Source organism: Pongo pygmaeus, chromosome 13 (assembly GCF_028885625.2).
Source record: "Pongo pygmaeus isolate AG05252 chromosome 13, NHGRI_mPonPyg2-v2.0_pri, whole genome shotgun sequence".
In the NCBI taxonomy this organism is placed as follows: domain Eukaryota; kingdom Metazoa; phylum Chordata; class Mammalia; order Primates; family Hominidae; genus Pongo; species Pongo pygmaeus.
The window spans coordinates 77,573,348-77,642,108 of record NC_072386.2 but is presented as its reverse complement, the minus strand read 5'-3'; the positions used below and the strand labels follow the sequence as shown (position 1 = coordinate 77,642,108).

At 52.7% G+C, this 68,761-nt stretch overlaps 8 protein-coding genes and 1 long non-coding RNA gene across 9 annotated transcripts; 8 read left to right on the top strand and 1 right to left on the bottom strand.

The window, feature by feature from the left end:
• Positions 1-1,640: 1,640 nt before the first annotated feature.
• LOC129044616 (uncharacterized) lies at positions 1,641-8,274 on the bottom strand. The gene is made up of 2 exons (XR_008504717.1): positions 8,140-8,274; positions 1,641-2,025 (listed from the first exon to the last, which is right to left on the bottom strand). It is a non-coding gene; the product is annotated as an uncharacterized LOC129044616 (long non-coding RNA).
• On the top strand, positions 7,340-11,013 carry LOC129044613 (putative UPF0607 protein ENSP00000382826). The gene is made up of 2 exons (XM_054502620.2): positions 7,340-7,791; positions 8,450-11,013. Exons 1-2 carry the CDS (start codon positions 7,787-7,789, stop codon positions 9,717-9,719), a joined length of 1,275 nt encoding a protein of 424 aa, XP_054358595.1. The 5' UTR covers positions 7,340-7,786; the 3' UTR covers positions 9,720-11,013.
• Positions 11,014-13,468: 2,455 nt separating this feature from the next.
• LOC129044612 (putative UPF0607 protein ENSP00000382826) lies at positions 13,469-18,037 on the top strand. The gene has a single exon (XM_054502619.2). It carries the CDS (start codon positions 15,430-15,432, stop codon positions 16,741-16,743), a length of 1,314 nt encoding a protein of 437 aa, XP_054358594.1. The 5' UTR covers positions 13,469-15,429; the 3' UTR covers positions 16,744-18,037.
• Positions 18,038-20,491: 2,454 nt separating this feature from the next.
• Positions 20,492-25,060, top strand: LOC129044610 (putative UPF0607 protein ENSP00000382826). Its single transcript, XM_054502616.2, has 2 exons — positions 20,492-21,836; positions 22,497-25,060. Exons 1-2 carry the CDS (start codon positions 21,832-21,834, stop codon positions 23,764-23,766), a joined length of 1,275 nt encoding a protein of 424 aa, XP_054358591.1. The 5' UTR covers positions 20,492-21,831; the 3' UTR covers positions 23,767-25,060.
• A 4,354-nt stretch (positions 25,061-29,414) lies between these two features.
• On the top strand, positions 29,415-32,085 carry LOC129044611 (putative UPF0607 protein ENSP00000382826). Its single transcript, XM_054502618.2, has one exon. The coding sequence runs from the start codon at positions 29,478-29,480 to the stop codon at positions 30,789-30,791; it is 1,314 nt and encodes a 437-aa protein (XP_054358593.1). The 5' UTR covers positions 29,415-29,477; the 3' UTR covers positions 30,792-32,085.
• Positions 32,086-36,417: 4,332 nt separating this feature from the next.
• LOC129043502 (putative UPF0607 protein ENSP00000382826) lies at positions 36,418-39,109 on the top strand. Its single transcript, XM_063649659.1, has 2 exons — positions 36,418-36,434; positions 36,546-39,109. The coding sequence occupies exon 2, from the start codon at positions 36,916-36,918 to the stop codon at positions 37,813-37,815; it is 900 nt and encodes a 299-aa protein (XP_063505729.1). The 5' UTR covers positions 36,418-36,434; positions 36,546-36,915; the 3' UTR covers positions 37,816-39,109.
• A 2,619-nt stretch (positions 39,110-41,728) lies between these two features.
• Positions 41,729-46,132, top strand: LOC129044614 (putative UPF0607 protein ENSP00000382826). The gene is made up of 2 exons (XM_054502621.2): positions 41,729-42,909; positions 43,569-46,132. Exons 1-2 carry the CDS (start codon positions 42,905-42,907, stop codon positions 44,836-44,838), a joined length of 1,275 nt encoding a protein of 424 aa, XP_054358596.1. The 5' UTR covers positions 41,729-42,904; the 3' UTR covers positions 44,839-46,132.
• A 2,634-nt stretch (positions 46,133-48,766) lies between these two features.
• LOC129044615 (putative UPF0607 protein ENSP00000382826) lies at positions 48,767-53,156 on the top strand. Its single transcript, XM_054502622.2, has 2 exons — positions 48,767-49,932; positions 50,593-53,156. The coding sequence occupies exons 1-2, from the start codon at positions 49,928-49,930 to the stop codon at positions 51,860-51,862; spliced, it is 1,275 nt and encodes a 424-aa protein (XP_054358597.1). The 5' UTR covers positions 48,767-49,927; the 3' UTR covers positions 51,863-53,156.
• A 4,417-nt stretch (positions 53,157-57,573) lies between these two features.
• On the top strand, positions 57,574-60,180 carry LOC129043501 (putative UPF0607 protein ENSP00000382826). The gene has a single exon (XM_054500180.2). It carries the CDS (start codon positions 57,574-57,576, stop codon positions 58,885-58,887), a length of 1,314 nt encoding a protein of 437 aa, XP_054356155.1. The 3' UTR covers positions 58,888-60,180.
• The last annotated feature ends 8,581 nt before the right edge of the window (positions 60,181-68,761 follow it).

Here is a 68,761-nt window from a genome sequence, read left to right as displayed (position 1 = left end):
CATGTTGGCGAGGCTGGTCTTGAACTCCTGACCTCAGGTGATCTGCCCACCCCAGCCTCCAAAAGTGCTGGGATTACAGGCGTGAGCCACCACGCCTGGCTGAAATTCAGTGTTTTAAGTTTATCAACCTCAAATGCATATATACATGTATTTCTCAGTGTTGATGCATGGGAAGCCCAAGCCACGGAGGGACCCCAGGCAGGTGCTCTGGTCAACAGCTCAAGATGAATGTCCACCTGACACCAGCATCTGTGGCCAGCCATGTGAGTGAGTTCTCACTGATGTCCAGTCCAGTCAAGTGTACAGATGTCTCCAGCACAGATAGAGACCTCTATGTAAAAATCACGCAGCCGAGTCCAGGCAGATGTGCAAGATGTTTCTTCAAAGCAGCTGGGTTTCGGGTGGTTTGACAAAAAGAACTGGAACAGTCTGTTCACTGCATCTGCCCCCCTCAGTGGTTCCCCTGTGTCCAAACACTCCACTGGGCAAGCTTCATCACCCAAACCCTGGATGCAGTCGCTTCCTCAGGGTCTCTAACCACAGGGTCTTGACTCAGGGTTGCTGACATGCTAGTCTCTGCTAAGATGCTCACTTCACCTTCTCATACTGACTGCTGCTCTGGCTGATGCCTGCATTCCCTTCCTCCTGGAGGCCCTCCCTGATGACCTCCCTCTCTCTAACAGCTGCAGCTCCTTGAGGTCAGGGCCTGTCTGTTCCACTGTGGTGATGACCTGCACATAGCGGATGCTGTATAAATTCAAGTTATATCAAACCTGGGTCCCAATCAGTACAATAGATTTAGCTTTGGAGTCTCCCAAATCTTCCTGCTCCCACACTGGCTATTTTCATTACGAAATCCGAAGAATTTCACTTCAGATGCCACACTTGTCATTTTAGGTCAAAAAGTGTGAAATTTTGGCAACTACTCAGGAGGGACCCAGGAGAGTCCAGCATGGCACGTGGTCCAATCCAAATGGACTTGGGCAGAGCCTGCTGGAGGCTTTGTGAGCTGAGACCCCACTGTGTACCTGGTTACCCTCCTCTGGGATATAGTCTATTCACTAAACACTTCCACTTATTGTTTATATTTCTTGAGGGGGAACACGAGATTGTTGAAAACACACAGATGATTAAACTATGTGCTTTTTAAGCCAGTACAAAGCAGGAAGTTTTTCCTATTTATTAAGAAATTATTCAGGGATAGGGCAGCTTGGTTTAAATGCAGCCATAGATCCTCATTTCTGGTTCTCTCATCTGGTCCTCCACCTTCCAAAGCCAGCACACCACCTTTGAAGCTCAGCCTCAAACCCTGGAGTTTATCCCTTGTCCCTTGAGGACCCAAAGACAAACAGCCTTGGCAGTGCCCTAGTGCCCTGTCCTGCCTCCACTGCAAAGACTATGGGTTTCCTTTGTCCTCATAGGTCATTTCTCAATTTTTTCTCCAATCAAAGATTGGGTCAGACATAGCCGCTGGGCAACTGACATGAGATCTGCATATCTGTAAGTAGAAGAGCGAGAAGGCCACCCACTCTTCCTCCTAGTGAACCTGTGGCACAGCAGTTCCATCTTTAGAGCTCAATTACATGCTTGACTACACTACCAAACATCAAAACATCAAAAACAGAAAGAAGCCCCTCCACTCCAAGTGAAATCAAGTTTTATTTAAACAGGTAAAATTTTTTCCATCCTTTTAAAGCAAAAAAAAATCTAAAGTCATTCAGTGAATCAATAATGCAAAGCTGGTTATAGCAGTAATCAAAATAGTGGTAACATTTACCAGTATGAAAGCGTCACAGAATTCAAATCACACTTGAATCTTCAGTGATTCCAGTGTGCATCCCACACGGCAGGGGCTGGTAGATTTCAGATGAATTCCTCCCGTGTATGTGCCATCCCCAGTCAAGTCCTTCCTCTTCACCATCCATCAGCTCACACAGTAGGAAGGCTGGCCAGCATGGCGATTCTGCAGTTGTTATTCCAGTCTTTGGCCATCTTTATGTAGCCACGCATGTCCTAGTCTTCACTCTAGCTGAAAGAAAAGCAGGTTTTCTGTTGCAGTGAAAGAATAAAATCCATTGGGCTGTTAACAGGAAGACCCAACTTAAACAGTGCGAGAGGCCATAGGATTAACAGAAAGAATCAGGAGAGGCCAATGTTTTTGTTCATCGTTTATACATTCTTAAGTCATAACCTACACATAACTTCTATCCTATCTGTGACCTTTTGCAGAACTGCAAAATCAGAGGAAGAAAAATAATTGGATGTTTTTCAGCCAGATATGTTTCAAGATTTAGAAAAATTTCAGAATGTAGCAATGCAAAGGTAAAAATATTACACTGATACCACTTGTGACAATATCCTAATGGTATAATCAAACGTTAATATTCTGTGTTTAACCTAAATAGGATAAAGAATCTAAGACCTGTATGCAAAATACTGATTCTAAACAAGAATTCCCTTTTGAATTTCAAATAGAAGTATTTTTGGCAGTTTATACCTGTTCTTCACCAGCCAGTATTTATTTTTATTCAATTCTGCTCCTTCATAGCCATAGCCAGCCACCAAAAGAGCAAAATCCATTTTTATACTGCTGCACTTTGGCTCAAAATAAACGCCTGGGTGAGTAAAATGAAAGCTGGGGTGAGAAGCTCTAGGAGACACCTGACAGTAACCCACCCTGTCATCCAAAGGTATAAAGGCATCTCTAAATTCAGTGAAATGACACGCATTCCAGATAGAACTTAACAAGAGGATCTACTGTTATCAAGGCTCTCATCTAAAGCTAACAGAAATACAAATTTGCATAAATCCTTTTGTCGGCCGACAAAAGGAGATAGGAGGCCAGTATTATTTATTTCCAGAAAAATAACCAGTTCTACCAGGCTCATTTACTAAATAAACTTTCCCCCACTTAAAGTAAAATCAGTAATATCTTTATTTACTATCAGATTGCGATAAATATTGTGATTTACTTTGATACCCTCTAACCTGTACCTCTTATTTGATTGTACTGATTAGCCTTAATAATGTTTGATTTAGCCTTCCATCAAAATTTTAAAATAAAAATTTTATTCTGCTTCATCTCATTCAGTTGCTTACAGTAATGATACTAAATTTGTATAACTTGAGAAACATGAAATCTTTAGTCATATTCTGCCATCTGAGAACAGTCTCATTCCATAAGATCATCTATTATTTTATATATTGCAATAAGTTTTATTAGTGTCTGATTTTTCAGTTTTCTGAAGTTTGTAAATATTCTATAAGTCACCTTTGAATTGCTTTTGCAATGTGTACAACAAAATTTTATTTTAAGCAAATCATTGAAATAGTAAGAATTTCATGAAATCAAGGTGGTCCACCTTTGCTCATAACAACCCTTCATCTGCTGCCTTCTCCTTGTTTCTCTACTCTTCCTTCCTTGTCCTAGAGCACTAGGGTCAAAACATGTCCATGCAGCCACCTTATATTGGGTCCCACCAGAAAGTAGTCCCCTGAAACTCAAGCCAAATGCCACAGGCAACACAAACAGGTTCACTGGGTGGTGTTGGCAAAGTCTGGGTCCAGGCCCTGTCCAGGGTGTACTTACTGAAGCAATCTGGCTCCATATGTCTTGCAAATGATTTCAAAGCAGCTACAAATCCCTAAACCCAGAAGCCCCAACATCTGGAATAAACAGCTTATTTGAAAGCGAAAATTGTTCCCTGACCTAAGGGAAGAGCAGCAGCCTCCTCAGCAGTGAGCCAGTCTCTCCAGGTCTTTCCATGGAAGGCCCAGGCTCTTCCTGGCCCTGGAGGCAAGGAAAGTTCTAGTGATCTTGCAAAGGTCCCTTCATCCCTGCTGTTTGGTGGACTTTGCTTTACCAAACTGGGTACAAAGGTTTGAGGAAATTAGCACATGATCGAATTACAAGAACTGGAGCTTCAGGTTTGCAAAAACCGGCATGAGCACAGCATGGAAAGATGTAGCTTCTCCTGATGCAGGAAAGGTGAGGCCTAAAGCTCTGAACCCACACGTGAGGACAAGAGATACTGTGGAAAGTGGGGAGACTAAGAATAGAGATATGAATATAAAAGTTACACCATTGATCTAAATATATTAATAGAAGCCCCATTTTTATATCAAAAAGGCAACAGATAACTCCCTCACATTGGTACTTCAACAGGTATATTCAACAGGTATATACGTCAGCTGCTACTAACATATTATATATGCCTGCAAATTCAAACTTTTTGACTCTAAGTAAAAATAGAAAATTTACATTGTGACTCTGAGTACCCCCCATATTTATAAGTGAAAACAAAAGTTTTATGAAATAGTGCTTGATGCACTCTCACATATTCAATTTCATTCCCTTCCATTTCATTCCATCCCACTTTTGAAAAAGAAGGTCATGGAAGGCCTAGCAAGATGGCACATGAGAGGAGGTTAATGCCTGTGCCCTCCAGAAAAAAGGACAAAAACAGTGACTAAACAAGTTCATTTGGACTGGAGTGTTTGAGAGAGAACCCTGGACAGCAGAGAAGAGACAGAAAACCTGAGGGTCAAGGAAACCGTTAGGGGTGGCCAAATAAAGAGGAAAGCAAAATACCCTGCTTCTGCCACACAGTCTTCCTAGTCAGGATCAGCTGGGAACAAGAAGACCATTTCCTCAGTGGGAAAAAGGTAAGCAAACAAACTCCAGCAGTCCCATTAACATTGTGGACACCTGCATTCTTTGTTGCTGGGAACTCCTGTAAATGCCCACAGATTCTCAGCTCAGTTTAGGGAGCTGCTTGGTGTCCACAGGGCTATACTGCCCCAGAAGAGGAGCCCACATACAGCACCATCTAGAAAGCCAAGCCATAGCTGAGTATATTCTGCTCCACGAACTAGTGGTCACTCCCTCCTTCCACCCCAGAGGCTACCCTGTCATTACAACAGGATTCTCCAGGAAAGCAGCTATTGCTCTCTATGTCCTAGAAACAAACTCTCAAAGAGGTTTGCCTTCCACATCCCAGTGACTGCAGCACTCTTAACTGTGGACTGATTTCTTGTGCCATCGGTGTGCTCACCAACTGGGCCTGTTGCTTCCAGAAGATCCCCATCTCAAGCCAGTAATCCACAGCCAGGCGAGTGTTTCCAGGGGAGTCCCATCTCAAACTGGTGAACCAACCCCTGTGACTCAGTAACACACTCACTAGCTAGGCATGCAGCTTCCTGAGACCGCCGCCTTCCCCCACAACCCCCGATCCTGAGTAGAAAAACAAACTGCACATGCTCCTGCAGCCTAGGTCACCGAGGCATGCACAGGTATCACCAAAATGGATACTAGCAAGAGAAAAAAAAAAGGCAAAAGAAAAGCACAGATACTACACTACTGTATCCTCCTGGAACTAAAGCAGGTGCAGCTCATCCAACTGACACCCTAAGATACATCTCCAGATGAAAATCTTTCTCTACATAAGCCACTCTACACAATTAGAACAGGTGACCATGTCAACAGTCTCATAAATATAAACATAGGAGATAAGAAACATGAAAATGCAATGAAACTTGACACCACTAAAGGTGCACAATAATTCTTCACAAAGTTACCCTAAATAAATGGAAATTTTCAAATTGCCTTAAAAGGAATTTGAAGTATAGATCTTAAGAAAATTCAATGTGATACAAGAGAATACAGATAGAAATCTTAATCAAATAATAATAAAAAACAAGCCATAACCTGAATGAGAAATTCAACAAAGACATAGATATCTTTAAAGAAAACAAGCAAACCAACAGAAACCTTAGGAATGAAGTACTGAATGAATGAAATAAAAAGTACAATGGAGAGCTTCAATGGCACATTAGATCAAACAAAAGAAAGAATTTCTGAACTTGCAGACAGGACTTTTGAAATAACCCAGCCTGAGGGAAAGAAGGAGAAAGAAAAGAATAAAAGGAAGCAAGGAAAGCCTATGAGACTTCTGCCATGACATTAAGATAATGAATTTTTGCAATATAGAAGAGAAACAGAGAGAAGAGACAGATAGACACAGAAAACTTATTTAACAAAATAATAGCTGAAAATCTCCCAACTCTTGGGAGAGATATGGACATCCAGTTCCATGAAGCTTAAAGGGTCCCATACATATTCAACCCAAAAAGGCCTTTTATAAGGCACATTATAATCAATTTGTCAAAAGTCAAACACAAAGAAAAACATTCTAAAATTAGCAAGAGAGAAGCATCAAATCACAAATAAGTAAGTCTCCTTTAGACTATCAGGAGTTTTCATAGCAGAAACCTTGAAGGCTAGGAGAGATTAGGATGATATATTCTAGGTGATAATGAGAAATCAGTTAGCAAAGAGTACTGTACTTAGCACAGATACCTATCACAAATTAAAGAAATAAAGTCTTTCCCAGACAAGCAAATGCTTATGGAATTTGTCACCATAAGACCAGCCTGACAAGAAATGCTTAAGGGAATGCTTCAATCACAAGTGAAAGAACAATAACTACTAATGCAAAAACACAGGACACTATCAACTTGTTAAAAGTAAATTCACATTCAAATTGAGAATTCTACGTTACTGAAATGAGGCTTTAGAATCTTTCAAATCACCCTTGAGAAAGTTGAACATCAAAATAGTCAAAAATATTTATACCTACATGAGTTCTTAATAAATACCCACTACAGAACAATATAAATTAAGGCAAAAAAGTGCAAATTTTGTGCATTGACAGGGGATATGGGGGGAGTACAGCATGTTTGTGTGTGATCAAAACTTTTTATCAGCTTTAAATACTCTATCATAACTATAAGTTTTTAAATGTAAGCTACAGAGTAACCCAAGAGACAAAAATTACACCAGATATGTCAATGAAATAAAGGAATCAAAGCTTATCAGTACAGAAACTCACCAAACCATAAAGGAAACAATAAAAGAAGAAACAAAAGATCTACAAAACAACCAGAAAACAATTAACAAAATGACAGAAATAACTTTCTTGCCTTTTAATAATATATTTGCATATAGATGGTTTCAGTTCTCCAAAAAAAAGATGTAGAGTGGCCGAATGGTTTTTCATACCTGTTTCCCTAGTCCAGACACCCAAGAGTATGTCCTTCTCTTGGGCATAAGAAAATCTAGAGTTATATTTAGGGTACCATAAATTGTGAAGAGTGGACCAAGCTGGCATGCTCACAATGACCAAATTACATTGGTCATATTTTAATCCAATACATTGATCCACTATTAACTTGTAAATAATGTACTTGCTTTCTAGACACATTCTAGGAAGACAAGAGAAACTGACTTTTATCTATATGGTATAATCCACTGGCGAGTTTCTTTTAGGATAGACCAAAGCTGATCTAGAACATAATCGTTACATACTTGGACGAGACGAGAGAGAACCCACCAGACGAGAAAGAATATCTGGGCTGAAAGCCTCCATCAGAAGAACAATGTGGAATGGTGCTGTGCTGGCAACTGGTAGTCCCTGCCCTACATCTTTGCAGAGGACTGGAGCCCAGAGTGGGCCATGGTCAACTTATATGTTGAAGTGAAGACCTCCTTCTAGGTGTGCATGTGCTTATTACAGATATGCCGCCACGCTAAGTATCCCCGGACTACAGGAAAAAATAAGAATACATGCTGTATCCATGATCAGGAGGTACACAGGCCAGAGCACCAGCTGCGGAATCGCACAACCTGGGTTCAAAGCCTGGCTGGACCATGACCACCTGGATGACCTAAGGAAGGGTCTCAGGCAAATTTGTAAAAAGAAGTGGAGACCCTGCCTGCCAGGAAGGGATGTGGTAAGGGGCAGCATCCAGTCAGGTCAGGGCACCGCGTCCTCTCCATGGAAGCCTGTGCAGCGAGCCTGGTGGCCCTTGAGGCCACGGCAGCCATGGAGAAGGCGGGCCTGGCTCCAGGCGGCATAGAGGCACTGGAGAGGCCCCGGGGGAGCCTGGCGGGATCTGGCTGGTCCTGCGCTCTGCTTCCAGGTTCTGGCCCTGTAACCCGGGGGACAGGGCCGGCCAAGACAGGGCCACTGGGTGTCAGCCAGCACCTGGGCCAGATGCCAGGTGGGAAGGGCTCTGGCGGATCAGCCCCGCACCCTCCACAGCACCACGGGGGGGGGGGGGACATCCAGGGCCACACACCTGCCCCCAGGAGTGGGACGTCCCTGAGGCTAGAGAGTCCAGCTGGACCGGTGGAGGGGCCTTGCCTTTTGCCCTTTGACTCCTCTTGTAGGCACCCTCGCTGGGCTCCTGCTCACTCCTCCACACCCTGGTTCTGTCACCAGCCCCATAGTGATGTCATAAACTCCCAGGTGCCCAGTGCGCACCCGGCCACAGAGAAGTGGGTGACTTAGGAGTATCCTCTCCGCTTCTGACCCTTAGTTTCGTCTGTGCACAACTCGCTCAAAATGGGCAACTCACTAAGCATATTTTGTTCCTGGTTCCGCCGCAGGTCCTGGCCACGCGATTGGCAACGTGCTCTTCTAAGCGTATTTTGTTCCTGGTTCCACCACAGGTCCCCGCCATGCCATCGGCAACCTGCTCGTCTTGTCCGTGAGGCCTTCCCAGCTGGCCGGGCTCACCCCGTGGCTCCTGCACCTGTGCCTCCTGCACCTGTGCCTGCCCCGGGAATCTTGGGCTGTTTCCGATTCCTCTTCAACCCTCGGCGACATCTTGGGCCTTCTTTTCCAGCCAGGTGGGATGTCGCCCCTAGGAGGCTGTGTTTTCTCCCTGGGAACACGGGCACCCCACTGAGGGTCCTGCCTCCTTTGGGCTGGAGCCCCCCCTCAAGGAAGAAACCCGTGCTGTCTGCTTGCAACACCATGATGTTTGGACACCTCAGCCCCGTGAGGATCCCTCGTATGAGAGGCAAGTTTAACCTCCGGCTTCCTTCATTAGATGAGCGGGTGATCCCAGCCAGGCTCCCAAAGACGGAGGTGAGGGCAGAACAAGAGCCTGAAGAACAAATGGAGGTGGATCAGGTAGAGACCCAGGGGCAGGAGGACAAGAAAAGGGGCCCCTGTAGCAATGGGGAAGCAGCCTCCGCCTCTAGGCCCCTGGAGACTCAGGGAAACCTCACTTCCTCCTGGTACAATCCCAGGCCCTTGGAGGGAAATGTCCACCTCAAGAGCTTGACAGAAAAGAACCAGACTGACAAGGCCCAGGTGCATGCAGTGAGTTTCTACTCCAAGGGACAAGGAGTCGCCAGTTCACACAGCCCTGCTGGAGGCATCCTTCCCTTTGGGAAGCCTGAGCCAGTTCCAACAGTGCTCCCTGCCCCAGTTCTGGGCTGCTCCCTGTGGCCAGAGAAGGCGGCCTTGAAGGTGCTGGGTAAAGACCACCTGCCCAGCTCTCCAGGCTTGCTGATGGTGGGGGAGGACATGCAGCCCAAGTATCCCGCAGCTCTTGCATCAAGGAGCTCTTCTCCACCCAGAGCTGCCGGCCACGGGTCCGGCGAAAGAAAGCTGTCAGGACCACTGCTGCCGCTGCCACCGACCCCTCCCCTGCAACTGAGGTGGGATAGAGACGAGTTTCCCTCATCCGCTAAGCTTCCCTGCCTATCTCCTGAGGCACTGTTGGAGCTGGGTCAGGCTTCTCAAGGGGAAGGACGCCTCCAGCAGGGCAACATGGATAAGAACATGGGGATGTCCAGGAGATGCAAACAGCTGCTTGGGAGGAGAAAGAAGACATGGCAGGGCAGGCGTGGTGGCTCACGCCTGTAATCCAGCACTTTGGGAGGCCCAGGCGGGCGGATCAGGAGGTCAAGAGATCGAGACCTGAGGAGCATCTCTGCCTGGTCCCTGCACCATCTGGGAAGTGAGGAGCGCCTCTGCCCAGCCACCCCACTGTCTGGGAAGGGAGGAGCGCCTCTGCCTGGCCACCGCCCCATCCGGGAGGTGAGGAGCACCTCTGCCCAGCACTCCCACCCCACCGCCTGAGAAGTGAGGAGCGCCTCTGCCTCGCTAGGCCTCGCCTGGGAAGTGAGGAACGTCTCTACCCGGCCGCCTCACAGTCTGGGAAGTGAAGAGCACCTCTGCCCAGCCACTGCACCGTCTGGGAAGTAAGGAGGCCCCAGCCCAGCAGCCGCAGCATCTGTGAGGTCAGGAGCGCCTCTGTCGGGCAGGCCCACCGTCTGGGAAGCGAGGAGCGCCTCTGCCCGGAACCCAACTGTCTGGTAAGTGAGAAGGGCCTCTGCCTGGCCACCCCACCATCTGGGAAACGAGGAATGCCTCTGCCCTGCCCGCGTATCATCTGGGAAGTGAGGAACACCTCTGCCTGGCAATCCCGCCATCTGGGAATTGAGGAGCGCCTCTGCCCAGTCCCACCGTCGTCTGGGAAGTGAGGAGCACCTCTGCCTTGCTCGCGCACCATCTGGGAAGTGAGGAGCGCCTCTGCCCTGCCCCCCGCAAGGTCTGTGAAGTGAGGAGCGCCTCTGCCCAATCCCACCCTCTGCGAAGTGAGGAGCGCCTCTGCCCTGCCCCTGCACCGTCTGCGCAGCAAGGAGCGCCTTTGCCCAATCCGACCATCTGGGAAGTGAGGAGCGCCTCTGCCCTGCTCCCGCACAGTCTGGTAAGTGAGGAGCGTCTCTGCCCTGCCCCCCTACCGTCTGGGAAGTGAGGAGCGCCGCTGCCCCGCAATCCCACCATCTGGGAAGTGAGGAGCGCCTCTGTCCGGCAATCCCACCATATGGGAAGTGAGGAGCGCCTCTGCGCTGCCCCCGCACCGTCTGCGAAGTGAGGAGCGCCTCTGCCCTGCCACCGCCCCACTGGGAAGTGAGGAGCACCTCTGCCCAGCAGCCACTTTGTCTGGGAAGTGAGGAGCGCCTCTGCCCAGCAGCAGCCATGTCTGGGAGGTCAGAAGCGCCTGTGCCCGGCTGCCCCACCATCTGAGAAGTGAGGGGCGCCTCTGCCCGGCGGCTGTGCAACCCTCCAAGTGTGACGTGACAGCCTTGTGTGTGATCTTTCTGCCCTCCCCAAGTTTGCATTTTCGACATTAAAGTTTACATTTATTTATTTATTTATTCATTCATTCATTCATTCATTTATTTTTAGACGGAGTCTCGCTCTGTCGCCCAGGCTGGAGTGCAATGGCGTGATCTGGGCTCACTGCAACCTCCGCCCTCGGGGTTCAAGCGATTCTCCTGCCTCAGCCTCCTGAGTAGCTGGGATTGCAGGCCCGCGCCACCATGACAGGATAATTTTTTTTTGTTGTTCCTTCAGTAGATACGGGGTTTCACCATGTTGGTCAGGCTGGTCTCAATCTCCTGATCTCGTGATCCACCCGCCTCGGCCTCCCAAAGTGCTGGGATTACAGGCTTGAGCCACCATACCCGGCTAAAGTTTACTTTTTAATTTAAAAAAAAAAAAAAAAAAAACGAGAGATGGAGACCATCCTGGCCAACATGGTGAAACACCGTCTCTACTGAAAATACAAAACTTAGCTGGGCGTGGTGGCTCCCACCTGTAGTCCCAGGTACTCAGGAGGCTGAGGCAGGAGAATGGCTTGAACCTGGGAGGTGGACGTTGCAATGAGCCAAGATCGTGCCAGTGCACTCCAGCTTGGCCACAGAGCGAGACTCCGTCTCAAAAAAAAAAAAAAAAGTAAGACATGGCAAACTGCAGTGCCACTCAGCCTGCCCCTGCTGTCTCCACACCTGCTGAGACTCCCTGCCCCCGGCCACCTACACTTCATAGATCCCAGCTCCTCCTCCTCCCTCTGACTTGGCCCACGTGGCTGCTGGGCCCCTCACCCTGCCTGTCCCTCCACCTTCTCCCACACCAAGAATTGAGTGAAATTTGATATCCATAATTCCAAACTCTTCCCTGGCTCTTCCCACTGACCTTGCCCCCATTTTGGGGGTTCCACCTAATGAGAAAGGAGGCTGCCCTCACTCGTTTGCAGCTTTAGCACCTCTGACCTCTCACCCCTGCCGCGCACCTCCTAGCCCCACATCTTTCTCCTTCCAGCCTCCCTTCAGAAGGGAGCCTCCTACACCCGTATGTGTGCGTTGTCTCCTCCTCTTTCCTCCCTGACTCCTCTCCCAGCCCCTTCCCCCCGGATCGCTGCTATCACCCATCAGCAGATGAATTCCACAGCAGCCATTTCCACCATCACAGCAAGGGCATCTGACCACCTGACCTTGCAGCCTCCTTTAGGCCCTCAGCTCTTTGCTATGGACATGACTCCTGCTACTAATGCTGTGATTTTCAGATCTTCACCAAGCTCCAGAGTGAGCACTCTTAATTTCCCAAATTCAGTGCACAGTAGAGGCACCCTGGAAAGACGTCGGCCTACATCTGCCCGGCTACATTCATATTGTCCAGCCCCGCCCCTCAGCCCACACTTGGGGCCCCCTGATGGGCAGCAATGAAAAGCCTCTGTGCCCAGTGCCCTGTTTTTCCGAGCCTTCCCATCAGGGCTTCTCAAGGCACCTCCAGTTTAGGGAGCAGCGCCTCTGCAACATCCTCCTCCAGAACAGATGGTGCGATGGGGGACGGCACCACAACTGCTGCGACTGAACACAATTAGGGTCCCCATTCAGAAAGAGCACCTGAGACCCACTGGTACACACAGGTGGTACGATGGGCAACAAATAAGCAGCAAGTCTCCCTCTACATGTGGTCCCCATGAATGGACATTGCTCCTGGAGGAAAGGGCTCAGCCCCTCAAAGTTAAATTTAAGCTGCTCTCTCCTTATGGAAGCCAGAGGCCCAAAACCTCAAAGTATGTGTGTGTGTGTTGGAGGGTGTGAGGGTGATGAGCCCAATCAGAACCACAATGTATTTGAGACATTTCCCTCTGGACAGAAGCAGCAGCCAGCATGTGTCATCATCAGCTGTGCCCTCCCTGGCTTGACTGTTCATCTGGCTGACCCAAGCCCCCAGGCAGGTTTCTATTCTTTGAACTGGCAGGATGCCCGCTATTTACAGGTGCCCCCTTCCCCTTGTCCATTTACTTTGATGGGCCCTTCTCTCTCCTGATTGTGTGTCTTAAAAGCTTATTCTTGTTGCTCTGCCTCTGCTCATGTGTGTATGTATTTTATTATATCTTATATATTTTAATTTTTATTAAATATTATATATAAATTATATGTAACCTTAAAACTAGATGTAAAGAATGTATGCATATAGATATCTTGTAGCAATAAAACCTAAAGAAACTTGCAGATCAACAAATGTAGGGGCCTCATAAAATTCAAATGACCATTTTAATGTAATGGAACAAAGGCAGAACAGTCACTCCCCTCCGCCGTGAGAAAGTGGCGCTCCCTGCCCACGTGCAGACTCTCCTGAGATCCGCCTGTTGGCTGTGTGTTTTGCAGTAACTGGATGCTTCCACCCCTTGTCCCTATGTAAGTTATACAGAGGCATCCTTTGTATATCCTGTAATGAAATCTTTTGGCCTTCACTTGGTGAGAACACGATATTTCATATTAACTCCCTGTGCATTCTTTTTTTTTTTTTTTAATTTCCCTATAAAAAAGAAAACGTCACACCCTGGCATAAAAAAAATGTTAAATAGATTAAAAATGCAGGCCTTGAGAGGGTATGGAAGCTCTCTGTTAAGTCGATCATCCAAATGAACCAAAACATGTTGATCTTGATCGGTTACATCTCCAGCAATATGACACTGTAGGCATCTGGTCTCCTCCATTATCATTTTATTTACAAAATCAGGCTTCAGGCCAAAGCTGAGTGAGTGCTGCTGGGTGACTCAGCCCCTACAACCAGAAGCATGAACTTCAGCCCTGACCACAGCAGATGAAAGGCTGGTGCTCCCCTCACCTTGAGTGCTCATTTGATGGAGAAAGGCTGGGCCTGGGCCCTACCCATCACAGTGCTGGTCCTAGTACCTGCCCACGCATGGCCTGAGCTTCTGTGATCAGGTAATATAAAGGTACTAGAGCTCAAGGATTGCATCTAACTCCTGGACCCTGGATCCCTGCCAGATGTCTATATGCTGGCCCAGAAGGCTGTGTGCCCTTGGGATGTAGAAAGTTCACATGATTTGGCTGGGCACAGTGGCTCACGCCTGTAATCCTAGCACTTTGGGAGGGCGAAGTGGGCAGATCACTAGAGGTCAGGAGTTCCCTAGTCCAGACACCCAAGAGTATGTCCTTCTCTTGGGCATAAGAAAATCTAGAGTTATATTTAGGGTTCCATAAATTGTGGTGAAGAGTGGACCAAGCTGGCATGCTCACAATGACCAAATTACATTGGTCATATTTTAATCCAATACATTGATCCACTATTAACTTGTAAATAATGTACTTGCTTTCTAGACACATTCTAGGAAGACAAGAGAAACTGACTTTTATCTATATGGTATAATCCACTGGCGAGTTTCTTTTAGGATAGACCAAAGCTGATCTAGAACATAATCGTTACATACTTGGACGAGACGAGAGAGAACCCACCAGACGAGAAAGAATATCTGGGCTGAAAGCCTCCATCAGAAGAACAATGTGGAATGGTGCTGTGCTGGCAACTGGTAGTCCCTGCCCTACATCTTTGCAGAGGACTGGAGCCCAGAGTGGGCCATGGTCAACTTATATGTTGAAGTGAAGACCTCCTTCTAGGTGTGCATGTGCTTATTACAGATATGCCGCCACGCTAAGTATCCCCGGACTACAGGAAAAAATAAGAATACATGCTGTATCCATGATCAGGAGGTACACAGGCCAGAGCACCAGCTGCGGAATCGCACAACCTGGGTTCAAAGCCTGGCTGGACCATGACCACCTGGATGACCTAAGGAAGGGTCTCAGGCAAATTTGTAAAAAGAAGTGGAGACCCTGCCTGCCAGGAAGGGATGTGGTAAGGGGCAGCATCCAGTCAGGTCAGGGCACCGCGTCCTCTCCATGGAAGCCTGCGCAGCGAGCCTGGTGGCCCTTGAGGCCACGGCAGCCATGGAGAAGGCGGGCCTGGCTCCAGGCGGCATAGAGGCACTGGAGAGGCCCCGGGGGAGCCTGGCGGGATCTGGCTGGTCCTGCGCTCTGCTTCCAGGTTCTGGCCCTGTAACCCGGGGGACAGGGCCGGCCAAGACAGGGCCACTGGGTGTCAGCCAGCACCTGGGCCAGATGCCAGGTGGGAAGGGCTCTGGCGGATCAGCCCCGCACCCTCCACAGCACCACAGGAGGGGGGGGGGGACATCCAGGGCCACACACCTGCCCCCAGGAGTGGGACGTCCCTGAGGCTAGAGAGTCCAGCTGGACCGGTGGAGGGGCCTTGCCTTTTGCCCTTTGACTCCTCTTGTAGGCACCCTCGCTGGGCTCCTGCTCACTTCTCCACACCCTGGCTCTGTCACCAGGCCCATAGTGATGTCATAAACTCCCAGGTGCCCAGTGCGCACCCGGCCACAGAGAAGTGGGTGACTTAGGAGTATCCTCTCCGCTTCTGACCCTTAGTTTCGTCTGTGCACAACTCGCTCAAAATGGGCAACTCACTAAACATATTTTGTTCCTGGTTCCGCCGCAGGTCCTGGCCACGCGATTGGCAACGTGCTCTTCTAAGCGTATTTTGTTCCTGGTTCCACCACAGGTCCCCGCCATGCCATCGGCAACCTGCTCGTCTTGTCCGTGAGGCCTTCCCAGCTGGCCGGGCTCACCCCGTGGCTCCTGCACCTGTGCCTCCTGCACCTGTGCCTGCCCCGGGAATCTTGGGCTGTTTCCGATTCCTCTTCAACCCTCGGCGACATCTTGGGCCTTCTTTTCCAGCCAGGTGGGATGTCGCCCCTAGGAGGCTGTGTTTTCTCCCTGGGAACACGGGCACCCCACTGAGGGTCCTGCCTCCTTTGGGCTGGAGCCCCCCCTCAAGGAAGAAACCTGTGCTGTCTGCTTGCAACACCATGATGTTTGGACACCTCAGCCCCGTGAGGATCCCTCGTATGAGAGGCAAGTTTAACCTCCGGCTTCCTTCATTAGATGAGCGGGTGATCCCAGCCAGGCTCCCAAAGACGGAGGTGAGGGCAGAACAAGAGCCTGAAGAACAAATAGAGGTGGATCAGGTAGAGACCCAGGGGCAGGAGGACAAGAAAAGGGGCCCCTGTAGCAATGGGGAAGCAGCCTCCGCCTCTAGGCCCCTGGAGACTCAGGGAAACCTCACTTCCTCCTGGTACAATCCCAGGCCCTTGGAGGGAAATGTCCACCTCAAGAGCTTGACAGAAAAGAACCAGACTGACAAGGCCCAGGTGCATGCAGTGAGTTTCTACTCCAAGGGACAAGGAGTCGCCAGTTCACACAGCCCTGCTGGAGGCATCCTTCCCTTTGGGAAGCCTGAGCCAGTTCCAACAGTGCTCCCTGCCCCAGTTCTGGGCTGCTCCCTGTGGCCAGAGAAGGCGGCCTTGAAGGTGCTGGGTAAAGACCACCTGCCCAGCTCTCCAGGCTTGCTGATGGTGGGGGAGGACATGCAGCCCAAGTATCCCGCAGCTCTTGCATCAAGGAGCTCTTCTCCACCCAGAGCTGCCGGCCACGGGTCCGGCGAAAGAAAGCTGTCAGGACCACTGCTGCCGCTGCCACCGACCCCTCCCCTGCAACTGAGGTGGGATAGAGACGAGTTTCCCTCATCCGCTAAGCTTCCCTGCCTATCTCCTGAGGCACTGTTGGAGCTGGGTCAGGCTTCTCAAGGGGAAGGACGCCTCCAGCAGGGCAACATGGATAAGAACATGGGGATGTCCAGGAGATGCAAACAGCTGCTTGGGAGGAGAAAGAAGACATGGCAGGGCAGGCGTGGTGGCTCACGCCTGTAATCCAGCACTTTGGGAGGCCCAGGCGGGCGGATCAGGAGGTCAAGAGATCGAGACCTGAGGAGCATCTCTGCCTGGTCCCTGCACCATCTGGGAAGTGAGGAGCGCCTCTGCCCAGCCACCCCACTGTCTGGGAAGGGAGGAGCGCCTCTGCCTGGCCACCGCCCCATCCGGGAGGTGAGGAGCACCTCTGCCCAGCACTCCCACCCCACCGCCTGAGAAGTGAGGAGCGCCTCTGCCTCGCTAGGCCTCGCCTGGGAAGTGAGGAACGTCTCTACCCGGCCGCCTCACAGTCTGGGAAGTGAAGAGCACCTCTGCCCAGCCACTGCACCGTCTGGGAAGTAAGGAGGCCCCAGCCCAGCAGCCGCAGCATCTGTGAGGTCAGGAGCGCCTCTGTCGGGCAGGCCCACCGTCTGGGAAGCGAGGAGCGCCTCTGCCCGGAACCCAACTGTCTGGTAAGTGAGAAGGGCCTCTGCCTGGCCACCCCACCATCTGGGAAACGAGGAATGCCTCTGCCCTGCCCGCGTATCATCTGGGAAGTGAGGAACACCTCTGCCTGGCAATCCCGCCATCTGGGAATTGAGGAGCGCCTCTGCCCAGTCCCACCGTCGTCTGGGAAGTGAGGAGCACCTCTGCCTTGCTCGCGCACCATCTGGGAAGTGAGGAGCGCCTCTGCCCTGCCCCCCGCAAGGTCTGTGAAGTGAGGAGCGCCTCTGCCCAATCCCACCCTCTGCGAAGTGAGGAGCGCCTCTGCCCTGCCCCTGCACCGTCTGCGCAGCAAGGAGCGCCTTTGCCCAATCCGACCATCTGGGAAGTGAGGAGCGCCTCTGCCCTGCTCCCGCACAGTCTGGTAAGTGAGGAGCGTCTCTGCCCTGCCCCCCTACCGTCTGGGAAGTGAGGAGCGCCGCTGCCCCGCAATCCCACCATCTGGGAAGTGAGGAGCGCCTCTGTCCGGCAATCCCACCATATGGGAAGTGAGGAGCGCCTCTGCGCTGCCCCCGCACCGTCTGCGAAGTGAGGAGCGCCTCTGCCCTGCCACCGCCCCACTGGGAAGTGAGGAGCACCTCTGCCCAGCAGCCACTTTGTCTGGGAAGTGAGGAGCGCCTCTGCCCAGCAGCAGCCATGTCTGGGAGGTCAGAAGCGCCTGTGCCCGGCTGCCCCACCATCTGAGAAGTGAGGGGCGCCTCTGCCCGGCGGCTGTGCAACCCTCCAAGTGTGACGTGACAGCCTTGTGTGTGATCTTTCTGCCCTCCCCAAGTTTGCATTTTCGACATTAAAGTTTACATTTATTTATTTATTTATTCATTCATTCATTCATTCATTTATTTTTAGACGGAGTCTCGCTCTGTCGCCCAGGCTGGAGTGCAATGGCGTGATCTGGGCTCACTGCAACCTCCGCCCTCGGGGTTCAAGCGATTCTCCTGCCTCAGCCTCCTGAGTAGCTGGGATTGCAGGCCCGCGCCACCATGACAGGATAATTTTTTTTTGTTGTTCCTTCAGTAGATACGGGGTTTCACCATGTTGGTCAGGCTGGTCTCAATCTCCTGATCTCGTGATCCACCCGCCTCGGCCTCCCAAAGTGCTGGGATTACAGGCTTGAGCCACCATACCCGGCTAAAGTTTACTTTTTAATTTAAAAAAAAAAAAAAAAAAAACGAGAGATGGAGACCATCCTGGCCAACATGGTGAAACACCGTCTCTACTGAAAATACAAAACTTAGCTGGGCGTGGTGGCTCCCACCTGTAGTCCCAGGTACTCAGGAGGCTGAGGCAGGAGAATGGCTTGAACCTGGGAGGTGGACGTTGCAATGAGCCAAGATCGTGCCAGTGCACTCCAGCTTGGCCACAGAGCGAGACTCCGTCTCAAAAAAAAAAAAAAAAGTAAGACATGGCAAACTGCAGTGCCACTCAGCCTGCCCCTGCTGTCTCCACACCTGCTGAGACTCCCTGCCCCCGGCCACCTACACTTCATAGATCCCAGCTCCTCCTCCTCCCTCTGACTTGGCCCACGTGGCTGCTGGGCCCCTCACCCTGCCTGTCCCTCCACCTTCTCCCACACCAAGAATTGAGTGAAATTTGATATCCATAATTCCAAACTCTTCCCTGGCTCTTCCCACTGACCTTGCCCCCATTTTGGGGGTTCCACCTAATGAGAAAGGAGGCTGCCCTCACTCGTTTGCAGCTTTAGCACCTCTGACCTCTCACCCCTGCCGCACACCTCCTAGCCCCACATCTTTCTCCTTCCAGCCTCCCTTCAGAAGGGAGCCTCCTACACCCGTATGTGTGCGTTGTCTCCTCCTCTTTCCTCCCTGACTCCTCTCCCAGCCCCTTCCCCCCGGATCGCTGCTATCACCCATCAGCAGATGAATTCCACAGCAGCCATTTCCACCATCACAGCAAGGGCATCTGACCACCTGACCTTGCAGCCTCCTTTAGGCCCTCAGCTCTTTGCTATGGACATGACTCCTGCTACTAATGCTGTGATTTTCAGATCTTCACCAAGCTCCAGAGTGAGCACTCTTAATTTCCCAAATTCAGTGCACAGTAGAGGCACCCTGGAAAGACGTCGGCCTACATCTGCCCGGCTACATTCATATTGTCCAGCCCCGCCCCTCAGCCCACACTTGGGGCCCCCTGATGGGCAGCAATGAAAAGCCTCTGTGCCCAGTGCCCTGTTTTTCCGAGCCTTCCCATCAGGGCTTCTCAAGGCACCTCCAGTTTAGGGAGCAGCGCCTCTGCAACATCCTCCTCCAGAACAGATGGTGCGATGGGGGACGGCACCACAACTGCTGCGACTGAACACAATTAGGGTCCCCATTCAGAAAGAGCACCTGAGACCCACTGGTACACACAGGTGGTACGATGGGCAACAAATAAGCAGCAAGTCTCCCTCTACATGTGGTCCCCATGAATGGACATTGCTCCTGGAGGAAAGGGCTCAGCCCCTCAAAGTTAAATTTAAGCTGCTCTCTCCTTATGGAAGCCAGAGGCCCAAAACCTCAAAGTATGTGTGTGTGTGTTGGAGGGTGTGAGGGTGATGAGCCCAATCAGAACCACAATGTATTTGAGACATTTCCCTCTGGACAGAAGCAGCAGCCAGCATGTGTCATCATCAGCTGTGCCCTCCCTGGCTTGACTGTTCATCTGGCTGACCCAAGCCCCCAGGCAGGTTTCTATTCTTTGAACTGGCAGGATGCCCGCTATTTACAGGTGCCCCCTTCCCCTTGTCCATTTACTTTGATGGGCCCTTCTCTCTCCTGATTGTGTGTCTTAAAAGCTTATTCTTGTTGCTCTGCCTCTGCTCATGTGTGTATGTATTTTATTATATCTTATATATTTTAATTTTTATTAAATATTATATATAAATTATATGTAACCTTAAAACTAGATGTAAAGAATGTATGCATATAGATATCTTGTAGCAATAAAACCTAAAGAAACTTGCAGATCAACAAATGTAGGGGCCTCATAAAATTCAAATGACCATTTTAATGTAATGGAACAAAGGCAGAACAGTCACTCCCCTCCGCCGTGAGAAAGTGGCGCTCCCTGCCCACGTGCAGACTCTCCTGAGATCCGCCTGTTGGCTGTGTGTTTTGCAGTAACTGGATGCTTCCACCCCTTGTCCCTATGTAAGTTATACAGAGGCGTCCTTTGTATATCCTGTAATGAAATCTTTTGACCTTCACTTGGTGAGAACACGATATTTCATATTAACTCCCTGTGCATTCTTTTTTTTTTTTTTAATTTCCCTATAAAAAAGAAAACGTCACACCCTGGCATAAAAAAAATGTTAAATAGATTAAAAATGCAGGCCTTGAGAGGGTATGGAAGCTCTCTGTTAAGTCGATCATCCAAATGAACCAAAACATGTTGATCTTGATCGGTTACATCTCCAGCAATATGACACTGTAGGCATCTGGTCTCCTCCATTATCATTTTATTTACAAAATCAGGCTTCAGGCCAAAGCTGAGTGAGTGCTGCTGGGTGACTCAGCCCCTACAACCAGAAGCATGAACTTCAGCCCTGACCACAGCAGATGAAAGGCTGGTGCTCCCCTCACCTTGAGTGCTCATTTGATGGAGAAAGGCTGGGCCTGGGCCCTACCCATCACAGTGCTGGTCCTAGTACCTGCCCACGCATGGCCTGAGCTTCTGTGATCAGGTAATATAAAGGTACTAGAGCTCAAGGATTGCATCTAACTCCTGGACCCTGGATCCCTGCCAGATGTCTATATGCTGGCCCAGAAGGCTGTGTGCCCTTGGGATGTAGAAAGTTCACATGATTTGGCTGGGCACAGTGGCTCACGCCTGTAATCCTAGCACTTTGGGAGGGCGAAGTGGGCAGATCACTAGAGGTCAGGAGTTCCCTAGTCCAGACACCCAAGAGTATGTCCTTCTCTTGGGCATAAGAAAATCTAGAGTTATATTTAGGGTTCCATAAATTGTGGTGAAGAGTGGACCAAGCTGGCATGCTCACAATGACCAAATTACATTGGTCATATTTTAATCCAATACATTGATCCACTATTAACTTGTAAATAATGTACTTGCTTTCTAGACACATTCTAGGAAGACAAGAGAAACTGACTTTTATCTATATGGTATAATCCACTGGCGAGTTTCTTTTAGGATAGACCAAAGCTGATCTAGAACATAATCGTTACATACTTGGACGAGACGAGAGAGAACCCACCAGACGAGAAAGAATATCTGGGCTGAAAGCCTCCATCAGAAGAACAATGTGGAATGGTGCTGTGCTGGCAACTGGTAGTCCCTGCCCTACATCTTTGCAGAGGACTGGAGCCCAGAGTGGGCCATGGTCAACTTATATGTTGAAGTGAAGACCTCCTTCTAGGTGTGCATGTGCTTATTACAGATATGCCGCCACGCTAAGTATCCCCGGACTACAGGAAAAAATAAGAATACATGCTGTATCCATGATCAGGAGGTACACAGGCCAGAGCACCAGCTGCGGAATCGCACAACCTGGGTTCAAAGCCTGGCTGGACCATGACCACCTGGATGACCTAAGGAAGGGTCTCAGGCAAATTTGTAAAAAGAAGTGGAGACCCTGCCTGCCAGGAAGGGATGTGGTAAGGGGCAGCATCCAGTCAGGTCAGGGCACCGCGTCCTCTCCATGGAAGCCTGCGCAGCGAGCCTGGTGGCCCTTGAGGCCACGGCAGCCATGGAGAAGGCGGGCCTGGCTCCAGGCGGCATAGAGGCACTGGAGAGGCCCCGGGGGAGCCTGGCGGGATCTGGCTGGTCCTGCGCTCTGCTTCCAGGTTCTGGCCCTGTAACCCGGGGGACAGGGCCGGCCAAGACAGGGCCACTGGGTGTCAGCCAGCACCTGGGCCAGATGCCAGGTGGGAAGGGCTCTGGCGGATCAGCCCCGCACCCTCCACAGCACCACAGGAGGGGGGGGGGGACATCCAGGGCCACACACCTGCCCCCAGGAGTGGGACGTCCCTGAGGCTAGAGAGTCCAGCTGGACCGGTGGAGGGGCCTTGCCTTTTGCCCTTTGACTCCTCTTGTAGGCACCCTCGCTGGGCTCCTGCTCACTTCTCCACACCCTGGCTCTGTCACCAGGCCCATAGTGATGTCATAAACTCCCAGGTGCCCAGTGCGCACCCGGCCACAGAGAAGTGGGTGACTTAGGAGTATCCTCTCCGCTTCTGACCCTTAGTTTCGTCTGTGCACAACTCGCTCAAAATGGGCAACTCACTAAACATATTTTGTTCCTGGTTCCGCCGCAGGTCCTGGCCACGCGATTGGCAACGTGCTCTTCTAAGCGTATTTTGTTCCTGGTTCCACCACAGGTCCCCGCCATGCCATCGGCAACCTGCTCGTCTTGTCCGTGAGGCCTTCCCAGCTGGCCGGGCTCACCCCGTGGCTCCTGCACCTGTGCCTCCTGCACCTGTGCCTGCCCCGGGAATCTTGGGCTGTTTCCGATTCCTCTTCAACCCTCGGCGACATCTTGGGCCTTCTTTTCCAGCCAGGTGGGATGTCGCCCCTAGGAGGCTGTGTTTTCTCCCTGGGAACACGGGCACCCCACTGAGGGTCCTGCCTCCTTTGGGCTGGAGCCCCCCCTCAAGGAAGAAACCCGTGCTGTCTGCTTGCAACACCATGATGTTTGGACACCTCAGCCCCGTGAGGATCCCTCGTATGAGAGGCAAGTTTAACCTCCGGCTTCCTTCATTAGATGAGCGGGTGATCCCAGCCAGGCTCCCAAAGACGGAGGTGAGGGCAGAACAAGAGCCTGAAGAACAAATAGAGGTGGATCAGGTAGAGACCCAGGGGCAGGAGGACAAGAAAAGGGGCCCCTGTAGCAATGGGGAAGCAGCCTCCGCCTCTAGGCCCCTGGAGACTCAGGGAAACCTCACTTCCTCCTGGTACAATCCCAGGCCCTTGGAGGGAAATGTCCACCTCAAGAGCTTGACAGAAAAGAACCAGACTGACAAGGCCCAGGTGCATGCAGTGAGTTTCTACTCCAAGGGACAAGGAGTCGCCAGTTCACACAGCCCTGCTGGAGGCATCCTTCCCTTTGGGAAGCCTGAGCCAGTTCCAACAGTGCTCCCTGCCCCAGTTCTGGGCTGCTCCCTGTGGCCAGAGAAGGCGGCCTTGAAGGTGCTGGGTAAAGACCACCTGCCCAGCTCTCCAGGCTTGCTGATGGTGGGGGAGGACATGCAGCCCAAGTATCCCGCAGCTCTTGCATCAAGGAGCTCTTCTCCACCCAGAGCTGCCGGCCACGGGTCCGGCGAAAGAAAGCTGTCAGGACCACTGCTGCCGCTGCCACCGACCCCTCCCCTGCAACTGAGGTGGGATAGAGACGAGTTTCCCTCATCCGCTAAGCTTCCCTGCCTATCTCCTGAGGCACTGTTGGAGCTGGGTCAGGCTTCTCAAGGGGAAGGACGCCTCCAGCAGGGCAACATGGATAAGAACATGGGGATGTCCAGGAGATGCAAACAGCTGCTTGGGAGGAGAAAGAAGACATGGCAGGGCAGGCGTGGTGGCTCACGCCTGTAATCCAGCACTTTGGGAGGCCCAGGCGGGCGGATCAGGAGGTCAAGAGATCGAGACCTGAGGAGCATCTCTGCCTGGTCCCTGCACCATCTGGGAAGTGAGGAGCGCCTCTGCCCAGCCACCCCACTGTCTGGGAAGGGAGGAGCGCCTCTGCCTGGCCACCGCCCCATCCGGGAGGTGAGGAGCACCTCTGCCCAGCACTCCCACCCCACCGCCTGAGAAGTGAGGAGCGCCTCTGCCTCGCTAGGCCTCGCCTGGGAAGTGAGGAACGTCTCTACCCGGCCGCCTCACAGTCTGGGAAGTGAAGAGCACCTCTGCCCAGCCACTGCACCGTCTGGGAAGTAAGGAGGCCCCAGCCCAGCAGCCGCAGCATCTGTGAGGTCAGGAGCGCCTCTGTCGGGCAGGCCCACCGTCTGGGAAGCGAGGAGCGCCTCTGCCCGGAACCCAACTGTCTGGTAAGTGAGAAGGGCCTCTGCCTGGCCACCCCACCATCTGGGAAACGAGGAATGCCTCTGCCCTGCCCGCGTATCATCTGGGAAGTGAGGAACACCTCTGCCTGGCAATCCCGCCATCTGGGAATTGAGGAGCGCCTCTGCCCAGTCCCACCGTCGTCTGGGAAGTGAGGAGCACCTCTGCCTTGCTCGCGCACCATCTGGGAAGTGAGGAGCGCCTCTGCCCTGCCCCCCGCAAGGTCTGTGAAGTGAGGAGCGCCTCTGCCCAATCCCACCCTCTGCGAAGTGAGGAGCGCCTCTGCCCTGCCCCTGCACCGTCTGCGCAGCAAGGAGCGCCTTTGCCCAATCCGACCATCTGGGAAGTGAGGAGCGCCTCTGCCCTGCTCCCGCACAGTCTGGTAAGTGAGGAGCGTCTCTGCCCTGCCCCCCTACCGTCTGGGAAGTGAGGAGCGCCGCTGCCCCGCAATCCCACCATCTGGGAAGTGAGGAGCGCCTCTGTCCGGCAATCCCACCATATGGGAAGTGAGGAGCGCCTCTGCGCTGCCCCCGCACCGTCTGCGAAGTGAGGAGCGCCTCTGCCCTGCCACCGCCCCACTGGGAAGTGAGGAGCACCTCTGCCCAGCAGCCACTTTGTCTGGGAAGTGAGGAGCGCCTCTGCCCAGCAGCAGCCATGTCTGGGAGGTCAGAAGCGCCTGTGCCCGGCTGCCCCACCATCTGAGAAGTGAGGGGCGCCTCTGCCCGGCGGCTGTGCAACCCTCCAAGTGTGACGTGACAGCCTTGTGTGTGATCTTTCTGCCCTCCCCAAGTTTGCATTTTCGACATTAAAGTTTACATTTATTTATTTATTTATTCATTCATTCATTCATTCATTTATTTTTAGACGGAGTCTCGCTCTGTCGCCCAGGCTGGAGTGCAATGGCGTGATCTGGGCTCACTGCAACCTCCGCCCTCGGGGTTCAAGCGATTCTCCTGCCTCAGCCTCCTGAGTAGCTGGGATTGCAGGCCCGCGCCACCATGACAGGATAATTTTTTTTTGTTGTTCCTTCAGTAGATACGGGGTTTCACCATGTTGGTCAGGCTGGTCTCAATCTCCTGATCTCGTGATCCACCCGCCTCGGCCTCCCAAAGTGCTGGGATTACAGGCTTGAGCCACCATACCCGGCTAAAGTTTACTTTTTAATTTAAAAAAAAAAAAAAAAAAAACGAGAGATGGAGACCATCCTGGCCAACATGGTGAAACACCGTCTCTACTGAAAATACAAAACTTAGCTGGGCGTGGTGGCTCCCACCTGTAGTCCCAGGTACTCAGGAGGCTGAGGCAGGAGAATGGCTTGAACCTGGGAGGTGGACGTTGCAATGAGCCAAGATCGTGCCAGTGCACTCCAGCTTGGCCACAGAGCGAGACTCCGTCTCAAAAAAAAAAAAAAATGTAAGACATGGCAAACTGCAGTGCCACTCAGCCTGCCCCTGCTGTCTCCACACCTGCTGAGACTCCCTGCCCCCGGCCACCTACACTTCATAGATCCCAGCTCCTCCTCCTCCCTCTGACTTGGCCCACGTGGCTGCTGGGCCCCTCACCCTGCCTGTCCCTCCACCTTCTCCCACACCAAGAATTGAGTGAAATTTGATATCCATAATTCCAAACTCTTCCCTGGCTCTTCCCACTGACCTTGCCCCCATTTTGGGGGTTCCACCTAATGAGAAAGGAGGCTGCCCTCACTCGTTTGCAGCTTTAGCACCTCTGACCTCTCACCCCTGCCGCGCACCTCCTAGCCCCACATCTTTCTCCTTCCAGCCTCCCTTCAGAAGGGAGCCTCCTACACCCGTATGTGTGCGTTGTCTCCTCCTCTTTCCTCCCTGACTCCTCTCCCAGCCCCTTCCCCCCGGATCGCTGCTATCACCCATCAGCAGATGAATTCCACAGCAGCCATTTCCACCATCACAGCAAGGGCATCTGACCACCTGACCTTGCAGCCTCCTTTAGGCCCTCAGCTCTTTGCTATGGACATGACTCCTGCTACTAATGCTGTGATTTTCAGATCTTCACCAAGCTCCAGAGTGAGCACTCTTAATTTCCCAAATTCAGTGCACAGTAGAGGCACCCTGGAAAGACGTCGGCCTACATCTGCCCGGCTACATTCATATTGTCCAGCCCCGCCCCTCAGCCCACACTTGGGGCCCCCTGATGGGCAGCAATGAAAAGCCTCTGTGCCCAGTGCCCTGTTTTTCCGAGCCTTCCCATCAGGGCTTCTCAAGGCACCTCCAGTTTAGGGAGCAGCGCCTCTGCAACATCCTCCTCCAGAACAGATGGTGCGATGGGGGACGGCACCACAACTGCTGCGACTGAACACAATTAGGGTCCCCATTCAGAAAGAGCACCTGAGACCCACTGGTACACACAGGTGGTACGATGGGCAACAAATAAGCAGCAAGTCTCCCTCTACATGTGGTCCCCATGAATGGACATTGCTCCTGGAGGAAAGGGCTCAGCCCCTCAAAGTTAAATTTAAGCTGCTCTCTCCTTATGGAAGCCAGAGGCCCAAAACCTCAAAGTATGTGTGTGTGTGTTGGAGGGTGTGAGGGTGATGAGCCCAATCAGAACCACAATGTATTTGAGACATTTCCCTCTGGACAGAAGCAGCAGCCAGCATGTGTCATCATCAGCTGTGCCCTCCCTGGCTTGACTGTTCATCTGGCTGACCCAAGCCCCCAGGCAGGTTTCTATTCTTTGAACTGGCAGGATGCCCGCTATTTACAGGTGCCCCCTTCCCCTTGTCCATTTACTTTGATGGGCCCTTCTCTCTCCTGATTGTGTGTCTTAAAAGCTTATTCTTGTTGCTCTGCCTCTGCTCATGTGTGTATGTATTTTATTATATCTTATATATTTTAATTTTTATTAAATATTATATATAAATTATATGTAACCTTAAAACTAGATGTAAAGAATGTATGCATATAGATATCTTGTAGCAATAAAACCTAAAGAAACTTGCAGATCAACAAATGTAGGGGCCTCATAAAATTCAAATGACCATTTTAATGTAATGGAACAAAGGCAGAACAGTCACTCCCCTCCGCCGTGAGAAAGTGGCGCTCCCTGCCCACGTGCAGACTCTCCTGAGATCCGCCTGTTGGCTGTGTGTTTTGCAGTAACTGGATGCTTCCACCCCTTGTCCCTATGTAAGTTATACAGAGGCGTCCTTTGTATATCCTGTAATGAAATCTTTTGGCCTTCACTTGGTGAGAACACGATATTTCATATTAACTCCCTGTGCATTCTTTTTTTTTTTTTTTAATTTCCCTATAAAAAAGAAAACGTCACACCCTGGCATAAAAAAAATGTTAAATAGATTAAAAATGCAGGCCTTGAGAGGGTATGGAAGCTCTCTGTTAAGTCGATCATCCAAATGAACCAAAACATGTTGATCTTGATCGGTTACATCTCCAGCAATATGACACTGTAGGCATCTGGTCTCCTCCATTATCATTTTATTTACAAAATCAGGCTTCAGGCCAAAGCTGAGTGAGTGCTGCTGGGTGACTCAGCCCCTACAACCAGAAGCATGAACTTCAGCCCTGACCACAGCAGATGAAAGGCTGGTGCTCCCCTCACCTTGAGTGCTCATTTGATGGAGAAAGGCTGGGCCTGGGCCCTACCCATCACAGTGCTGGTCCTAGTACCTGCCCACGCATGGCCTGAGCTTCTGTGATCAGGTAATATAAAGGTACTAGAGCTCAAGGATTGCATCTAACTCCTGGACCCTGGATCCCTGCCAGATGTCTATATGCTGGCCCAGAAGGCTGTGTGCCCTTGGGATGTAGAAAGTTCACATGATTTGGCTGGGCACAGTGGCTCACGCCTGTAATCCTAGCACTTTGGGAGGGCGAAGTGGGCAGATCACTAGAGGTCAGGAGTTCCCTAGTCCAGACACCCAAGAGTATGTCCTTCTCTTGGGCATAAGAAAATCTAGAGTTATATTTAGGGTTCCATAAATTGTGGTGAAGAGTGGACCAAGCTGGCATGCTCACAATGACCAAATTACATTGGTCATATTTTAATCCAATACATTGATCCACTATTAACTTGTAAATAATGTACTTGCTTTCTAGACACATTCTAGGAAGACAAGAGAAACTGACTTTTATCTATATGGTATAATCCACTGGCGAGTTTCTTTTAGGATAGACCAAAGCTGATCTAGAACATAATCGTTACATACTTGGACGAGACGAGAGAGAACCCACCAGACGAGAAAGAATATCTGGGCTGAAAGCCTCCATCAGAAGAACAATGTGGAATGGTGCTGTGCTGGCAACTGGTAGTCCCTGCCCTACATCTTTGCAGAGGACTGGAGCCCAGAGTGGGCCATGGTCAACTTATATGTTGAAGTGAAGACCTCCTTCTAGGTGTGCATGTGCTTATTACAGATATGCCGCCATGCTAAGTACCCCCGGACTACAGGAAAAAATAAGAATACATGCTGTATCCATGATCAGGAGGTACACAGGCCAGAGCACCAGCTGCGGAATCGCACAACCTGGGTTCAAAGCCTGGCTGGACCATGACCACCTGGATGACCTAAGGAAGGGTCTCAGGCAAATTTGTAAAAAGAAGTGGAGACCCTGCCTGCCAGGAAGGGATGTGGTAAGGGGCAGCATCCAGTCAGGTCAGGGCACCGCGTCCTCTCCATGGAAGCCTGCGCAGCGAGCCTGGTGGCCCTTGAGGCCACGGCAGCCATGGAGAAGGCGGGCCTGGCTCCAGGCGGCATAGAGGCACTGGAGAGGCCCCGGGGGAGCCTGGCGGGATCTGGCTGGTCCTGCGCTCTGCTTCCAGGTTCTGGCCCTGTAACCCGGGGGACAGGGCCGGCCAAGACAGGGCCACTGGGTGTCAGCCAGCACCTGGGCCAGATGCCAGGTGGGAAGGGCTCTGGCGGATCAGCCCCGCACCCTCCACAGCACCACAGGAGGGGGGGGGGGGACATCCAGGGCCACACACCTGCCCCCAGGAGTGGGACGTCCCTGAGGCTAGAGAGTCCAGCTGGACCGGTGGAGGGGCCTTGCCTTTTGCCCTTTGACTCCTCTTGTAGGCACCCTCGCTGGGCTCCTGCTCACTTCTCCACACCCTGGCTCTGTCACCAGGCCCATAGTGATGTCATAAACTCCCAGGTGCCCAGTGCGCACCCGGCCACAGAGAAGTGGGTGACTTAGGAGTATCCTCTCCGCTTCTGACCCTTAGTTTCGTCTGTGCACAACTCGCTCAAAATGGGCAACTCACTAAACATATTTTGTTCCTGGTTCCGCCGCAGGTCCTGGCCACGCGATTGGCAACGTGCTCTTCTAAGCGTATTTTGTTCCTGGTTCCACCACAGGTCCCCGCCATGCCATCGGCAACCTGCTCGTCTTGTCCGTGAGGCCTTCCCAGCTGGCCGGGCTCACCCCGTGGCTCCTGCACCTGTGCCTCCTGCACCTGTGCCTGCCCCGGGAATCTTGGGCTGTTTCCGATTCCTCTTCAACCCTCGGCGACATCTTGGGCCTTCTTTTCCAGCCAGGTGGGATGTCGCCCCTAGGAGGCTGTGTTTTCTCCCTGGGAACACGGGCACCCCACTGAGGGTCCTGCCTCCTTTGGGCTGGAGCCCCCCCTCAAGGAAGAAACCTGTGCTGTCTGCTTGCAACACCATGATGTTTGGACACCTCAGCCCCGTGAGGATCCCTCGTATGAGAGGCAAGTTTAACCTCCGGCTTCCTTCATTAGATGAGCGGGTGATCCCAGCCAGGCTCCCAAAGACGGAGGTGAGGGCAGAACAAGAGCCTGAAGAACAAATAGAGGTGGATCAGGTAGAGACCCAGGGGCAGGAGGACAAGAAAAGGGGCCCCTGTAGCAATGGGGAAGCAGCCTCCGCCTCTAGGCCCCTGGAGACTCAGGGAAACCTCACTTCCTCCTGGTACAATCCCAGGCCCTTGGAGGGAAATGTCCACCTCAAGAGCTTGACAGAAAAGAACCAGACTGACAAGGCCCAGGTGCATGCAGTGAGTTTCTACTCCAAGGGACAAGGAGTCGCCAGTTCACACAGCCCTGCTGGAGGCATCCTTCCCTTTGGGAAGCCTGAGCCAGTTCCAACAGTGCTCCCTGCCCCAGTTCTGGGCTGCTCCCTGTGGCCAGAGAAGGCGGCCTTGAAGGTGCTGGGTAAAGACCACCTGCCCAGCTCTCCAGGCTTGCTGATGGTGGGGGAGGACATGCAGCCCAAGTATCCCGCAGCTCTTGCATCAAGGAGCTCTTCTCCACCCAGAGCTGCCGGCCACGGGTCCGGCGAAAGAAAGCTGTCAGGACCACTGCTGCCGCTGCCACCGACCCCTCCCCTGCAACTGAGGTGGGATAGAGACGAGTTTCCCTCATCCGCTAAGCTTCCCTGCCTATCTCCTGAGGCACTGTTGGAGCTGGGTCAGGCTTCTCAAGGGGAAGGACGCCTCCAGCAGGGCAACATGGATAAGAACATGGGGATGTCCAGGAGATGCAAACAGCTGCTTGGGAGGAGAAAGAAGACATGGCAGGGCAGGCGTGGTGGCTCACGCCTGTAATCCAGCACTTTGGGAGGCCCAGGCGGGCGGATCAGGAGGTCAAGAGATCGAGACCTGAGGAGCATCTCTGCCTGGTCCCTGCACCATCTGGGAAGTGAGGAGCGCCTCTGCCCAGCCACCCCACTGTCTGGGAAGGGAGGAGCGCCTCTGCCTGGCCACCGCCCCATCCGGGAGGTGAGGAGCACCTCTGCCCAGCACTCCCACCCCACCGCCTGAGAAGTGAGGAGCGCCTCTGCCTCGCTAGGCCTCGCCTGGGAAGTGAGGAACGTCTCTACCCGGCCGCCTCACAGTCTGGGAAGTGAAGAGCACCTCTGCCCAGCCACTGCACCGTCTGGGAAGTAAGGAGGCCCCAGCCCAGCAGCCGCAGCATCTGTGAGGTCAGGAGCGCCTCTGTCGGGCAGGCCCACCGTCTGGGAAGCGAGGAGCGCCTCTGCCCGGAACCCAACTGTCTGGTAAGTGAGAAGGGCCTCTGCCTGGCCACCCCACCATCTGGGAAACGAGGAATGCCTCTGCCCTGCCCGCGTATCATCTGGGAAGTGAGGAACACCTCTGCCTGGCAATCCCGCCATCTGGGAATTGAGGAGCGCCTCTGCCCAGTCCCACCGTCGTCTGGGAAGTGAGGAGCACCTCTGCCTTGCTCGCGCACCATCTGGGAAGTGAGGAGCGCCTCTGCCCTGCCCCCCGCAAGGTCTGTGAAGTGAGGAGCGCCTCTGCCCAATCCCACCCTCTGCGAAGTGAGGAGCGCCTCTGCCCTGCCCCTGCACCGTCTGCGCAGCAAGGAGCGCCTTTGCCCAATCCGACCATCTGGGAAGTGAGGAGCGCCTCTGCCCTGCTCCCGCACAGTCTGGTAAGTGAGGAGCGTCTCTGCCCTGCCCCCCTACCGTCTGGGAAGTGAGGAGCGCCGCTGCCCCGCAATCCCACCATCTGGGAAGTGAGGAGCGCCTCTGTCCGGCAATCCCACCATATGGGAAGTGAGGAGCGCCTCTGCGCTGCCCCCGCACCGTCTGCGAAGTGAGGAGCGCCTCTGCCCTGCCACCGCCCCACTGGGAAGTGAGGAGCACCTCTGCCCAGCAGCCACTTTGTCTGGGAAGTGAGGAGCGCCTCTGCCCAGCAGCAGCCATGTCTGGGAGGTCAGAAGCGCCTGTGCCCGGCTGCCCCACCATCTGAGAAGTGAGGGGCGCCTCTGCCCGGCGGCTGTGCAACCCTCCAAGTGTGACGTGACAGCCTTGTGTGTGATCTTTCTGCCCTCCCCAAGTTTGCATTTTCGACATTAAAGTTTACATTTATTTATTTATTTATTCATTCATTCATTCATTCATTTATTTTTAGACGGAGTCTCGCTCTGTCGCCCAGGCTGGAGTGCAATGGCGTGATCTGGGCTCACTGCAACCTCCGCCCTCGGGGTTCAAGCGATTCTCCTGCCTCAGCCTCCTGAGTAGCTGGGATTGCAGGCCCGCGCCACCATGACAGGATAATTTTTTTTTGTTGTTCCTTCAGTAGATACGGGGTTTCACCATGTTGGTCAGGCTGGTCTCAATCTCCTGATCTCGTGATCCACCCGCCTCGGCCTCCCAAAGTGCTGGGATTACAGGCTTGAGCCACCATACCCGGCTAAAGTTTACTTTTTAATTTAAAAAAAAAAAAAAAAAAAACGAGAGATGGAGACCATCCTGGCCAACATGGTGAAACACCGTCTCTACTGAAAATACAAAACTTAGCTGGGCGTGGTGGCTCCCACCTGTAGTCCCAGGTACTCAGGAGGCTGAGGCAGGAGAATGGCTTGAACCTGGGAGGTGGACGTTGCAATGAGCCAAGATCGTGCCAGTGCACTCCAGCTTGGCCACAGAGCGAGACTCCGTCTCAAAAAAAAAAAAAAAAGTAAGACATGGCAAACTGCAGTGCCACTCAGCCTGCCCCTGCTGTCTCCACACCTGCTGAGACTCCCTGCCCCCGGCCACCTACACTTCATAGATCCCAGCTCCTCCTCCTCCCTCTGACTTGGCCCACGTGGCTGCTGGGCCCCTCACCCTGCCTGTCCCTCCACCTTCTCCCACACCAAGAATTGAGTGAAATTTGATATCCATAATTCCAAACTCTTCCCTGGCTCTTCCCACTGACCTTGCCCCCATTTTGGGGGTTCCACCTAATGAGAAAGGAGGCTGCCCTCACTCGTTTGCAGCTTTAGCACCTCTGACCTCTCACCCCTGCCGCACACCTCCTAGCCCCACATCTTTCTCCTTCCAGCCTCCCTTCAGAAGGGAGCCTCCTACACCCGTATGTGTGCGTTGTCTCCTCCTCTTTCCTCCCTGACTCCTCTCCCAGCCCCTTCCCCCCGGATCGCTGCTATCACCCATCAGCAGATGAATTCCACAGCAGCCATTTCCACCATCACAGCAAGGGCGTCTGACCACCTGACCTTGCAGCCTCCTTTAGGCCCTCAGCTCTTTGCTATGGACATGACTCCTGCTACTAATGCTGTGATTTTCAGATCTTCACCAAGCTCCAGAGTGAGCACTCTTAATTTCCCAAATTCAGTGCACAGTAGAGGCACCCTGGAAAGACATCGGCCTACATCTGCCCGGCTACATTCATATTGTCCAGCCCCGCCCCTCAGCCCACACTTGGGGCCCCCTGATGGGCAGCAATGAAAAGCCTCTGTGCCCAGTGCCCTGTTTTTCCGAGCCTTCCCATCAGGGCTTCTCAAGGCACCTCCAGTTTAGGGAGCAGCGCCTCTGCAACATCCTCCTCCAGAACAGATGGTGCGATGGGGGACGGCACCACAACTGCTGCGACTGAACACAATTAGGGTCCCCATTCAGAAAGAGCACCTGAGACCCACTGGTACACACAGGTGGTACGATGGGCAACAAATAAGCAGCAAGTCTCCCTCTACATGTGGTCCCCATGAATGGACATTGCTCCTGGAGGAAAGGGCTCAGCCCCTCAAAGTTAAATTTAAGCTGCTCTCTCCTTATGGAAGCCAGAGGCCCAAAACCTCAAAGTATGTGTGTGTGTGTTGGAGGGTGTGAGGGTGATGAGCCCAATCAGAACCACAATGTATTTGAGACATTTCCCTCTGGACAGAAGCAGCAGCCAGCATGTGTCATCATCAGCTGTGCCCTCCCTGGCTTGACTGTTCATCTGGCTGACCCAAGCCCCCAGGCAGGTTTCTATTCTTTGAACTGGCAGGATGCCCGCTATTTACAGGTGCCCCCTTCCCCTTGTCCATTTACTTTGATGGGCCCTTCTCTCTCCTGATTGTGTGTCTTAAAAGCTTATTCTTGTTGCTCTGCCTCTGCTCATGTGTGTATGTATTTTATTATATCTTATATATTTTAATTTTTATTAAATATTATATATAAATTATATGTAACCTTAAAACTAGATGTAAAGAATGTATGCATATAGATATCTTGTAGCAATAAAACCTAAAGAAACTTGCAGATCAACAAATGTAGGGGCCTCATAAAATTCAAATGACCATTTTAATGTAATGGAACAAAGGCAGAACAGTCACTCCCCTCCGCCGTGAGAAAGTGGCGCTCCCTGCCCACGTGCAGACTCTCCTGAGATCCGCCTGTTGGCTGTGTGTTTTGCAGTAACTGGATGCTTCCACCCCTTGTCCCTATGTAAGTTATACAGAGGCGTCCTTTGTATATCCTGTAATGAAATCTTTTGGCCTTCACTTGGTGAGAACACGATATTTCATATTAACTCCCTGTGCATTCTTTTTTTTTTTTTTAATTTCCCTATAAAAAAGAAAACGTCACACCCTGGCATAAAAAAAATGTTAAATAGATTAAAAATGCAGGCCTTGAGAGGGTATGGAAGCTCTCTGTTAAGTCGATCATCCAAATGAACCAAAACATGTTGATCTTGATCGGTTACATCTCCAGCAATATGACACTGTAGGCATCTGGTCTCCTCCATTATCATTTTATTTACAAAATCAGGCTTCAGGCCAAAGCTGAGTGAGTGCTGCTGGGTGACTCAGCCCCTACAACCAGAAGCATGAACTTCAGCCCTGACCACAGCAGATGAAAGGCTGGTGCTCCCCTCACCTTGAGTGCTCATTTGATGGAGAAAGGCTGGGCCTGGGCCCTACCCATCACAGTGCTGGTCCTAGTACCTGCCCACGCATGGCCTGAGCTTCTGTGATCAGGTAATATAAAGGTACTAGAGCTCAAGGATTGCATCTAACTCCTGGACCCTGGATCCCTGCCAGATGTCTATATGCTGGCCCAGAAGGCTGTGTGCCCTTGGGATGTAGAAAGTTCACATGATTTGGCTGGGCACAGTGGCTCACGCCTGTAATCCTAGCACTTTGGGAGGGCGAAGTGGGCAGATCACTAGAGGTCAGGAGTTCCCTAGTCCAGACACCCAAGAGTATGTCCTTCTCTTGGGCATAAGAAAATCTAGAGTTATATTTAGGGTTCCATAAATTGTGGTGAAGAGTGGACCAAGCTGGCATGCTCACAATGACCAAATTACATTGGTCATATTTTAATCCAATACATTGATCCACTATTAACTTGTAAATAATGTACTTGCTTTCTAGACACATTCTAGGAAGACAAGAGAAACTGACTTTTATCTATATGGTATAATCCACTGGCGAGTTTCTTTTAGGATAGACCAAAGCTGATCTAGAACATAATCGTTACATACTTGGACGAGACGAGAGAGAACCCACCAGACGAGAAAGAATATCTGGGCTGAAAGCCTCCATCAGAAGAACAATGTGGAATGGTGCTGTGCTGGCAACTGGTAGTCCCTGCCCTACATCTTTGCAGAGGACTGGAGCCCAGAGTGGGCCATGGTCAACTTATATGTTGAAGTGAAGACCTCCTTCTAGGTGTGCATGTGCTTATTACAGATATGCCGCCATGCTAAGTACCCCCGGACTACAGGAAAAAATAAGAATACATGCTGTATCCATGATCAGGAGGTACACAGGCCAGAGCACCAGCTGCGGAATCGCACAACCTGGGTTCAAAGCCTGGCTGGACCATGACCACCTGGATGACCTAAGGAAGGGTCTCAGGCAAATTTGTAAAAAGAAGTGGAGACCCTGCCTGCCAGGAAGGGATGTGGTAAGGGGCAGCATCCAGTCAGGTCAGGGCACCGCGTCCTCTCCATGGAAGCCTGCGCAGCGAGCCTGGTGGCCCTTGAGGCCACGGCAGCCATGGAGAAGGCGGGCCTGGCTCCAGGCGGCATAGAGGCACTGGAGAGGCCCCGGGGGAGCCTGGCGGGATCTGGCTGGTCCTGCGCTCTGCTTCCAGGTTCTGGCCCTGTAACCCGGGGGACAGGGCCGGCCAAGACAGGGCCACTGGGTGTCAGCCAGCACCTGGGCCAGATGCCAGGTGGGAAGGGCTCTGGCGGATCAGCCCCGCACCCTCCACAGCACCACAGGAGGGGGGGGGGGGACATCCAGGGCCACACACCTGCCCCCAGGAGTGGGACGTCCCTGAGGCTAGAGAGTCCAGCTGGACCGGTGGAGGGGCCTTGCCTTTTGCCCTTTGACTCCTCTTGTAGGCACCCTCGCTGGGCTCCTGCTCACTTCTCCACACCCTGGCTCTGTCACCAGGCCCATAGTGATGTCATAAACTCCCAGGTGCCCAGTGCGCACCCGGCCACAGAGAAGTGGGTGACTTAGGAGTATCCTCTCCGCTTCTGACCCTTAGTTTCGTCTGTGCACAACTCGCTCAAAATGGGCAACTCACTAAACATATTTTGTTCCTGGTTCCGCCGCAGGTCCTGGCCACGCGATTGGCAACGTGCTCTTCTAAGCGTATTTTGTTCCTGGTTCCACCACAGGTCCCCGCCATGCCATCGGCAACCTGCTCGTCTTGTCCGTGAGGCCTTCCCAGCTGGCCGGGCTCACCCCGTGGCTCCTGCACCTGTGCCTCCTGCACCTGTGCCTGCCCCGGGAATCTTGGGCTGTTTCCGATTCCTCTTCAACCCTCGGCGACATCTTGGGCCTTCTTTTCCAGCCAGGTGGGATGTCGCCCCTAGGAGGCTGTGTTTTCTCCCTGGGAACACGGGCACCCCACTGAGGGTCCTGCCTCCTTTGGGCTGGAGCCCCCCCTCAAGGAAGAAACCCGTGCTGTCTGCTTGCAACACCATGATGTTTGGACACCTCAGCCCCGTGAGGATCCCTCGTATGAGAGGCAAGTTTAACCTCCGGCTTCCTTCATTAGATGAGCGGGTGATCCCAGCCAGGCTCCCAAAGACGGAGGTGAGGGCAGAACAAGAGCCTGAAGAACAAATAGAGGTGGATCAGGTAGAGACCCAGGGGCAGGAGGACAAGAAAAGGGGCCCCTGTAGCAATGGGGAAGCAGCCTCCGCCTCTAGGCCCCTGGAGACTCAGGGAAACCTCACTTCCTCCTGGTACAATCCCAGGCCCTTGGAGGGAAATGTCCACCTCAAGAGCTTGACAGAAAAGAACCAGACTGACAAGGCCCAGGTGCATGCAGTGAGTTTCTACTCCAAGGGACAAGGAGTCGCCAGTTCACACAGCCCTGCTGGAGGCATCCTTCCCTTTGGGAAGCCTGAGCCAGTTCCAACAGTGCTCCCTGCCCCAGTTCTGGGCTGCTCCCTGTGGCCAGAGAAGGCGGCCTTGAAGGTGCTGGGTAAAGACCACCTGCCCAGCTCTCCAGGCTTGCTGATGGTGGGGGAGGACATGCAGCCCAAGTATCCCGCAGCTCTTGCATCAAGGAGCTCTTCTCCACCCAGAGCTGCCGGCCACGGGTCCGGCGAAAGAAAGCTGTCAGGACCACTGCTGCCGCTGCCACCGACCCCTCCCCTGCAACTGAGGTGGGATAGAGACGAGTTTCCCTCATCCGCTAAGCTTCCCTGCCTATCTCCTGAGGCACTGTTGGAGCTGGGTCAGGCTTCTCAAGGGGAAGGACGCCTCCAGCAGGGCAACATGGATAAGAACATGGGGATGTCCAGGAGATGCAAACAGCTGCTTGGGAGGAGAAAGAAGACATGGCAGGGCAGGCGTGGTGGCTCACGCCTGTAATCCAGCACTTTGGGAGGCCCAGGCGGGCGGATCAGGAGGTCAAGAGATCGAGACCTGAGGAGCATCTCTGCCTGGTCCCTGCACCATCTGGGAAGTGAGGAGCGCCTCTGCCCAGCCACCCCACTGTCTGGGAAGGGAGGAGCGCCTCTGCCTGGCCACCGCCCCATCCGGGAGGTGAGGAGCACCTCTGCCCAGCACTCCCACCCCACCGCCTGAGAAGTGAGGAGCGCCTCTGCCTCGCTAGGCCTCGCCTGGGAAGTGAGGAACGTCTCTACCCGGCCGCCTCACAGTCTGGGAAGTGAAGAGCACCTCTGCCCAGCCACTGCACCGTCTGGGAAGTAAGGAGGCCCCAGCCCAGCAGCCGCAGCATCTGTGAGGTCAGGAGCGCCTCTGTCGGGCAGGCCCACCGTCTGGGAAGCGAGGAGCGCCTCTGCCCGGAACCCAACTGTCTGGTAAGTGAGAAGGGCCTCTGCCTGGCCACCCCACCATCTGGGAAACGAGGAATGCCTCTGCCCTGCCCGCGTATCATCTGGGAAGTGAGGAACACCTCTGCCTGGCAATCCCGCCATCTGGGAATTGAGGAGCGCCTCTGCCCAGTCCCACCGTCGTCTGGGAAGTGAGGAGCACCTCTGCCTTGCTCGCGCACCATCTGGGAAGTGAGGAGCGCCTCTGCCCTGCCCCCCGCAAGGTCTGTGAAGTGAGGAGCGCCTCTGCCCAATCCCACCCTCTGCGAAGTGAGGAGCGCCTCTGCCCTGCCCCTGCACCGTCTGCGCAGCAAGGAGCGCCTTTGCCCAATCCGACCATCTGGGAAGTGAGGAGCGCCTCTGCCCTGCTCCCGCACAGTCTGGTAAGTGAGGAGCGTCTCTGCCCTGCCCCCCTACCGTCTGGGAAGTGAGGAGCGCCGCTGCCCCGCAATCCCACCATCTGGGAAGTGAGGAGCGCCTCTGTCCGGCAATCCCACCATATGGGAAGTGAGGAGCGCCTCTGCGCTGCCCCCGCACCGTCTGCGAAGTGAGGAGCGCCTCTGCCCTGCCACCGCCCCACTGGGAAGTGAGGAGCACCTCTGCCCAGCAGCCACTTTGTCTGGGAAGTGAGGAGCGCCTCTGCCCAGCAGCAGCCATGTCTGGGAGGTCAGAAGCGCCTGTGCCCGGCTGCCCCACCATCTGAGAAGTGAGGGGCGCCTCTGCCCGGCGGCTGTGCAACCCTCCAAGTGTGACGTGACAGCCTTGTGTGTGATCTTTCTGCCCTCCCCAAGTTTGCATTTTCGACATTAAAGTTTACATTTATTTATTTATTTATTCATTCATTCATTCATTCATTTATTTTTAGACGGAGTCTCGCTCTGTCGCCCAGGCTGGAGTGCAATGGCGTGATCTGGGCTCACTGCAACCTCCGCCCTCGGGGTTCAAGCGATTCTCCTGCCTCAGCCTCCTGAGTAGCTGGGATTGCAGGCCCGCGCCACCATGACAGGATAATTTTTTTTTGTTGTTCCTTCAGTAGATACGGGGTTTCACCATGTTGGTCAGGCTGGTCTCAATCTCCTGATCTCGTGATCCACCCGCCTCGGCCTCCCAAAGTGCTGGGATTACAGGCTTGAGCCACCATACCCGGCTAAAGTTTACTTTTTAATTTAAAAAAAAAAAAAAAAAAAACGAGAGATGGAGACCATCCTGGCCAACATGGTGAAACACCGTCTCTACTGAAAATACAAAACTTAGCTGGGCGTGGTGGCTCCCACCTGTAGTCCCAGGTACTCAGGAGGCTGAGGCAGGAGAATGGCTTGAACCTGGGAGGTGGACGTTGCAATGAGCCAAGATCGTGCCAGTGCACTCCAGCTTGGCCACAGAGCGAGACTCCGTCTCAAAAAAAAAAAAAAAAGTAAGACATGGCAAACTGCAGTGCCACTCAGCCTGCCCCTGCTGTCTCCACACCTGCTGAGACTCCCTGCCCCCGGCCACCTACACTTCATAGATCCCAGCTCCTCCTCCTCCCTCTGACTTGGCCCACGTGGCTGCTGGGCCCCTCACCCTGCCTGTCCCTCCACCTTCTCCCACACCAAGAATTGAGTGAAATTTGATATCCATAATTCCAAACTCTTCCCTGGCTCTTCCCACTGACCTTGCCCCCATTTTGGGGGTTCCACCTAATGAGAAAGGAGGCTGCCCTCACTCGTTTGCAGCTTTAGCACCTCTGACCTCTCACCCCTGCCGCGCACCTCCTAGCCCCACATCTTTCTCCTTCCAGCCTCCCTTCAGAAGGGAGCCTCCTACACCCGTATGTGTGCGTTGTCTCCTCCTCTTTCCTCCCTGACTCCTCTCCCAGCCCCTTCCCCCCGGATCGCTGCTATCACCCATCAGCAGATGAATTCCACAGCAGCCATTTCCACCATCACAGCAAGGGCATCTGACCACCTGACCTTGCAGCCTCCTTTAGGCCCTCAGCTCTTTGCTATGGACATGACTCCTGCTACTAATGCTGTGATTTTCAGATCTTCACCAAGCTCCAGAGTGAGCACTCTTAATTTCCCAAATTCAGTGCACAGTAGAGGCACCCTGGAAAGACGTCGGCCTACATCTGCCCGGCTACATTCATATTGTCCAGCCCCGCCCCTCAGCCCACACTTGGGGCCCCCTGATGGGCAGCAATGAAAAGCCTCTGTGCCCAGTGCCCTGTTTTTCCGAGCCTTCCCATCAGGGCTTCTCAAGGCACCTCCAGTTTAGGGAGCAGCGCCTCTGCAACATCCTCCTCCAGAACAGATGGTGCGATGGGGGACGGCACCACAACTGCTGCGACTGAACACAATTAGGGTCCCCATTCAGAAAGAGCACCTGAGACCCACTGGTACACACAGGTGGTACGATGGGCAACAAATAAGCAGCAAGTCTCCCTCTACATGTGGTCCCCATGAATGGACATTGCTCCTGGAGGAAAGGGCTCAGCCCCTCAAAGTTAAATTTAAGCTGCTCTCTCCTTATGGAAGCCAGAGGCCCAAAACCTCAAAGTATGTGTGTGTGTGTTGGAGGGTGTGAGGGTGATGAGCCCAATCAGAACCACAATGTATTTGAGACATTTCCCTCTGGACAGAAGCAGCAGCCAGCATGTGTCATCATCAGCTGTGCCCTCCCTGGCTTGACTGTTCATCTGGCTGACCCAAGCCCCCAGGCAGGTTTCTATTCTTTGAACTGGCAGGATGCCCGCTATTTACAGGTGCCCCCTTCCCCTTGTCCATTTACTTTGATGGGCCCTTCTCTCTCCTGATTGTGTGTCTTAAAAGCTTATTCTTGTTGCTCTGCCTCTGCTCATGTGTGTATGTATTTTATTATATCTTATATATTTTAATTTTTATTAAATATTATATATAAATTATATGTAACCTTAAAACTAGATGTAAAGAATGTATGCATATAGATATCTTGTAGCAATAAAACCTAAAGAAACTTGCAGATCAACAAATGTAGGGGCCTCATAAAATTCAAATGACCATTTTAATGTAATGGAACAAAGGCAGAACAGTCACTCCCCTCCGCCGTGAGAAAGTGGCGCTCCCTGCCCACGTGCAGACTCTCCTGAGATCCGCCTGTTGGCTGTGTGTTTTGCAGTAACTGGATGCTTCCACCCCTTGTCCCTATGTAAGTTATACAGAGGCGTCCTTTGTATATCCTGTAATGAAATCTTTTGGCCTTCACTTGGTGAGAACACGATATTTCATATTAACTCCCTGTGCATTCTTTTTTTTTTTTTTTAATTTCCCTATAAAAAAGAAAACGTCACACCCTGGCATAAAAAAAATGTTAAATAGATTAAAAATGCAGGCCTTGAGAGGGTATGGAAGCTCTCTGTTAAGTCGATCATCCAAATGAACCAAAACATGTTGATCTTGATCGGTTACATCTCCAGCAATATGACACTGTAGGCATCTGGTCTCCTCCATTATCATTTTATTTACAAAATCAGGCTTCAGGCCAAAGCTGAGTGAGTGCTGCTGGGTGACTCAGCCCCTACAACCAGAAGCATGAACTTCAGCCCTGACCACAGCAGATGAAAGGCTGGTGCTCCCCTCACCTTGAGTGCTCATTTGATGGAGAAAGGCTGGGCCTGGGCCCTACCCATCACAGTGCTGGTCCTAGTACCTGCCCACGCATGGCCTGAGCTTCTGTGATCAGGTAATATAAAGGTACTAGAGCTCAAGGATTGCATCTAACTCCTGGACCCTGGATCCCTGCCAGATGTCTATATGCTGGCCCAGAAGGCTGTGTGCCCTTGGGATGTAGAAAGTTCACATGATTTGGCTGGGCACAGTGGCTCACGCCTGTAATCCTAGCACTTTGGGAGGGCGAAGTGGGCAGATCACTAGAGGTCAGGAGTTCCCTAGTCCAGACACCCAAGAGTATGTCCTTCTCTTGGGCATAAGAAAATCTAGAGTTATATTTAGGGTTCCATAAATTGTGGTGAAGAGTGGACCAAGCTGGCATGCTCACAATGACCAAATTACATTGGTCATATTTTAATCCAATACATTGATCCACTATTAACTTGTAAATAATGTACTTGCTTTCTAGACACATTCTAGGAAGACAAGAGAAACTGACTTTTATCTATATGGTATAATCCACTGGCGAGTTTCTTTTAGGATAGACCAAAGCTGATCTAGAACATAATCGTTACATACTTGGACGAGACGAGAGAGAACCCACCAGACGAGAAAGAATATCTGGGCTGAAAGCCTCCATCAGAAGAACAATGTGGAATGGTGCTGTGCTGGCAACTGGTAGTCCCTGCCCTACATCTTTGCAGAGGACTGGAGCCCAGAGTGGGCCATGGTCAACTTATATGTTGAAGTGAAGACCTCCTTCTAGGTGTGCATGTGCTTATTACAGATATGCCGCCATGCTAAGTACCCCCGGACTACAGGAAAAAATAAGAATACATGCTGTATCCATGATCAGGAGGTACACAGGCCAGAGCACCAGCTGCGGAATCGCACAACCTGGGTTCAAAGCCTGGCTGGACCATGACCACCTGGATGACCTAAGGAAGGGTCTCAGGCAAATTTGTAAAAAGAAGTGGAGACCCTGCCTGCCAGGAAGGGATGTGGTAAGGGGCAGCATCCAGTCAGGTCAGGGCACCGCGTCCTCTCCATGGAAGCCTGCGCAGCGAGCCTGGTGGCCCTTGAGGCCACGGCAGCCATGGAGAAGGCGGGCCTGGCTCCAGGCGGCATAGAGGCACTGGAGAGGCCCCGGGGGAGCCTGGCGGGATCTGGCTGGTCCTGCGCTCTGCTTCCAGGTTCTGGCCCTGTAACCCGGGGGACAGGGCCGGCCAAGACAGGGCCACTGGGTGTCAGCCAGCACCTGGGCCAGATGCCAGGTGGGAAGGGCTCTGGCGGATCAGCCCCGCACCCTCCACAGCACCACGGGGGGGGGGGGGGACATCCAGGGCCACACACCTGCCCCCAGGAGTGGGACGTCCCTGAGGCTAGAGAGTCCAGCTGGACCGGTGGAGGGGCCTTGCCTTTTGCCCTTTGACTCCTCTTGTAGGCACCCTCACTGGGCTCCTGCTCACTCCTCCACACCCTGGCTCTGTCACCAGGCCCATAGTGATGTCATAAACTCCCAGGTGCCCAGTGCGCACCCGGCCACAGAGAAGTGGGTGACTTAGGAGTATCCTCTCCGCTTCTGACCCTTAGTTTCGTCTGTGCACAACTCGCTCAAAATGGGCAACTCACTAAACATATTTTGTTCCTGGTTCCGCCGCAGGTCCTGGCCACGCGATTGGCAACGTGCTCTTCTAAGCGTATTTTGTTCCTGGTTCCACCACAGGTCCCCGCCATGCCATCGGCAACCTGCTCGTCTTGTCCGTGAGGCCTTCCCAGCTGGCCGGGCTCACCCCGTGGCTCCTGCACCTGTGCCTCCTGCACCTGTGCCTGCCCCGGGAATCTTGGGCTGTTTCCGATTCCTCTTCAACCCTCGGCGACATCTTGGGCCTTCTTTTCCAGCCAGGTGGGATGTCGCCCCTAGGAGGCTGTGTTTTCTCCCTGGGAACACGGGCACCCCACTGAGGGTCCTGCCTCCTTTGGGCTGGAGCCCCCCCTCAAGGAAGAAACCCGTGCTGTCTGCTTGCAACACCATGATGTTTGGACACCTCAGCCCCGTGAGGATCCCTCGTATGAGAGGCAAGTTTAACCTCCGGCTTCCTTCATTAGATGAGCGGGTGATCCCAGCCAGGCTCCCAAAGACGGAGGTGAGGGCAGAACAAGAGCCTGAAGAACAAATGGAGGTGGATCAGGTAGAGACCCAGGGGCAGGAGGACAAGAAAAGGGGCCCCTGTAGCAATGGGGAAGCAGCCTCCGCCTCTAGGCCCCTGGAGACTCAGGGAAACCTCACTTCCTCCTGGTACAATCCCAGGCCCTTGGAGGGAAATGTCCACCTCAAGAGCTTGACAGAAAAGAACCAGACTGACAAGGCCCAGGTGCATGCAGTGAGTTTCTACTCCAAGGGACAAGGAGTCGCCAGTTCACACAGCCCTGCTGGAGGCATCCTTCCCTTTGGGAAGCCTGAGCCAGTTCCAACAGTGCTCCCTGCCCCAGTTCTGGGCTGCTCCCTGTGGCCAGAGAAGGCGGCCTTGAAGGTGCTGGGTAAAGACCACCTGCCCAGCTCTCCAGGCTTGCTGATGGTGGGGGAGGACATGCAGCCCAAGTATCCCGCAGCTCTTGCATCAAGGAGCTCTTCTCCACCCAGAGCTGCCGGCCACGGGTCCGGCGAAAGAAAGCTGTCAGGACCACTGCTGCCGCTGCCACCGACCCCTCCCCTGCAACTGAGGTGGGATAGAGACGAGTTTCCCTCATCCGCTAAGCTTCCCTGCCTATCTCCTGAGGCACTGTTGGAGCTGGGTCAGGCTTCTCAAGGGGAAGGACGCCTCCAGCAGGGCAACATGGATAAGAACATGGGGATGTCCAGGAGATGCAAACAGCTGCTTGGGAGGAGAAAGAAGACATGGCAGGGCAGGCGTGGTGGCTCACGCCTGTAATCCAGCACTTTGGGAGGCCCAGGCGGGCGGATCAGGAGGTCAAGAGATCGAGACCTGAGGAGCATCTCTGCCTGGTCCCTGCACCATCTGGGAAGTGAGGAGCGCCTCTGCCCAGCCACCCCACTGTCTGGGAAGGGAGGAGCGCCTCTGCCTGGCCACCGCCCCATCCGGGAGGTGAGGAGCACCTCTGCCCAGCACTCCCACCCCACCGCCTGAGAAGTGAGGAGCGCCTCTGCCTCGCTAGGCCTCGCCTGGGAAGTGAGGAACGTCTCTACCCGGCCGCCTCACAGTCTGGGAAGTGAAGAGCACCTCTGCCCAGCCACTGCACCGTCTGGGAAGTAAGGAGGCCCCAGCCCAGCAGCCGCAGCATCTGTGAGGTCAGGAGCGCCTCTGTCGGGCAGGCCCACCGTCTGGGAAGCGAGGAGCGCCTCTGCCCGGAACCCAACTGTCTGGTAAGTGAGAAGGGCCTCTGCCTGGCCACCCCACCATCTGGGAAACGAGGAATGCCTCTGCCCTGCCCGCGTATCATCTGGGAAGTGAGGAACACCTCTGCCTGGCAATCCCGCCATCTGGGAATTGAGGAGCGCCTCTGCCCAGTCCCACCGTCGTCTGGGAAGTGAGGAGCACCTCTGCCTTGCTCGCGCACCATCTGGGAAGTGAGGAGCGCCTCTGCCCTGCCCCCCGCAAGGTCTGTGAAGTGAGGAGCGCCTCTGCCCAATCCCACCCTCTGCGAAGTGAGGAGCGCCTCTGCCCTGCCCCTGCACCGTCTGCGCAGCAAGGAGCGCCTTTGCCCAATCCGACCATCTGGGAAGTGAGGAGCGCCTCTGCCCTGCTCCCGCACAGTCTGGTAAGTGAGGAGCGTCTCTGCCCTGCCCCCCTACCGTCTGGGAAGTGAGGAGCGCCGCTGCCCCGCAATCCCACCATCTGGGAAGTGAGGAGCGCCTCTGTCCGGCAATCCCACCATATGGGAAGTGAGGAGCGCCTCTGCGCTGCCCCCGCACCGTCTGCGAAGTGAGGAGCGCCTCTGCCCTGCCACCGCCCCACTGGGAAGTGAGGAGCACCTCTGCCCAGCAGCCACTTTGTCTGGGAAGTGAGGAGCGCCTCTGCCCAGCAGCAGCCATGTCTGGGAGGTCAGAAGCGCCTGTGCCCGGCTGCCCCACCATCTGAGAAGTGAGGGGCGCCTCTGCCCGGCGGCTGTGCAACCCTCCAAGTGTGACGTGACAGCCTTGTGTGTGATCTTTCTGCCCTCCCCAAGTTTGCATTTTCGACATTAAAGTTTACATTTATTTATTTATTTATTCATTCATTCATTCATTCATTTATTTTTAGACGGAGTCTCGCTCTGTCGCCCAGGCTGGAGTGCAATGGCGTGATCTGGGCTCACTGCAACCTCCGCCCTCGGGGTTCAAGCGATTCTCCTGCCTCAGCCTCCTGAGTAGCTGGGATTGCAGGCCCGGGCCACCATGACAGGATAATTTTTTTTTGTTGTTCCTTCAGTAGATACGGGGTTTCACCATGTTGGTCAGGCTGGTCTCAATCTCCTGATCTCATGATCCACCCGCCTCGGCCTCCCAAAGTGCTGGGATTACAGGCTTGAGCCACCATACCCGGCTAAAGTTTACTTTTTAATTTAAAAAAAAAAAAAAAAAAAAACGAGAGATGGAGACCATCCTGGCCAACATGGTGAAACACCGTCTCTACTGAAAATACAAAACTTAGCTGGGCGTGGTGGCTCCCACCTGTAGTCCCAGGTACTCAGGAGGCTGAGGCAGGAGAATGGCTTGAACCTGGGAGGTGGACGTTGCAATGAGCCAAGATCGTGCCAGTGCACTCCAGCTTGGCCACAGAGCGAGACTCCGTCTCAAAAAAAAAAAAAAAAGTAAGACATGGCAAACTGCAGTGCCACTCAGCCTGCCCCTGCTGTCTCCACACCTGCTGAGACTCCCTGCCCCCGGCCACCTACACTTCATAGATCCCAGCTCCTCCTCCTCCCTCTGACTTGGCCCACGTGGCTGCTGGGCCCCTCACCCTGCCTGTCCCTCCACCTTCTCCCACACCAAGAATTGAGTGAAATTTGATATCCATAATTCCAAACTCTTCCCTGGCTCTTCCCACTGACCTTGCCCCCATTTTGGGGGTTCCACCTAATGAGAAAGGAGGCTGCCCTCACTCGTTTGCAGCTTTAGCACCTCTGACCTCTCACCCCTGCCGCACACCTCCTAGCCCCACATCTTTCTCCTTCCAGCCTCCCTTCAGAAGGGAGCCTCCTACACCCGTATGTGTGCGTTGTCTCCTCCTCTTTCCTCCCTGACTCCTCTCCCAGCCCCTTCCCCCCGGATCGCTGCTATCACCCATCAGCAGATGAATTCCACAGCAGCCATTTCCACCATCACAGCAAGGGCATCTGACCACCTGACCTTGCAGCCTCCTTTAGGCCCTCAGCTCTTTGCTATGGACATGACTCCTGCTACTAATGCTGTGATTTTCAGATCTTCACCAAGCTCCAGAGTGAGCACTCTTAATTTCCCAAATTCAGTGCACAGTAGAGGCACCCTGGAAAGACGTCGGCCTACATCTGCCCGGCTACATTCATATTGTCCAGCCCCGCCCCTCAGCCCACACTTGGGGCCCCCTGATGGGCAGCAATGAAAAGCCTCTGTGCCCAGTGCCCTGTTTTTCCGAGCCTTCCCATCAGGGCTTCTCAAGGCACCTCCAGTTTAGGGAGCAGCGCCTCTGCAACATCCTCCTCCAGAACAGATGGTGCGATGGGGGACGGCACCACAACTGCTGCGACTGAACACAATTAGGGTCCCCATTCAGAAAGAGCACCTGAGACCCACTGGTACACACAGGTGGTACGATGGGCAACAAATAAGCAGCAAGTCTCCCTCTACATGTGGTCCCCATGAATGGACATTGCTCCTGGAGGAAAGGGCTCAGCCCCTCAAAGTTAAATTTAAGCTGCTCTCTCCTTATGGAAGCCAGAGGCCCAAAACCTCAAAGTATGTGTGTGTGTGTTGGAGGGTGTGAGGGTGATGAGCCCAATCAGAACCACAATGTATTTGAGACATTTCCCTCTGGACAGAAGCAGCAGCCAGCATGTGTCATCATCAGCTGTGCCCTCCCTGGCTTGACTGTTCATCTGGCTGACCCAAGCCCCCAGGCAGGTTTCTATTCTTTGAACTGGCAGGATGCCCGCTATTTACAGGTGCCCCCTTCCCCTTGTCCATTTACTTTGATGGGCCCTTCTCTCTCCTGATTGTGTGTCTTAAAAGCTTATTCTTGTTGCTCTGCCTCTGCTCATGTGTGTATGTATTTTATTATATCTTATATATTTTAATTTTTATTAAATATTATATATAAATTATATGTAACCTTAAAACTAGATGTAAAGAATGTATGCATATAGATATCTTGTAGCAATAAAACCTAAAGAAACTTGCAGATCAACAAATGTAGGGGCCTCATAAAATTCAAATGACCATTTTAATGTAATGGAACAAAGGCAGAACAGTCACTCCCCTCCGCCGTGAGAAAGTGGCGCTCCCTGCCCACGTGCAGACTCTCCTGAGATCCGCCTGTTGGCTGTGTGTTTTGCAGTAACTGGATGCTTCCACCCCTTGTCCCTATGTAAGTTATACAGAGGCGTCCTTTGTATATCCTGTAATGAAATCTTTTGGCCTTCACTTGGTGAGAACACGATATTTCATATTAACTCCCTGTGCATTCTTTTTTTTTTTTTTAATTTCCCTATAAAAAAGAAAACGTCACACCCTGGCATAAAAAAAATGTTAAATAGATTAAAAATGCAGGCCTTGAGAGGGTATGGAAGCTCTCTGTTAAGTCGATCATCCAAATGAACCAAAACATGTTGATCTTGATCGGTTACATCTCCAGCAATATGACACTGTAGGCATCTGGTCTCCTCCATTATCATTTTATTTACAAAATCAGGCTTCAGGCCAAAGCTGAGTGAGTGCTGCTGGGTGACTCAGCCCCTACAACCAGAAGCATGAACTTCAGCCCTGACCACAGCAGATGAAAGGCTGGTGCTCCCCTCACCTTGAGTGCTCATTTGATGGGGAAAGGCTGGGCCTGGGCCCTACCCATCACAGTGCTGGTCCTAGTACCTGCCCACGCATGGCCTGAGCTTCTGTGATCAGGTAATATAAAGGTACTAGAGCTCAAGGATTGCATCTAACTCCTGGACCCTGGATCCCTGCCAGATGTCTATATGCTGGCCCAGAAGGCTGTGTGCCCTTGGGATGTAGAAAGTTCACATGATTTGGCTGGGCACAGTGGCTCACGCCTGTAATCCTAGCACTTTGGGAGGGCGAAGTGGGCAGATCACTAGAGGTCAGGAGTTCCCTAGTCCAGACACCCAAGAGTATGTCCTTCTCTTGGGCATAAGAAAATCTAGAGTTATATTTAGGGTTCCATAAATTGTGGTGAAGAGTGGACCAAGCTGGCATGCTCACAATGACCAAATTACATTGGTCATATTTTAATCCAATACATTGATCCACTATTAACTTGTAAATAATGTACTTGCTTTCTAGACACATTCTAGGAAGACAAGAGAAACTGACTTTTATCTATATGGTATAATCCACTGGCGAGTTTCTTTTAGGATAGACCAAAGCTGATCTAGAACATAATCGTTACATACTTGGACGAGACGAGAGAGAACCCACCAGACGAGAAAGAATATCTGGGCTGAAAGCCTCCATCAGAAGAACAATGTGGAATGGTGCTGTGCTGGCAACTGGTAGTCCCTGCCCTACATCTTTGCAGAGGACTGGAGCCCAGAGTGGGCCATGGTCAACTTATATGTTGAAGTGAAGACCTCCTTCTAGGTGTGCATGTGCTTATTACAGATATGCCGCCACGCTAAGTACCCCCGGACTACAGGAAAAAATAAGAATACATGCTGTATCCATGATCAGGAGGTACACAGGCCAGAGCACCAGCTGCGGAATCGCACAACCTGGGTTCAAAGCCTGGCTGGACCATGACCACCTGGATGACCTAAGGAAGGGTCTCAGGCAAATTTGTAAAAAGAAGTGGAGACCCTGCCTGCCAGGAAGGGATGTGGTAAGGGGCAGCATCCAGTCAGGTCAGGGCACCGCGTCCTCTCCATGGAAGCCTGCGCAGCGAGCCTGGTGGCCCTTGAGGCCACGGCAGCCATGGAGAAGGCGGGCCTGGCTCCAGGCGGCATAGAGGCACTGGAGAGGCCCCGGGGGAGCCTGGCGGGATCTGGCTGGTCCTGCGCTCTGCTTCCAGGTTCTGGCCCTGTAACCCGGGGGACAGGGCCGGCCAAGACAGGGCCACTGGGTGTCAGCCAGCACCTGGGCCAGATGCCAGGTGGGAAGGGCTCTGGCGGATCAGCCCCGCACCCTCCACAGCACCACGGGGGGGGGGGGGGGACATCCAGGGCCACACACCTGCCCCCAGGAGTGGGACGTCCCTGAGGCTAGAGAGTCCAGCTGGACCGGTGGAGGGGCCTTGCCTTTTGCCCTTTGACTCCTCTTGTAGGCACCCTCACTGGGCTCCTGCTCACTTCTCCACACCCTGGCTCTGTCACCAGGCCCATAGTGATGTCATAAACTCCCAGGTGCCCAGTGCGCACCCGGCCACAGAGAAGTGGGTGACTTAGGAGTATCCTCTCCGCTTCTGACCCTTAGTTTCATCTGTGCACAACTCGCTCAAAATGGGCAACTCACTAAACATATTTTGTTCCTGGTTCCGCCGCAGGTCCTGGCCACGCGATTGGCAACGTGCTCTTCTAAGCGTATTTTGTTCCTGGTTCCACCACAGGTCCCCGCCATGCCATCGGCAACCTGCTCGTCTTGTCCGTGAGGCCCTCCCAGCTGGCCGGGCTCACCCCGTGGCTCCTGCACCTGTGCCTCCTGCACCTGTGCCTGCCCCGGGAATCTTGGGCTGTTTCCGATTCCTCTTCAACCCTCGGCGACATCTTGGGCCTTCTTTTCCAGCCAGGTGGGATGTCGCCCCTAGGAGGCTGTGTTTTCTCCCTGGGAACACGGGCACCCCACTGAGGGTCCTGCCTCCTTTGGGCTGGAGCCCCCCCTCAAGGAAGAAACCCGTGCTGTCTGCTTGCAACACCATGATGTTTGGACACCTCAGCCCCGTGAGGATCCCTCGTATGAGAGGCAAGTTTAACCTCCGGCTTCCTTCATTAGATGAGCGGGTGATCCCAGCCAGGCTCCCAAAGACGGAGGTGAGGGCAGAACAAGTGCCTGAAGAACAAATGGAGGTGGATCAGGTAGAGACCCAGGGGCAGGAGGACAAGAAAAGGGGCCCCTGTAGCAATGGGGAAGCAGCCTCCGCCTCTAGGCCCCTGGAGACTCAGGGAAACCTCACTTCCTCCTGGTACAATCCCAGGCCCTTGGAGGGAAATGTCCACCTCAAGAGCTTGACAGAAAAGAACCAGACTGACAAGGCCCAGGTGCATGCAGTGAGTTTCTACTCCAAGGGACAAGGAGTCGCCAGTTCACACAGCCCTGCTGGAGGCATCCTTCCCTTTGGGAAGCCTGAGCCAGTTCCAACAGTGCTCCCTGCCCCAGTTCTGGGCTGCTCCCTGTGGCCAGAGAAGGCGGCCTTGAAGGTGCTGGGTAAAGACCACCTGCCCAGCTCTCCAGGCTTGCTGATGGTGGGGGAGGACATGCAGCCCAAGTATCCCGCAGCTCTTGCATCAAGGAGCTCTTCTCCACCCAGAGCTGCCGGCCACGGGTCCGGCGAAAGAAAGCTGTCAGGACCACTGCTGCCGCTGCCACCGACCCCTCCCCTGCAACTGAGGTGGGATAGAGACGAGTTTCCCTCATCCGCTAAGCTTCCCTGCCTATCTCCTGAGGCACTGTTGGAGCTGGGTCAGGCTTCTCAAGGGGAAGGACGCCTCCAGCAGGGCAACATGGATAAGAACATGGGGATGTCCAGGAGATGCAAACAGCTGCTTGGGAGGAGAAAGAAGACATGGCAGGGCAGGCGTGGTGGCTCACGCCTGTAATCCAGCACTTTGGGAGGCCCAGGCGGGCGGATCAGGAGGTCAAGAGATCGAGACCTGAGGAGCATCTCTGCCTGGTCCCTGCACCATCTGGGAAGTGAGGAGCGCCTCTGCCCAGCCACCCCACTGTCTGGGAAGGGAGGAGCGCCTCTGCCTGGCCACCGCCCCATCCGGGAGGTGAGGAGCACCTCTGCCCAGCACTCCCACCCCACCGCCTGAGAAGTGAGGAGCGCCTCTGCCTCGCTAGGCCTCGCCTGGGAAGTGAGGAACGTCTCTACCCGGCCGCCTCACAGTCTGGGAAGTGAAGAGCACCTCTGCCCAGCCACTGCACCGTCTGGGAAGTAAGGAGGCCCCAGCCCAGCAGCCGCAGCATCTGTGAGGTCAGGAGCGCCTCTGTCGGGCAGGCCCACCGTCTGGGAAGCGAGGAGCGCCTCTGCCCGGAACCCAACTGTCTGGTAAGTGAGAAGGGCCTCTGCCTGGCCACCCCACCATCTGGGAAACGAGGAATGCCTCTGCCCTGCCCGCGTATCATCTGGGAAGTGAGGAACACCTCTGCCTGGCAATCCCGCCATCTGGGAATTGAGGAGCGCCTCTGCCCAGTCCCACCGTCGTCTGGGAAGTGAGGAGCACCTCTGCCTTGCTCGCGCACCATCTGGGAAGTGAGGAGCGCCTCTGCCCTGCCCCCCGCAAGGTCTGTGAAGTGAGGAGCGCCTCTGCCCAATCCCACCCTCTGCGAAGTGAGGAGCGCCTCTGCCCTGCCCCTGCACCGTCTGCGCAGCAAGGAGCGCCTTTGCCCAATCCGACCATCTGGGAAGTGAGGAGCGCCTCTGCCCTGCTCCCGCACAGTCTGGTAAGTGAGGAGCGTCTCTGCCCTGCCCCCCTACCGTCTGGGAAGTGAGGAGCGCCGCTGCCCCGCAATCCCACCATCTGGGAAGTGAGGAGCGCCTCTGTCCGGCAATCCCACCATATGGGAAGTGAGGAGCGCCTCTGCGCTGCCCCCGCACCGTCTGCGAAGTGAGGAGCGCCTCTGCCCTGCCACCGCCCCACTGGGAAGTGAGGAGCACCTCTGCCCAGCAGCCACTTTGTCTGGGAAGTGAGGAGCGCCTCTGCCCAGCAGCAGCCATGTCTGGGAGGTCAGAAGCGCCTGTGCCCGGCTGCCCCACCATCTGAGAAGTGAGGGGCGCCTCTGCCCGGCGGCTGTGCAACCCTCCAAGTGTGACGTGACAGCCTTGTGTGTGATCTTTCTGCCCTCCCCAAGTTTGCATTTTCGACATTAAAGTTTACATTTATTTATTTATTTATTCATTCATTCATTCATTCATTTATTTTTAGACGGAGTCTCGCTCTGTCGCCCAGGCTGGAGTGCAATGGCGTGATCTGGGCTCACTGCAACCTCCGCCCTCGGGGTTCAAGCGATTCTCCTGCCTCAGCCTCCTGAGTAGCTGGGATTGCAGGCCCGGGCCACCATGACAGGATAATTTTTTTTTGTTGTTCCTTCAGTAGATACGGGGTTTCACCATGTTGGTCAGGCTGGTCTCAATCTCCTGATCTCGTGATCCACCCGCCTCGGCCTCCCAAAGTGCTGGGATTACAGGCTTGAGCCACCATACCCGGCTAAAGTTTACTTTTTAATTTAAAAAAAAAAAAAAAAAAAAACGAGAGATGGAGACCATCCTGGCCAACATGGTGAAACACCGTCTCTACTGAAAATACAAAACTTAGCTGGGCGTGGTGGCTCCCACCTGTAGTCCCAGGTACTCAGGAGGCTGAGGCAGGAGAATGGCTTGAACCTGGGAGGTGGACGTTGCAATGAGCCAAGATCGTGCCAGTGCACTCCAGCTTGGCCACAGAGCGAGACTCCGTCTCAAAAAAAAAAAAAAAAGTAAGACATGGCAAACTGCAGTGCCACTCAGCCTGCCCCTGCTGTCTCCACACCTGCTGAGACTCCCTGCCCCCGGCCACCTACACTTCATAGATCCCAGCTCCTCCTCCTCCCTCTGACTTGGCCCACGTGGCTGCTGGGCCCCTCACCCTGCCTGTCCCTCCACCTTCTCCCACACCAAGAATTGAGTGAAATTTGATATCCATAATTCCAAACTCTTCCCTGGCTCTTCCCACTGACCTTGCCCCCATTTTGGGGGTTCCACCTAATGAGAAAGGAGGCTGCCCTCACTCGTTTGCAGCTTTAGCACCTCTGACCTCTCACCCCTGCCGCGCACCTCCTAGCCCCACATCTTTCTCCTTCCAGCCTCCCTTCAGAAGGGAGCCTCCTACACCCGTATGTGTGCGTTGTCTCCTCCTCTTTCCTCCCTGACTCCTCTCCCAGCCCCTTCCCCCCGGATCGCTGCTATCACCCATCAGCAGATGAATTCCACAGCAGCCATTTCCACCATCACAGCAAGGGCATCTGACCACCTGACCTTGCAGCCTCCTTTAGGCCCTCAGCTCTTTGCTATGGACATGACTCCTGCTACTAATGCTGTGATTTTCAGATCTTCACCAAGCTCCAGAGTGAGCACTCTTAATTTCCCAAATTCAGTGCACAGTAGAGGCACCCTGGAAAGACGTCGGCCTACATCTGCCCGGCTACATTCATATTGTCCAGCCCCGCCCCTCAGCCCACACTTGGGGCCCCCTGATGGGCAGCAATGAAAAGCCTCTGTGCCCAGTGCCCTGTTTTTCCGAGCCTTCCCATCAGGGCTTCTCAAGGCACCTCCAGTTTAGGGAGCAGCGCCTCTGCAACATCCTCCTCCAGAACAGATGGTGCGATGGGGGACGGCACCACAACTGCTGCGACTGAACACAATTAGGGTCCCCATTCAGAAAGAGCACCTGAGACCCACTGGTACACACAGGTGGTACGATGGGCAACAAATAAGCAGCAAGTCTCCCTCTACATGTGGTCCCCATGAATGGACATTGCTCCTGGAGGAAAGGGCTCAGCCCCTCAAAGTTAAATTTAAGCTGCTCTCTCCTTATGGAAGCCAGAGGCCCAAAACCTCAAAGTATGTGTGTGTGTGTTGGAGGGTGTGAGGGTGATGAGCCCAATCAGAACCACAATGTATTTGAGACATTTCCCTCTGGACAGAAGCAGCAGCCAGCATGTGTCATCATCAGCTGTGCCCTCCCTGGCTTGACTGTTCATCTGGCTGACCCAAGCCCCCAGGCAGGTTTCTATTCTTTGAACTGGCAGGATGCCCGCTATTTACAGGTGCCCCCTTCCCCTTGTCCATTTACTTTGATGGGCCCTTCTCTCTCCTGATTGTGTGTCTTAAAAGCTTATTCTTGTTGCTCTGCCTCTGCTCATGTGTGTATGTATTTTATTATATCTTATATATTTTAATTTTTATTAAATATTATATATAAATTATATGTAACCTTAAAACTAGATGTAAAGAATGTATGCATATAGATATCTTGTAGCAATAAAACCTAAAGAAACTTGCAGATCAACAAATGTAGGGGCCTCATAAAATTCAAATGACCATTTTAATGTAATGGAACAAAGGCAGAACAGTCACTCCCCTCCGCCGTGAGAAAGTGGCGCTCCCTGCCCACGTGCAGACTCTCCTGAGATCCGCCTGTTGGCTGTGTGTTTTGCAGTAACTGGATGCTTCCACCCCTTGTCCCTATGTAAGTTATACAGAGGCGTCCTTTGTATATCCTGTAATGAAATCTTTTGGCCTTCACTTGGTGAGAACACGATATTTCATATTAACTCCCTGTGCATTCTTTTTTTTTTTTTTAATTTCCCTATAAAAAAGAAAACGTCACACCCTGGCATAAAAAAAATGTTAAATAGATTAAAAATGCAGGCCTTGAGAGGGTATGGAAGCTCTCTGTTAAGTCGATCATCCAAATGAACCAAAACATGTTGATCTTGATCGGTTACATCTCCAGCAATATGACACTGTAGGCATCTGGTCTCCTCCATTATCATTTTATTTACAAAATCAGGCTTCAGGCCAAAGCTGAGTGAGTGCTGCTGGGTGACTCAGCCCCTACAACCAGAAGCATGAACTTCAGCCCTGACCACAGCAGATGAAAGGCTGGTGCTCCCCTCACCTTGAGTGCTCATTTGATGGGGAAAGGCTGGGCCTGGGCCCTACCCATCACAGTGCTGGTCCTAGTACCTGCCCACGCATGGCCTGAGCTTCTGTGATCAGGTAATATAAAGGTACTAGAGCTCAAGGATTGCATCTAACTCCTGGACCCTGGATCCCTGCCAGATGTCTATATGCTGGCCCAGAAGGCTGTGTGCCCTTGGGATGTAGAAAGTTCACATGATTTGGCTGGGCACAGTGGCTCACGCCTGTAATCCTAGCACTTTGGGAGGGCGAAGTGGGCAGATCACTAGAGGTCAGGAGTTCCCTAGTCCAGACACCCAAGAGTATGTCCTTCTCTTGGGCATAAGAAAATCTAGAGTTATATTTAGGGTTCCATAAATTGTGGTGAAGAGTGGACCAAGCTGGCATGCTCACAATGACCAAATTACATTGGTCATATTTTAATCCAATACATTGATCCACTATTAACTTGTAAATAATGTACTTGCTTTCTAGACACATTCTAGGAAGACAAGAGAAACTGACTTTTATCTATATGGTATAATCCACTGGCGAGTTTCTTTTAGGATAGACCAAAGCTGATCTAGAACATAATCGTTACATACTTGGACGAGACGAGAGAGAACCCACCAGACGAGAAAGAATATCTGGGCTGAAAGCCTCCATCAGAAGAACAATGTGGAATGGTGCTGTGCTGGCAACTGGTAGTCCCTGCCCTACATCTTTGCAGAGGACTGGAGCCCAGAGTGGGCCATGGTCAACTTATATGTTGAAGTGAAGACCTCCTTCTAGGTGTGCATGTGCTTATTACAGATATGCCGCCACGCTAAGTACCCCCGGACTACAGGAAAAAATAAGAATACATGCTGTATCCATGATCAGGAGGTACACAGGCCAGAGCACCAGCTGCGGAATCGCACAACCTGGGTTCAAAGCCTGGCTGGACCATGACCACCTGGATGACCTAAGGAAGGGTCTCAGGCAAATTTGTAAAAAGAAGTGGAGACCCTGCCTGCCAGGAAGGGATGTGGTAAGGGGCAGCATCCAGTCAGGTCAGGGCACCGCGTCCTCTCCATGGAAGCCTGCGCAGCGAGCCTGGTGGCCCTTGAGGCCACGGCAGCCATGGAGAAGGCGGGCCTGGCTCCAGGCGGCATAGAGGCACTGGAGAGGCCCCGGGGGAGCCTGGCGGGATCTGGCTGGTCCTGCGCTCTGCTTCCAGGTTCTGGCCCTGTAACCCGGGGGACAGGGCCGGCCAAGACAGGGCCACTGGGTGTCAGCCAGCACCTGGGCCAGATGCCAGGTGGGAAGGGCTCTGGCGGATCAGCCCCGCACCCTCCACAGCACCACAGGAGGTGGGGGGGGGACATCCAGGGCCACACACCTGCCCCCAGGAGTGGGACGTCCCTGAGGCTAGAGAGTCCAGCTGGACCGGTGGAGGGGCCTTGCCTTTTGCCCTTTGACTCCTCTTGTAGGCACCCTCGCTGGGCTCCTGCTCACTTCTCCACACCCTGGCTCTGTCACCAGGCCCATAGTGATGTCATAAACTCCCAGGTGCCCAGTGCGCACCCGGCCACAGAGAAGTGGGTGACTTAGGAGTATCCTCTCCGCTTCTGACCCTTAGTTTCTTCTGTGCACAACTCGCTCAAAATGGGCAACTCACTAAACATATTTTGTTCCTGGATCCGCCGCAGGTCCTGGCCACGCGATTGGCAACGTGCTCTTCTAAGCGTATTTTGTTCCTGGTTCCACCACAGGTCCCCGCCATGCCATCGGCAACCTGTTCGTCTTGTCCGTGAGGCCTTCCCAGCTGGCCGGGCTCACCCCGTGGCTCCTGCACCTGTGCCTCCTGCACCTGTGCCTGCCCCGGGAATCTTGGGCTGTTTCCGATTCCTCTTCAACCCTCGGCGACATCTTGGGCCTTCTTTTCAAGCCAGGTGGGATGTCGCCCCTAGGAGGCTGTGTTTTCTCCCTGGGAACACGGGCACCCCACTGAGGGTCCTGCCTCCTTTGGGCTGGAGCCCCCCCTCAAGGAAGAAACCCGTGCTGTCTGCTTGCAACACCATGATGTTTGGACACCTCAGCCCCGTGAGGATCCCTCGTATGAGAGGCAAGTTTAACCTCCGGCTTCCTTCATTAGATGAGCGGGTGATCCCAGCCAGGCTCCCAAAGACGGAGGTGAGGGCAGAACAAGAGCCTGAAGAACAAATGGAGGTGGATCAGGTAGAGACCCAGGGGCAGGAGGACAAGAAAAGGGGCCCCTGTAGCAATGGGGAAGCAGCCTCTGCCTCTAGGCCCCTGGAGACTCAGGGAAACCTCACTTCCTCCTGGTACAATCCCAGGCCCTTGGAGGGAAATGTCCACCTCAAGAGCTTGACAGAAAAGAACCAGACTGACAAGGCCCAGGTGCATGCAGTGAGTTTCTACTCCAAGGGACAAGGAGTCGCCAGTCCACACAGCCCTGCTGGAGGCATCCTTCCCTTTGGGAAGCCTGAGCCAGTTCCAACAGTGCTCCCTGCCCCAGTTCTGGGCTGCTCCCTGTGGCCAGAGAAGGCGGCCTTGAAGGTGCTGGGTAAAGACCACCTGCCCAGCTCTCCAGGCTTGCTGATGGTGGGGGAGGACATGCAGCCCAAGTATCCCGCAGCTCTTGCATCAAGGAGCTCTTCTCCACCCAGAGCTGCCGGCCACGGGTCCGGCGAAAGAAAGCTGTCAGGACCACTGCTGCCGCTGCCACCGACCCCTCCCCTGCAACTGAGGTGGGATAGAGACGAGTTTCCCTCATCCGCTAAGCTTCCCTGCCTATCTCCTGAGGCACTGTTGGAGCTGGGTCAGGCTTCTCAAGGGGAAGGACGCCTCCAGCAGGGCAACATGGATAAGAACATGGGGATGTCCAGGAGATGCAAACAGCTGCTTGGGAGGAGAAAGAAGACATGGCAGGGCAGGCGTGGTGGCTCACGCCTGTAATCCAGCACTTTGGGAGGCCCAGGCGGGCGGATCAGGAGGTCAAGAGATCGAGACCTGAGGAGCATCTCTGCCTGGTCCCTGCACCATCTGGGAAGTGAGGAGCGCCTCTGCCCAGCCACCCCACTGTCTGGGAAGGGAGGAGCGCCTCTGCCTGGCCACCGCCCCATCCGGGAGGTGAGGAGCACCTCTGCCCAGCACTCCCACCCCACCGCCTGAGAAGTGAGGAGCGCCTCTGCCTCGCTAGGCCTCGCCTGGGAAGTGAGGAACGTCTCTACCCGGCCGCCTCACAGTCTGGGAAGTGAAGAGCACCTCTGCCCAGCCACTGCACCGTCTGGGAAGTAAGGAGGCCCCAGCCCAGCAGCCGCAGCATCTGTGAGGTCAGGAGCGCCTCTGTCGGGCAGGCCCACCGTCTGGGAAGCGAGGAGCGCCTCTGCCCGGAACCCAACTGTCTGGTAAGTGAGAAGGGCCTCTGCCTGGCCACCCCACCATCTGGGAAACGAGGAATGCCTCTGCCCTGCCCGCGTATCATCTGGGAAGTGAGGAACACCTCTGCCTGGCAATCCCGCCATCTGGGAATTGAGGAGCGCCTCTGCCCAGTCCCACCGTCGTCTGGGAAGTGAGGAGCACCTCTGCCTTGCTCGCGCACCATCTGGGAAGTGAGGAGCGCCTCTGCCCTGCCCCCGCAAGGTCTGTGAAGTGAGGAGCGCCTCTGCCCAATCCCACCCTCTGCGAAGTGAGGAGCGCCTCTGCCCTGCCCCTGCACCGTCTGCGCAGCAAGGAGCGCCTTTGCCCAATCCGACCATCTGGGAAGTGAGGAGCGCCTCTGCCCTGCTCCCGCACAGTCTGGTAAGTGAGGAGCGTCTCTGCCCTGCCCCCCTACCGTCTGGGAAGTGAGGAGCGCCGCTGCCCCGCAATCCCACCATCTGGGAAGTGAGGAGCGCCTCTGTCCGGCAATCCCACCATATGGGAAGTGAGGAGCGCCTCTGCGCTGCCCCCGCACCGTCTGCGAAGTGAGGAGCGCCTCTGCCCTGCCACCGCCCCACTGGGAAGTGAGGAGCACCTCTGCCCAGCAGCCACTTTGTCTGGGAAGTGAGGAGCACCTCTGCCCAGCAGCAGCCATGTCTGGGAGGTCAGAAGCGCCTGTGCCCGGCTGCCCCACCATCTGAGAAGTGAGGGGCGCCTCTGCCCGGCGGCTGTGCAACCCTCCAAGTGTGACGTGACAGCCTTGTGTGTGATCTTTCTGCCCTCCCCAAGTTTGCATTTTCGACATTAAAGTTTACATTTATTTATTTATTTATTCATTCATTCATTCATTCATTTATTTTTAGACGGAGTCTCGCTCTGTCGCCCAGGCTGGAGTGCAATGGCGTGATCTGGGCTCACTGCAACCTCCGCCCTCGGGGTTCAAGCGATTCTCCTGCCTCAGCCTCCTGAGTAGCTGGGATTGCAGGCCCGCGCCACCATGACAGGATAATTTTTTTTTGTTGTTCCTTCAGTAGATACGGGGTTTCACCATGTTGGTCAGGCTGGTCTCAATCTCCTGATCTCGTGATCCACCCGCCTCGGCCTCCCAAAGTGCTGGGATTACAGGCTTGAGCCACCATACCCGGCTAAAGTTTACTTTTTAATTTAAAAAAAAAAAAAAAAAAAACGAGAGATGGAGACCATCCTGGCCAACATGGTGAAACACCGTCTCTACTGAAAATACAAAACTTAGCTGGGCGTGGTGGCTCCCACCTGTAGTCCCAGGTACTCAGGAGGCTGAGGCAGGAGAATGGCTTGAACCTGGGAGGTGGACGTTGCAATGAGCCAAGATCGTGCCAGTGCACTCCAGCTTGGCCACAGAGCGAGACTCCGTCTCAAAAAAAAAAAAAAAAAGTAAGACATGGCAAACTGCAGTGCCACTCAGCCTGCCCCTGCTGTCTCCACACCTGCTGAGACTCCCTGCCCCCGGCCACCTACACTTCATAGATCCCAGCTCCTCCTCCTCCCTCTGACTTGGCCCACGTGGCTGCTGGGCCCCTCACCCTGCCTGTCCCTCCACCTTCTCCCACACCAAGAATTGAGTGAAATTTGATATCCATAATTCCAAACTCTTCCCTGGCTCTTCCCACTGACCTTGCCCCCATTTTGGGGGTTCCACCTAATGAGAAAGGAGGCTGCCCTCACTCGTTTGCAGCTTTAGCACCTCTGACCTCTCACCCCTGCCGCGCACCTCCTAGCCCCACATCTTTCTCCTTCCAGCCTCCCTTCAGAAGGGAGCCTCCTACACCCGTATGTGTGCGTTGTCTCCTCCTCTTTCCTCCCTGACTCCTCTCCCAGCCCCTTCCCCCCGGATCGCTGCTATCACCCATCAGCAGATGAATTCCACAGCAGCCATTTCCACCATCACAGCAAGGGCATCTGACCACCTGACCTTGCAGCCTCCTTTAGGCCCTCAGCTCTTTGCTGTGGACATGACTCCTGCTACTAATGCTGTGATTTTCAGATCTTCACCAAGCTCCAGAGTGAGCACTCTTAATTTCCCAAATTCAGTGCACAGTAGAGGCACCCTGGAAAGACGTCGGCCTACATCTGCCCGGCTACATTCATATTGTCCAGCCCCGCCCCTCAGCCCACACTTGGGGCCCCCTGATGGGCAGCAATGAAAAGCCTCTGTGCCCAGTGCCCTGTTTTTCCGAGCCTTCCCATCAGGGCTTCTCAAGGCACCTCCAGTTTAGGGAGCAGCGCCTCTGCAACATCCTCCTCCAGAACAGATGGTGCGATGGGGGACGGCACCACAACTGCTGCGACTGAACACAATTAGGGTCCCCATTCAGAAAGAGCACCTGAGACCCACTGGTACACACAGGTGGTACGACGGGGAACAAATAAGCAGCAAGTCTCCCTCTACATGTGGTCCCCATGAATGGACATTGCTCCTGGAGGAAAGGGCTCAGCCCCTCAAAGTTAAATTTAAGCTGCTCTCTCCTTATGGAAGCCAGAGGCCCAAAACCTCAAAGTATGTGTGTGTGTGTTGGAGGGTGTGAGGGTGATGAGCCCAATCAGAACCACAATGTATTTGAGACATTTCCCTCTGGACAGAAGCAGCAGCCAGCATGTGTCATCATCAGCTGTGCCCTCCCTGGCTTGACTGTTCATCTGGCTGACCCAAGCCCCCAGGCAGGTTTCTATTCTTTGAACTGGCAGGATGCCCGCTATTTACAGGTGCCCCCTTCCCCTTGTCCATTTACTTTGATGGGCCCTTCTCTCTCCTGATTGTGTGTCTTAAAAGCTTATTCTTGTTGCTCTGCCTCTGCTCATGTGTGTATATATTTTATGATATCTTATATATTTTAATTTTTATTAAATATTATTTATAAATTATATGTAACCTTAAAACTAGATGTAAAGAATGTATGCATATAGATATCTTGTAGCAATAAAACCTAAAGAAACTTGCAGATCAACAAATGTAAGGGCCTCATAAAATTCAAATGACCATTTTAATGTAATGGAACAAAGGCAGAACAGTCACTCCCCTCCGCCGTGAGAAAGTGGCGCTCCCTGCCCACGTGGAGACTCTCCTGAGATCTGCCTTTTCGCGGTGTGCTTTGCAGTAACTGGATGCTTCCACCCCTTGTCCCTATGTAAGTTACACAGAGGCTTCCTTTGTACATCCTGTAATGAAGTCTTTTGGCCTTCACTTGGTGAGAACACAATATTCCATATTAACTGCCCGTGCATTGTTTTTTTAAAAAAATATTTCTCTATAACAAAGAAAATGCCATTCCCTGGCACCAAAAAAAATGTTAAATAGATAAAAATACAGGCCTTGAGAGGATATGGAAGCTCTCTGTTACATCAATCATCCAAATGAGCCAAAATATGTTGATCTTGATCGGTTATTCCACATCTCCAGCAATATGACCCTGTAGGCACCTCATCTCCTCCATTAACATTTTATTTACAAAATCAGGCTTCAGGTCAAAGCTGGCTATGATTTTCTGACCCGTGTTCTAGTACAAGAGACATTCAACAACTAATTACAGAAATAACAACCAGTAAGTGCTATCAAGTAAAAGTTCCCAATGCTTAAAACTCTCTAAGAATAGAGATTTAACCTATGCAGGGAGATCAGATTGCCCTGAGGGAGTGAGTCTTAGATTTAATGTAGTTAATTAGTCAGGCGAGGGCAAGACTACTCCAGATGGAGGAAACCACCTGGGGAAATGGTTGGGGCAGAAGACAGCCTGGCAAACCCAGCTTGAAAGAGGCTTATGGAGCGGGAGCAGGAAGAATGAGGGCCAGTGCCTGTGAGCTCAGGCTGAAAACAGCAGGGAGGCTAGGTGAAGTCCTGTGGGTCTTGTGAGGGGATTAGGTCTCTATTAAGTACAGAGACTGCGGCACAAGAAGTAACATGCTCAAGGCTGCACAGCCTGCACAAGGGAGCTGGAAGCCTCCTCTCTTCACCTCCAGACCCAACTTCCATATTCTCTTTGTGTTCATTTTGGTTCTAGGCTTGCCCAGTGTCTTTACAAGTTTCCCTCCCTGCAATTCCAAAATCTTTCAACAAAACGAAAAGGAAAGGGAATTTTGTCTGCACCTAGGCTATCCTATAGTGGAGGATCTAGAGGACTGGGGAGAGCTGTGTTCCCGCTTCTCCTTTCCTCCCTAATGCTCCCTTATATGGAGTCTTAGCAAAGCTTCCTCTGTCGTCGATGTCAAAGGAGATTTCAGAATATTGCCTGGGCTCCTCCTCCTGTGTTGCCATGCCCTCTGAGTCTTGCCCTGCCTGCCTCTGCACTCTGTCCTCATTGCCTCACTTCCATGCTCCTCTTGGGGACACTTGCACAGCTTGCTGCCCCGTGAATGCTCGGGACATTTTCACGGGACATTTTCCCGTGAATGCTGGAACCCTTTTCAGTTCCAGGTTGTTCCTCTGCTGGAAGAGCACGTGCCTCGCCCAGCCTCTTTGTCTGGACACCTTCTTTTCTTTAAGAATCCACACAGGAATGGCTCCGGATGCTTCCAGGTCTGCAGAAAGCCATCCCCAGCCCCTTCCTCACCCAGCCTGAGTGCTGTGCTCCCCTGCAGTGCCCACACAGTTCTCGGTGTGAATGGCTGACATCCCGTTCACATCAGCCTCCCACACTGCACCCTGAGCTTGTGAGCTCTGTGACAGCAAAGGGCTTATGTGAAGGGCGTTTGGCACTTTCCACATGGAGGTGGACCCATTTAACTTGTTAATTCCATTTGCTCCCATCTCTTAGGTACCTGCATATTTCTGTCCTTCAGATTTCCTAGCACTGGGCCTTGTAACAGCATTTCTTAAAATGGGGTCCCCAGTCCAACAGCATCAGCATCACACGGGAATTTGCTAGAAATGCAACTTCTGGAACCCTCCTTGGACCTCTGGGATCTAAAACTCTGTAGGTAGGTGCAGCATTCTGGGCTTTCATAACCCCTCCAGCTGACACTGAGGCGGGCTAACGTTTGAGAACCATGGCCTCCCAGGAAGTCATTGCTCATGAAATAGTTGAGTTCCCTGAGGATAGTAACTGGTTATTTTCAATCTGGAAAAGAAAAATAGTAACTGAGGAAATGACAAAGAAAACTTTTACTTTAGAAGAAGAATTTTCTGACTTGATATTTCAAATATGTGACTTCCAAAGAAAGCATAGCTTTGTACGTTTAAAAACAAGGTTGATTCTGTCTGGCTCAGTCTACTCCAAATGTGGTTTTGCTGAAGGGCCAGTGTTTGGAAGAGATAGCCTTACCAGGTGCCCTCCACTGCTCAGATTCTCTGCTTCTAGGATATTCTATGTACTATGAAATAAATATAAGTGAGAGAGCAAGGCATGATTGCTAGGGGAGTAAAAAGATGGTTTCTGCTTTGCAGGATGAAAGTATTCATGGATGGATAGTGGTGTCGGTTGCATAAAAATGTGAACGTATTTAATGCCACCAATCTGTGCAGTTCAAGATGGTTAAAATTATCAATTTTATGTTATTTATGTTTTACCACATTTTGAAAATAAGAATAAAAAGATAAAGCTGGAACCTAAAAATGTCCAGGTAACAATAAAGCTGGCAGAGTAACGTATAGGACTACCTATTGTTACTATTGTATTTAGAGCAGCCCAGCAAAGCAGAACCCCCAGAGAAACAGGGGATAAGAAAAGTGAAAGATGGTTATTTCCAAAATAACCACCTATAAGGTGGTCTTCCTAGTGGAAGTGATTGTTCCTTGGCTTTTTTTGTTTGTTTGTTTGCAGGGTTTTTGTTCAGTTTGAATTCATATGTGGGAGGATGTCATAGACTTTGCAGGCCTTTGGATTCTTGAGAACTTAATCAGGCCAAGCTGTTCATGAGTAGTAGGGTGCTCAAATTCATCCTTCCAACAAGGGACTGTTGGGTACCAGTATGGTGCCAGCCCCGTGCTGGCAACAGGGATGAAATGCCTAGTGAGGAACACATCCTGGCTCATCTACCAGGCCATGGGCTCAGCTCCACAGCTGCCTGAGAAATTTGCTTTCAGGGGCAATTTGTAGAGATTGTAGCTGAGGTTTGGGTGGCAACCTGAGATGCAGTCAGACTTTATCATCACAACCAAAAGTTACATGATGATGAGAGGCTCCAAACAACACCTGGAGCCCGTGACCCAGCAACTTCCAGATGTTGAGTTGGGACAGGGGATGGGCTTGTCTGCTCCAAATGAATGCCCTGGCCAGAAAAAGTAAACCAGGGAGGCACTCTTGAAAGAGGGTGTTAAGGAGCAGTGAGCCCCCTTCCACCTCCACCAGGAAACGTCCCCAGGACAGACAGCTGCTGACCTCTTTCTGGAAGCTCTGGGCCTCAGAAGGTTGCTGGTTCCTGCCTACTTGCTCCCAAGGCATATTCTTGATCAGAAAGGAAGGAAGAAGTGCATGGGCATGGGGAGGAGGGGCAGGGAGGAAGTCACAGGAATGCCCACAGCAGAGGTCTGCGGGGACGCTGGGTTATCCCTGGTGGCAACACTCTTGGGGCGGGCACTGGGTGAGGATGGCCTCACAAGCACCCTATGCTGTGACTCCAGCCCCCAGGATCCTCCTCAGGGTACAGAGAAGGAGCTCAGGAGAGCTCTGGGTGGGGCTGATACTGTCTTTTCCCATTGAAATCACAGAATTTTACAACTAAAGAGAACTTTCAGATGGTTTGAGTCAACTGCACTCTTTTGGGGGCTGGAAGCAGAAATGAAAAGATTTAGATAAAATTACACAGTTCAATTATTAACAATTCAGACTAAGTGTAAGGCCCTCTGACCACAACTGAGGTCCCCTGATGCTACTCTACTAAGTGTATTATACTGTGGTGTGTATGCATGTGTGAGCACATGTGTGAATGTGTGTCAGGAGTACATGTATATACATGTGTATTGTGTAAGGGTGTGAATATGTGTGCATTTGGGTATCTGTACATAAGTGTACGTGTATAGGTGTGTCTTGTTCATACATGCTCATTTGTGTAATGAGTTCCTGTGCATGTACGTGTGTGTATTGGGCATGTGTGTAATTCTATGTGTTTGTGGGTGCACATATATGTGTATTTGTGTGTGCTTAGTGAGCGCTTCGCTGGCCATAATGGCTTGTTTTTCTGGCCAAGAGACTTGATTCTCCCTGATTCAGCCTTGAGTGTGTATTTCCAAGGATCAGGGTGACTAACCAGGACATCCGGAGAATTTTCTTCTTCTCTGCCCCAACCATCCTGCCCATTCCATTCTCGGGTGTCAGAGGCTGAGGCTCTGGCCCCCGTGTGAGCCCCACAGGAGGTCTTCAGAGCCCTCAGGTTGCCTCACAGCTGGCATCCATTGCATCTTTCTGTTTTCCAAGAGGGTGAGCCAGGGCTGCTCCCGTCAATGACAAGATGCTGGGACCTGGATTCATGTGCAAGGAGAAACCAGGCACTGAGGGGCTGAGGGTCCAGCTGCTGCTGGGCTGGGAGTCAGCAACCTCTGTCCTTCCAGGGCTTACCCTCCCTGGCCATGGGCAGTGCCCCTTGGCTTTGCAGCAATTTGAGGCAATGAAAGTTTTTATTTCCTCTGGCTGCATTTTCTAGACATATTTTAATGTAGCTGTAATCATACAAAATGTTGAATTTTTTGTCCTGCTTTTAAAAAGATTTTAATTAGGTTAGATTATAACCAAGGCAGGCAGATCACCTGAGGTTGGGAGTTCGAGACCAGCCTGACCAACGTGGAGAAACCCCATCTCTACTAAAAATACAGAATTAGCCAGGCATGGTGGTGCATACCTGTAATCCCAGCTACTCGGGAGGCTGAGGTAGGAGAATTGTTTGAACCCAGAAGGCAGAGGTTGCAGTGAGCCAAGATCACACCATTGCACACCAGCCTGGGCATCAAGAGCCAAACTCCATCTCAAAAAAAGTAAATAAATAAATAAAAATGCCTAATACTTATTGAAAGTATAAGTATAAAAAAACTTTAATTATGTTATGAGATTTTTAACTGTATTACTGGAGAAAAGAGACCAAATCTCCTCATAATACTTTTCTTTATCATTTTATTTAATGATAAAGATGAACATAAGCATTTGTGCAATTCAGTGTTTAAAGTTTGCCAAGGTATATGTATGTATTTTTCCCAGAACTGATGCTGTGAGAAGCCCAAGCCATGGAGAGGCCCTAGGCAGGTGCTCTGGTCAACAGCCCAAGCTAAGTGCCCAGCCAACACCAGCATCTGTGGCCAGCCGTGTGAGTGAGCCTTTGCAGATGTCTAGTCCCGTCAAGTCCTACAGATGTCTCCAGCACAGATAGAGCCTACAGATGTCTCCCTATGAAACCACACAGCCAAGTCCAGGCGGAAAATGTGAAAGATGTTTCTACCAAGCCACTGAGTTTCTGGGTGGTTTGTTTTACAGTAATAGAGTAATAGAAAACCAGAACAGTAATAGAGAACCAGAACAGTCTGTTCCTGCAGTCTCCAGTGGTCCTCCTTTGTTCAAACACTCCACTTAGCAAGCTTCATCACCCAACAATTGGACCTAATCTCTCCGCAGGGTCTCTCACTGCAGAGTCATTTCTCAGGGTTACTGACGTGCTAGTCTCTGCTAAGATGCTCACCTCTTCACTTTCCCTTAGTGACTGGCTGCTCTGGTTGATGTTGGCTTTCCTTTCCTCCTGGAAGCCCTCCCTCATTACCTCCCTTTCCCTAACAATTCCAGCTCTTTGAGGTCAGGACCTGTCTCTTCCACCATGGTGATAACCTGCATATGTTGGGTGCTGCATGAATTCTAACTGTATCAAATCTAGGACCCAACCTGCACAGTTAAGGGATTTACCTTGGGAATCTTCCCAATCTTCTTGCTAACATGGGCTACTTTTATTATAAAATCCAAAGAATTTCACAGTTGCCACTTCTGTCATTTTATGTCAAAAAGATGGTTTTAGCAATGACTAGGGAAGGGTACGTAAGAGTCCAGCATGGCACATGATCCAATTCAGATGAACTTAAATGGAGCCTGCTGGAGGCTTTGTGGGATGAGACCCCATTGTCCACCTAGTTTTCTTCCTGCAAGATTATGCAGTCTATTCACTAAACACTTCTAACTATCTTTTATATTTTTTTCAGTGGGAACACGAGACTTTTGAAAAAACACAGATGATGAAACTATGTGCTCTTTTAGCCAATACAATGTGGGAAGTTTTTCTGTTTGTTAAAATAATTCAGGTTCTTACAGGGTAGCTTGGTGTAAATGTGGCCACAGACTCTCAGTTTGAGTCCTCTCATCTGGTCCTCCACCTTCCAAGGCCAGCACACCATTCCTGAAGCCCAGCTTCACACCATGGGCTTTATCCCTCATCCCTTGAGGACCCGAAGACAAACAGCCTTGTCAAC

Coding starts and splice junctions, on each gene's coding strand:
- LOC129043502 (XM_063649659.1), top strand. CDS start 36,916: ATGATGTTTGGACACCTCAGCCCCGTGAGGATCCCTCGTATGAGAGGC.
- LOC129043501 (XM_054500180.2), top strand. CDS start 57,574: ATGGGCAACTCACTAAACATATTTTGTTCCTGGATCCGCCGCAGGTCC.
- LOC129044611 (XM_054502618.2), top strand. CDS start 29,478: ATGGGCAACTCACTAAACATATTTTGTTCCTGGTTCCGCCGCAGGTCC.
- LOC129044612 (XM_054502619.2), top strand. CDS start 15,430: ATGGGCAACTCACTAAACATATTTTGTTCCTGGTTCCGCCGCAGGTCC.